Raw genomic sequence first — 70209 nt, forward strand, 5'->3', positions numbered from 1 at the left:
CCAGGGATGCCACTGAAGGCTCCTCATGGGCTCCTCAAGGTCTGCTGGGAGCCGTGATGTTCCCCTTTTGCCACGTTGAAGGCTCCCTCCTGGACACAGTGGATTCACCTGCTGCCTACAAGAGTGTGGGGGCCGCGCTGCAAAAGCGCATCTGCCAGCAGCCATGCCAGAGCCTCAGGTTTAATCCTCAAGGCCGAGCGCAAAACCTTCAGCCGGGAACGTTTCGCTTCCTTCCCACCTCTGCCCAAGGAGCAAGGGAGAAGCGGAGGAGACAGGCCGGCTAAAAGACGTCTCCCTCCCACTTCCCTGTACGCTGTGCAAAGCTCTTGGCCTGCCTCATGCCTCGTCAGGAAAGCACGGCCATGCGGCCCAAGCCTGAGTCACGTCCGCAGCCTGGCCCGCCCCACCCCGGCTGACGGCGCGCAGAGCCACGCGAGTCAATGGCAGGTCGAGTCCGGAGCCTCGGCTCTTTCCCCTGACAGCCACACACACAGCACTGCCTAGCGCCCCCAGAGCCTCCCTCGTGTTCTCCCGCAGCAGCCGCCTGCCAGGGTGGTGGGAAAAGGGGACCAGGAAGCACTGCAGCCTCATTCCGGGACAGGAGGCCCTCACCACGCCTAGGCCTGCCTCTTGCCTTCAGCCCAGGCAGCCAGAGGTGCCGGGGAGCTCCCTGGCAGGCCGCTTCGCCTCAGCCACCTCTTGCCTCATGGCCTAGGCTCTTGGTGCTCTGCTGGTCACCGGCTCGCTTGAAGGCCCAGAGGGAAAAGAAACAAGCGCACGCGTAGCAGAGAATGGTTTCGATCCATCCACCTCTGGGTTATGGGCCCAGCACGCTCCCGCTGCGCCACTCTGCTGTTTCTTCACGCCCTCCCCCTGCCACCTAGCCGCCACTATCCGGATTAGTGCCTTACGTGCTCTCGTGCTGGCAGGCAGATGCGCAGGCTGCTAGGCAGCTGCCCTGGTCACAGGATTTTACAGCTTCTACAGGGTAAAAGGGATCTATTTGGGGTTTGGACCCCATTGGGAGCTGGGTAGCTGAGTGCCGGAGATGGGAGCACTTCTTAAACAGTTTTCAGTTAAGCTTTCAAGCTTGTGGGGGACGAGGTTCAGCCTTGGATCCGTGTCTGCAGCAGGCAAGCGCGTCTGGCTCAATCGCCCCCCCCCCGCTGTATTAGTAGACTAAAACCCGGAGCAAACGCACACGCCTTGCAAAGGAACAGGAGCCGGGATCTCGAACAAAAGTCAACTTTTTATTAAGATGACGTTCAAAGAAAAAAAAAGTGTACAGTACATAGTTTCGGCATAGAAGTTTCTGGTGCTCAGGGAACAACGTACAGCTTACCCAAGGGATGCAAAATTCAGTTTAAGATCGGGTGGCATAAGGAATACATAATCTACAATAGCCCTGACTGGGGGTGTGACGTTATTGATATAAATGGGAACCATATAGAACATGGGTTGCAACCAAGGTCCTGTGGTGGCACCAAATCCTAAGTAAAGGGGGTCATATAAGGTGTCTAAGACCAGGTTCTGGGTTGCTGGTTATGATTATGCTGTCTGTATGTCTGTGTATCATTTTGTAGTTTAAGTATAAGTATTGGCTCTATACTGTCTGTAGTTTGTATTATGCTCTGCCTCTGGGAAGTGTCCCAGACAAAGCTGATATTAGCCCGGCATAGCTGGCTTGATGGCCCATTAAAGGGCCATCAGCTACACAATTGACCCATGGAGAGAAGGCAGACACGCCTTGTGACTCAGCAAAGTATGCAGGGACTGGCCCATGTGACTCCAGGCGCCATATTATTTTGCTGTAAGTTTCACCGTGAGGACAAAGGGATTCTTACACCTGGAAAAGTCTATATAAGGCTGATGCATCATCTCCATCTTGTCTTCAATCCTGCTTCTAACCTCTGGAAGGACTTTGCTACAAACTGAAGCTCTGCACGAAGGACTGTTGACCCATCCTAGCGGGGGATGTTCCAGAGACTTAAACTGAACCTGCAGTTTACTCCAGCACTGCTGCAAGCCTGAACTAAGAACTTTGCCATTACTGTATGTAATTGATTCCATTTAACCAATTCTACCTCTCATCTCCACCTTTTTCCCTTTGTAAATAAACCTTTAGATTTTAGATTCTAAAGGATTGGCAACAGCGTGATTTGTGGGTAAGATCTGATGTGTATATTGACCTGGGTCTGGGGCTTGGTCTTTTGGGATCGAGAGAACCTTTTTCTTTTATTGGGGTGTTGGTTTTCATAACCATTCATCCCCAGGACAGAGTGCACTGGTGGTGATGCTGGGAGACTGGAGTGTCTAAGGAGATTGCTTGTGTGACTTGTGGTTAGCCAGTGGGGTGAGACCAAAGTCCTTTTTGTCTGGCTGGTTTGGTTTGCCTTAGAGGTGGAAAAACCCCAGCCTAGGGCTATAACTGCCCTGTTTAAGCAATTGGTCCTGATTTGGCACTCTCAGTTGGGTCCCGCCAGAATCGCTCCGTCACAGTGGCGTAGTCGGCAGGATCCACAGAACCAGGTCAATTAAGCTTTGGGTCAGAACCCCACGCTATCCAAATTTTAACTTTGGGATTGAGAGTTTGGGTTGGTTAAAGATCAGTGACCATGAGACAGAAAGCATCAGGAAAAGCAAGGAAACTGCAAGCCTTGAGAGACAGCCTGCAGTTTGATTATGAGCAAGAACTGGCAGAAATTCGAATGGAGAAAGAGGCTGATGAGAGAAAGAAAGAAGTTGCTAAGAGAGAAGAAAAAGCTCGTAAGAGGTGTCTGGAGCTGCTGGCTGCTGAGGAGAAAACTCGACAGATGCAACAGGAGACAGCTAGACTCCAACTCCAAGTCAAAAAAGCAATGGAAGAACAGCAGAGACTGTATCCTCTTGAAAGTCCAGTTTGTAACAATGTTGGTATGTTGTATAACTCTGAGCAGTTGTCTGGGGGTAACCAAATGTACCCCAACAATGCCACCTTTTATGTCAATGCTGTTACTGTGTGTTCAGTAGGGGTGGCCCCATAAATTGTGCCAGTGCTATGGATGGGAATGGTAATGGAAAATTCATAGAGTGTGTAAAAGTTAATGGTAAAAGCTGTTTAGGGCAAATTATGGCTTCTAACATCACTCTTGTTAAAGCAGATCTGGTCAAAGAGGAAGATTATTTACCAAATCAGAGTGTGAATGTTGTGATCCTCTGTGAGTTTACTGTCTGTGTGCCTTTAGCCAGAATCCACCTTGAGTGGAATGGGGCTCAGCATGAAGTGATAGCTGGCGTCAGGAAGTTATTGCCTAGAGATCTTTTAATTGGGGAAAATGTTAAAGCTTTGTTCAATCCAGGTAGCCAGTCACAGGAGAGGAATAATCTTAAACCTGTGTCTAGTGTGAGCAATGATTTGCCTGAGGTGGGTTGCTCCAAAGGTTTGTCTGTGCAAAAAAGCAGCTTGTCTGGGAATGAAGTTTCTAAATGTCTGTCTAATGTCTCAGAAGTGAATCTGGAGTTAAATCAAGAGCAGAAAGATCTCATTGGGGAGGAAAATGTTTCTCAGGTTAAATCCTAACTAAGGAAGGAGAGGGTAAATTTGTAATGGGTAATGGATTGGTGGCTAGTGCAGCTTGTAAAAGTAAACCTGAAATGGGTAACTGTGATTTGCTAAAAGTAGCTCAGTGTAGTGAAAAGAGCAGCAGCTTATCTGTTGGGAGAGGCAATGTGCCTGGTAGGGAAAGTTTGGAGGAGCCTAGGCAGCCTTGTGAGCTGATGGCTTTGTCTAATCAACAGTTTGGGAAGGGAGGGATAGTGGAAGATGAGTGTCCATATCCCTTATCTGTTTCCTGTGTGGAGAAATGTGACAGTGAAGGGAATGTGCCTGTCTCTGTCAGGGGTATTGACTTGCCTATGAAGGAGCTACCTCAGTCTCCAAGCAGTTGTCTGTGAACAGCCCTGTGTGCTGGGACAAGGAAATGAGATCCCAAGCTGTGTGTCTGGTAAAGGAGAATGTGTCTCCGGCTCTTCTGTGTCTGTGGAGCAAACAGAAGGGCCTTTCAGCCTGTGATGGTTGAGGGTGATTCAGTTGTCTCAGGTTGGTTGTAAATACAGCTAAAGCCCAGGAAGGAATAGTCCTGAGTTTGTGTCTGCTGGGGAGAATGGCACTGTGACTAGGTTGCATCCAGTTAGTGTCATAGCAAGGTCCCAAAGACAAGACAGTTCTGGTGCTTGTAGTTTGCCAGTTGCTAATGTGTGGTTGGAAAAGGGTGCAGCAACTCTGTCTGATCAGGGTGATACCCTAGCCAGGGCACAAGGAGAGCGTGAAGGTAATTTAAGTGTGTTACCTACTGACAGTTTGACAACTGGTAGCAAGAAGGAAAAGATTCCTGAACTTGTTCATGGCCAAGGGAAGGAGACTGCTTCTGACCTGTTGTCTAGAAAGTCTGTAGGTGTGCCTAAAGGGATTGTGTAGAAATCCGCCTGTGGGGCCTGAAGTGAGTCTAAGTGTAAGTGAGACCCAGAAAGCGGCTGTGGTTGCTCAGGAAGTGTTCCTGTAGAGCAAGCCCTAGGTGGAGAGGGAAGGGCAGAATTTCTGTGAGGGTGAATTGCTGCTTAGAGAAGCTCCTAGGAAAGGAATCCTCATGGTAGCCTGTGCAAGCAGTTTACTGCAACTGAAGGGTGTAAAAGTGATTTAATCAAGAAAGTTTCAGTTCCTAACAGCCAGAAATTTTCTGTTGTGAATGGATCCACTGACTTTCCTTTTGAGAGATCCAGTGTGGGCAGCTTTGAAAAGGTCTCAGGTGGAGTAGAAGCTGTTAAGGAAGTTGAGCAGCCCTATAACCACCTGGCTGTGTGTGGCCAGCTTGTTGGGGAGACAATGCTGTTGGGACAGGAATGTCTCCATGCTGAATCTGTAAGTGAGCAGTCGGTGCTTCAGGATCTGAGGACAGATTCAGTTACTGGTGTTTCAGGGCAGAACAGTTGTATGGCTAAATGCTTGAGGAGGCAGGGGAGAGCAAGCCAGCTCTCACCCTCAGACTCTTTGGATTTGTGTGGTATCTCTGTAAGACAAAGTCCAGCCGTGGAATCCATAGCAGCTAAGAAGTTAAAAGCGAGTGTCTGTGTTGATGCGAATTACTTGGCTGGCAGGAGAAGAAAGACTTGCTAATAGCTGTTAGCACAGAGGGCCCACCCCATCAGCCGGTGATCTCTGTTAAGCAAGAGAAATCAGGGCTTAGTCCCGAAGAACAAGAAGGAAAGAGAAGACTGAATTTTGCAAAGGGAACCCCAGGTTAACCTAAAATGCCCAAATTCCAATGGTATTGAGCCAAGGGTGTGGCATGACAAACATGATTGTAAATGGACACTTGCAATGAATTTGTTGTTATTGCTAATGCTAATTTTTGTAACTAATGTGTTGCTATGGCCAAGAACTGTAACAATGTACAATGTGCCTAATCTTTTGGAAAATCCCTGGAACATGGTGAAAGGAATACATGAAAACACACTTTATGTTAAAGGGCCTTGCTATACTGATGTTTCACAGTTAATGCATGTAAACAGTGTTGGAACTTTTCACAGGGAAAATACATTCCAGACCTGATGTGCTGTATGAGAGGGGAAACTGAGGCACACTACCATATTGCTTTCATGGCTAAATGCCAAGATTCCTGTAATATGAACAACCTCTATATCTACATTGGTTTAATGTTATTTGGGTTCAAAATATTGGCCAGAACTGGTATGGATAAAGTAGCTATTTTCTTTAGCTCTTGGCAAGATCACATGAAACATACAGGAACCATGCTGCAAAAGCTAACCAAGTTATACCTTGAGTTTGTAAAGAGATCCATTCATGTTATTGAACATGACTTTGATAAACCATTTCGGTTATACCCTGGTGCGGCCTCTAGCCCAACACTAGCTGTAGTGAGACAGACCCACGGAAAGGGGCTCTTGGGATGCAGTCAGCGATGTTTTGTCATCCCTTCCTGCATCAATTTTGCGTTGGGGGTGTGACGTTATTGATATAAATGGGGACCATATAGAACATGGGTTGCAACCAAGGTCCTGTAGTGGCACCAAATCCTAAGTAAAGGGGGTCATATAAGGTGTCTAAGACCAGGTTATGGGTTGCTGGTTATAATTATGCTGTCTGTATGTCTGTATCATTGTTAGCTGAAGTTATGAATGTTGGCTCCATGCTGTCAGTATTTCAAGTTTGTGCTGTGCTTCTGGGAAGCCTCCCAGACAAGCTGGTGTTAGCTCTGCCTAGCCTATTTGATGGCCCATTAAGGACCATTAAGGACACAATGGACCCATGGAGAGAAGGCAGACACGCCTTGTGACTCAGCAAAGTATGCAGGGACTGGCCCATGTGACTCCAGACTCCATATTTTTGCTGTAAAATTCCACAGTGAAGACAAAGGGATTCTTACACCTGGAAAAGTCTATATAAGCCTAATGCCTCATCTCCATCTTGTCTTCAATCCTGCTTCTGACCTCTGGAGGGACTTTGCTACAAACTGAAGCTCTACACCAGGGACTGAAGGACCCATCCCAGTGGGGGATGCTCTCCAGAGACTTAATCTAAACCTGCAGTTTACTCCATCACTGCTGCAAGCCTGAACTAAGAACTTTGCCATTACTGTATGTAATTGATTGCATTTAACCAATTCTACCTCTCTTCTCTACCTTTTTCCCTTTGTAAATAAACCTTTAGATTTTAGATTCTAAAGGATTGGCAACAGCGTGATTTGTGGGTAAGATCTGATGTGTATATTGACCTGGGTCTGGGGCTTGGTCCTTTGGGATCGAGGGAACCTTTTTCTTTTATTGGGGTGTTGGTTTTCATAACCATTTATCCCCAGGACGAGTGCACTGGTGGTGATACTGGGAGACTGGAGTGTCTAAGGAAATTGCTTGTGTGACTTGTGGTTAGCCAGTGGGGTGAGACCAAAGTCCCTTTTGTCTGGCCGGTTTGGTTTGCCTTAGAGGTGGAAAAACCCCAGCCTAGGGCTGTAACTGCCCTGTTTAAGCAATTGGTCCTGATTTGGCACTCTCAGTTGGGTCCCGCCAGAATCGCTCCATCACAACAGGGCAGTTACAGCCCTAGGCTGGGGTTTTTCCACCTCTAAGGCAAACCAAACCAGCCAGACAAAAGGACTTTGGTCTCACCCCACTGGCTAACCACAAGTCACACAAGCAATTTCCTTAGACACTCCAGTCTCCCAGTATCACCACCAGTGCACTCGTCCTGGGGATAAATGGTTATGAAAACCAACACTCCAATAAAAGAAAAAGGTTCCCTCGATCCCAAAGGACCAAGCCCCAGACCCAGGCCAATATACACATCAGATCTTACCCACAAATTACGCTGTTGCCAATCCTTTAGAATCTAAAATCTAAAGGTTTATTTACAAAGGGAAAAAGGTAGAGAAGAGAGGTAGAATTGGTTAAATGGAATCAATTACATACAGTAATGGCAAAGTTCTTAGTTCAGGCTTGCAGCAGTGATGGAGTAAACTGCAGGTTCAATTTAAGTCTCTGGAATGCATCCCCCGCTGGGATGGGTCCTCAGTCCTTTGTGCAGAGCTTCAGTTTGTAGCAAAGTCCCTCCAGAGGTCAGAAGCAGGATTGAAGACCAGGTGGAGATGAGGCATTAGGCTTATATAGACTTTTCCAGGTGTAAGAATCCCTTTGTCTTCACTGTGGAATTTTACAGCAAAATGGAGCCTGGAGTCACATGAGCCAGCCCCTGCATACTTTGCTGAGTCACAAGGCGTGTCTGCCTTCTCTCCATGGGTCCATTGTGTAGCCGATGGCCTTTAATGGGCCATCAAACAGGCTAGGCAGAGCTAACACCAGCTTGTCTGGGAGGCTTCCCCCAGAAGCACAGCACCAACTTGAAATACTGACAGCATAGAGCCAACATTCATAACTTCAACTAAAAATGATACAGACATATAGACAGCATAATTATAATCAGCAACCCATAATCTGGTCTTAGACACCTTAGATGACCCCCTTTATCTAAGATTTGGTGCCACTGCAGGACCTTGGTTGCAACCCATGTTCTATATGGTCCCAATTTATATCAATAACGTCACACCCTCCCTGTCGGGGAACCGAACCCCGGTCTCCCGCGTGACAGGCGGGGATACTCACCACTATACTGACGAGGAAAGGGGCACAGTGAGTGGCCCCAGCTCCCACAGACCAGCTATGGTCAGCGTACACCTACACCGTCGCATGGGCCCCAGCAGGCAACAACACCCCTGGCCATCTTCTGCTTCCCAAAGGCTTTGGCCGCAGCAACAGCCCTGGCCCTCCTCACCTGCCCTTGCCCAGCAGGACGCCTTTTCGGGCCTACACAGCTCCTCACACAACACCCGCCTGGGACCTTGCCCTCCCCTACCAGCTCAGCAGCACCTTTTTTCCTCTCAAAACCTCCTCTTGCCATCCTCCCCCTTCCACACTTCACACTCACCTCATCACAAACTCACCCACGGCCCCTTTGGCTTCTCAAGCGCCTCTGGAGGGATGCAGCTTCCCTGGCACGCAGATCCTTCCCTTCAACGCGCACTGGATGGACATTCGAAACACAGCCCTTTCCAGGAGGGAATGCGCTGCTTTTGGACCCTGGCACCCAGCAAGAAGTCCTGGGACTCTTTTTCTGACCGATGGACCCCACTGACTTGCCTTTACCAAGCAGAAACTGAGGACCGGCTGATGGCTCTCTTTGCAAACGGACGCCATCAGACTGAGCCACGAGGCGTGCTGCAGGATAGCCCCTCCCCACCAAAAAGCAATGCCGTGACCCGGATTCGAACCGAGGTTGCTGCGGCCACGGTGCAGAGTACTAACCACTATACGATCACGGCCAGGTGCTGGGGGCGCAGGCAGCAGCCCAGCGGAAAATGCTCAGCTCTGCGCTCTCGGGGCGGCCACCTACCTCGCCGGCGGCCACAGGTCTTTCTCAAGTCTCCCCATTACAGTCACAGGTCAAATGCTGAGCAAAGGAAACAAGACAGGAAGCCAATCCCATGCCTGTCCCTTTTTCTGTCTTCCTCCACCCCTGGACCAAGTGCCTCCCTGTTTGTCTGGGCCATTGTCCTCATGGTCCTGGCCAGCCTATTTCCCTTTGCCGCTCTGAAACGTGCCCCCACGTGCAGGCCCCGGGGGAGGCTTTGGCTAGGGCGAGCGTGTCCTTGCGAGGTAACTGTCTCTCTGGAGGTGAAAGTCATCAGTGCGGGGTGCGAAGGGAAGTGGCCGTCGAAGAGAATGCAAGGCATGTGGCGGGCAGGCCAGGGATTTCTTTGTCCCCCCTTCAAAAGGGGTCACCCTCCCCGTCGGGGAATCGAACCCCGGTCTCCCACGTGACAGGCGGGGATACTCACCACTATACTAACGAAGAAAGGGGCATGATGAGTAGCCCCAGCTCCCACAGAAAAGCTATGGTCAGCGTACACCTACACCGTCGCATGGGCCCCAGCAGGCAACAACACCCCTGGCCCTCTTCTGCTTCCCAAAGGCTTTGGCCGCAGCAACAGCCCTGGCCCTCCTCACCTGCCCTTGCCCAGCAGGACGCCTTTTCGGGCCTACACAGCTCCTCACACAACACCCGCCTGGGACCTTGCCCTCCCCTACCAGCTCAGCAGCACCTTTTTTCCTCTCAAAACCTCCTCTTGCCACCCTCCCCCTTCCACACTTCACACTCACCTCATCACAAACTCACCCACGGCCCCTTTGGCTTCTCAAGCGCCTCTGAAGGGACGCAGCTTCCCAGGCACGCAGATCCTTCCCTTCAACGCGCACTGGACGGACATTCGAAACACAGCCCTTTCCAGGAGGGAATGCGCTGCTTTTGGACCCTGGCGCCCAGCAAGAAGTCCTGGTACTCTTTTTCTGACCGATGGACCCCACTGACTTGCCTTTACCAAGCAGAAACTGAGGACCGGCTGATGGCTCTCTTTGCAAACGGACGCCATCAGACTGAGCCACGAGGCGTGCTGCAGGATAGCCCCTCCCAACCAAAAAGCAATGCTGTGACCCGGATTTGAACCGAGGTTGCTGCGGCCATGGCGCAGAGTACTAACCACTATACGACCACGGCCAAGTGCTGGGGACACAGGCAGCAGCCCAGCGGAAAATGCTCAGCTCTGCGCTCTCGGGGCGGCCACCTACCTCGCCGGCGGCCACAGGTCTTTCTCAAGTCTCCCCATTACAGTCACAGGTCAAATGCTGAGCAAAGGAAACAAGACAGGAAGCCAATCCCATGCCTGTCCCTTTTTCTGTCTTCCTCCACCCCTGGACCAAGTGCCTCCCTGTTTGTCTGGGCCATTGTCCTCATGGCCCTGGCCAGCCTATTTCCCTTTGCCGCTCTGAAACGTGCCCCCACGTGCAGGCCCCGGGGGAGGCTTTGGCTAGGGCGAGCGTGTCCTTGCGAGGTAACTGTCTCTCTGGAGGTGAAAGTCATCAGTGCGGGGTGCGAAGGGAAGTGGCCGTCGAAAGAGAATGCAAGGCATGTGGCGGGCAGGCCAGGGATTTCTTTGTCCCCCTTCAAAAGGAGTCACCCTCCCCATCGGGAAATCGAACCCCGGTCTCCCGCGTGATAGGCGGGGATACTCACCACTATACTAACGAGGAAAGGGGCATGATGAGTGGCCCCAGCTCCCACAGACCAGCTATGGTCAGCGTACACCTACACCGTCGCATGGGCCCCAGCAGGCAACAACACCCCTGGCCCTCTTCTGCTTCCCAAAGGCTTTGGCCGCAGCAGCAGCCCTGGCCCTCCTCACCTGCCCTTGCCCAGCAGGACGCCTTTCCGGGCCTACACAGCTCCTCACACAACACCCGCCTGGGACCTTGCCCTCCCCTACCAGCTCAGCAGCACCTTTTTTCCTCTCAAAACCTCCTCTTGCCACCCTCCCCCTTCCACACTTCAGACTCACCTCATCACAAACTCACCCACGGCCCCTTTGGCTTCTCAAGCGCCTCTGTAGGGACGCAGCTTCCCTGGCATGCAGATCCTTCCCTTCAACGCGCACTGGACGGACATTCGAAACACAGCCCTTTCCAGGAGGGAATGCACTGCTTTTGGACCCTGGCACCCAGCAAGAAGTCCTGGTACTCTTTTTCTGACCGATGGACCCCACTGACTTGCCTTTACCAAGCAGAAACTGAGGACCGGCTGATGGCTCTCTTTGCAAACGGACGCCATCAGACTGAGCCACGAGGCGTGCTGCAGGATAGGCCCTCCCCACCAAAAAGCAACGCCGTGACCCAGATTCGAACCGAGGTTGCTGCGGCCGCAGCGCAGAGTACTAACCGCTATACGATCACGGCCAGGTGCTGGGGGCGCAGGCTAGGAGCCCAGCGGAAAATGCTCAGATCTGCACTCTCGGGGCGGCCACCTACCTCACCGGCGGCCACAGGTCTTTCTCAAGTCTCCCCATTACACACACAGGTCAAATGCTGAGCAAAGGAAACAAGACAGGAAGCCAATCCCATGCCTGTCCCTTTTTCTGTCTTCCTCCACCCCTGGACCAAGTCCCTCCCCGTTTGTCTGGGCCATTGTCCTCATGGCCCTGGCCAGCCTATTTCCCTTTGCCGCTCTGAAACGTGCCCCCACGTGCAGGCCCCGGGGGAGGCTTTGGCTAGGGCGAGCGTGTCCTTGCGAGGTAACTGTCTCTCTGGAGGTGAAAGTCATCAGTGCCGGGTGCGAAGGGAAGTGGCCGTCGAAGGAGAATGCAAGGCATGTGGCGGGCAGGCCAGGGATTTCTTTGTCCCCCCTTCAAAAGGGGTCACCCTCCCCGTCGGGGAATCAAACCCCGGTCTCCCGCGTGACAGGCGGGGATACTCACCACTATACTAACGAGGAAAGGGGCATGATGAGGGGCCCCAGCTCCACAGACCAGCTATTGTCAGCGTACACCTACACCGTCGCATGGGCCCCAGCAGGCAACAACACTCCTGGCCCTCTTCTGCTTCCCAAAGGCTTTGGCCGCAGCAACAGCCCTGGCCCTCCTCACCTGCCCTTGCCCAGCAGGACGCCTTTTCGGGCTTACACAGCTCCTCACACAACACCCGCCTGGGACCTTGCCCTCCCCTACCAGCTCAGCAGCACCTTTTTTCCTCTCAAAACCTCCTCTTGCCACACTCCCCCTTCCACACTTCACACTCACCTCATCACAAACTCACCCACGGCCCCTTTGGCTTCTCAAGCGCCTCTGAAGGGACGCAGCTTCCCAGGCACGCAGATCCTTCCCTTCAACGCACTGGACGGACATTCGAAAAACAGCCCTTTCCAGGAGGGAATGCGCTGCTTTTGGACCCTGGCACCCAGCAAGAAGTCCTGGTACTCTTTTTCTGACCGATGGACCCCACTGACTTGCCCTTACCAAGCAGAAACTGAGGACCGGCTGATGGCTCTCTTTGCAAACGGACGCCATCAGACTGAGCCACGAGGCGTGCTGCAGGATAGCCCCTCCCCACCAAAAAGCAATGCCGTGACCCGGATTTGAACCGAGGTTGCTGCGGCCACGGCGCAGAGTACTAATTACTATACGATCACGGCCAGGTGCTGGGGGCGCAGGCAGCAGCCCAGCGGAAAATGCTCAGCTCTGCGCTCTCGGGGCGGCCACCTACCTCGCCGGCGGCCACAGGTCTTTCTCAAGTCTCCCCATTACAGTCACAGGTCAAATGCTGAGCAAAGGAAAAAAGAGAGGAAGCCAATCCCATGCCTGTCCCTTTTTCTGTCTTCCTCCACCCCTGAACCAAGTGCCTCCCCGTTTGTCTGGGCCATTGTCCTCATGGCCCTGGCCAGCCTATTTCCCTTTGCCGCTCTGAAACGTGCCCCCACGTGCAGGCCCCGGGGGAGGCTTTGGCTAGGGCGAGCGTGTCCTTGCGAGGTAACTGTCTCTCTGGAGGTGAAAGTCATCAGTGCGGGGTGCGAAGGGAAGTGGCCGTCGAAAGAGAATGGAAGGCATGTGGCGGGCAGGCCAGGGATTTCTTTGTCCCCCCTTCAAAAGGGGTCACCCTCCCCGTCGGGGAATCGAACCCCGGTCTCCCACGTGACAGGCAAGGATACTCACCACTATACTAACGAGCATGATGAGCGGCCGCAGCTCCCACAGACCAGCTATTGTCAGCGTACACCTACACCGTCGCATGGGCCCCAGCAGGCAACAACACTCCTGGCCCTCTTCTGCATTCCAAAGTCTTTGGCCGCAGCAACAGCCCTGGCCCTCCTCACCTGCCCTTGCCCAGCAGGACGCCTTTTCGGGCCTACACAGCTCCTCACACAACACACGCCTGGGACCTTGCCCTCCCCTACCAGCTCAGCAGCACCTTTTTTCCTCTCAAAACCTCCTCTTGCCACCCTCAACTTTCCACACTTCACACTCACCTCATCACAAACTCACCCACGGCCCCTTTGGCTTCTCAAGCACCTCTGAAGGGACGCAGCTTCCCTGACACGCAGATCCTTCCCTTCAACGCGCACTGGACGGACATTCGAAACACAGCCCTTTCCAGGAGGAATGCGCTGCTTTTGGAACCTGGCGCCCAGCAAGAAGTCCTGGGACTCTTTTTCTGACCGATGGACCCCACTGACTTGCCCTTACCAAGCAGAAACTGAGGACCGGCTGATGGCTCTCTTTGCAAACGGACGCCATCAGACTGAGCCACGAGGCGTGCTGCAGGATAGCCCCTCCCCACCAAAAAGCAATGCCGTGACCCGGATTCGAACCGAGGTTGCTGCGGCCACGGCGCAGAGTACTAACCGCTATACGATCACGGCCAGGTGCTGGGCGCAGGCAGCAGCCCAGCGGAAAATGCTCAGCTCTGCGCTCTCGGGGCGGCCACCTACCTCGCTGGTGGCCACAGGTCTTTCTCAAGTCTCCCCATTACAGTCACAGGTCAAATGCTGAGCAAAGGAAAAAAGAGAGGAAGCCAATCCCATGCCTGTCCCTTTTTCTGTCTTCCTCCACCCCTGGACCAAGTGCCTCCCCGTTTGTCTGGGCCATTGTCCTCATGGCCCTGGCCAGCCTACTTCCCTTTGCCGCTCTGAAACGTGCCCCCACGTGCAGGCCCCGGGGGAGGCTTTGGCTAGGGCGAGCGTGTCCTTGCGAGGTAACTGTCTCTCTGGAGGTGAAAGTCATCAGTGCGGGGTGCGAAGGGAAGTGGCCGTCGAAAGAGAATGGAAGGCATGTGGCGGGCAGGCCAGGGATTTCTTTGTCCCCCCTTCAAAGGGTCACCCTCCCCGTCGAATCAGACCCGGTCTCCCGCGTGACAGGCAAGGATACTCACCACTATACTAACGAGCATGATGAGCGGCCGCAGCTCCCACAGACCAGCTATTGTCAGCGTACACCTACACCGTCGCATGGGCCCCAGCAGGCAACAACACTCCTGGCCCTCTTCTGCTTCCCAAAGGCTTTGGCCGCAGCAACAGCCCTGGCCCTCCTCACCTGCCCTTGCCCAGCAGGACGCCTTTTCGGGCCTACACAGCTCCTCACACAACACCCGCCTGGGACCTTGCCCTCCCCTACCAGCTCAGCAGCACCTTTTTTCCTCTCAAAACCTCCTCTTGCCACTCTCCCCATTCCACACTTCACACTCACCTCATCACAAACTCACCCACGGCCTTTGGCTTCTCAAGCGCCTCTGAAGGGGCAGCTTCCCTGGCACGCAGATCCTTCCCTTCAACGCGCACTGGACGGACATTCGAAACACAGCCCTTTCCAGGAGGGAATGCGCTGCTTTTGGACCCTGGCGCCCAGCAAGAAGTCCTGGGACTCTTTTTCTGACCGATGGACCCCACTGACTTGCCTTTACCAAGCAGAAAATGAGGACCGGCTGATGGCTCTCTTTGCAAACGGACGCCATCAGACTGAGCCACGAGGCGTGCTGCAGGATAGCCCTCCCCACCAAAAGCAACGCCGTGACCCGGATTCGAGCCAAGGTTGCTGCGACCACGGCGCACAGTACTAACCGCTATACGATCACGGCCAGGTGCTGGGGGCGCAGGCTAGGAGCCCAGCGGAAAATGCTCAGATCTGCACTCTCGGGGCGGCCACCTACCTCACCGGCGGCCACAGGTCTTTCTCAAGTCTCCCCATTACACACACAGGTCAAATGCTGAGCAAAGGAAACAAGACAGGAAGCCAATCCCATGCCTGTCCCTTTTTCTGTCTTCCTCCACCCCTGGACCAAGTCCCTCCCCGTTTGTCTGGGCCATTGTCCTCATGGCCCTGGCCAGCCTATTTCCCTTTGCCGCTCTGAAACGTGCCCCCACGTGCAGGCCCCGGGGGAGGCTTTGGCTAGGGGCAGCGTGTCCTTGCGAGGTAACTGTCTCTCTGGAGGTGAAAGTCATCAGTGCGGGTGCGAAGGGAAGTGGCCGTCGAAGGAGAATGCAAGGCATGTGGCGGGCAGGCCAGGGATTTCTTTGTCCCCCCTTCAAAAGGAGTCACCCTCCCCATCAGGGAATCGAACCCCGGTCTCCCGCGTGACAGGCAGGGATACTCACCACTATACTAACGAGGAAAGGGGCATGATGAGTGGTCCCAGCTCCCACAGACCAGCTATTGTCAGCGTACACCTACACCGTCGCATGGGCCCCAGCAGGCAACAACACTCCTGGCCCTCTTCTGCTTCCCAAAGGCTTTGGCCGCAGCAACAGCCCTGGCCCTCCTCACCTGCCCTTGCCCAGCAGGATGCCTTTTCGGGCTTACACAGCTCCTCACACAACACCCGCCTGGGACCTTGCCCTCCCCTACCAGCTCAGCAGCACCTTTTTTCCTCTCAAAAACTCCTCTTGCCACACTCCCCCTTCCACACTTCACACTCACCTCATCACAAACTCACCCACGGCCCCTTTGGCTTCTCAAGCGCCTCTGAAGGGACGCAGCTTCCCAGGCACGCAGATCCTTCCCTTCAACGCGCACTGGACGGACATTCGAAACACAGCCCTTTCCAGGAGGGAATGCGCTGCTTTTGGACCCTGGCGCCCAGCAAGAAGTCCTGGGACTCTTTTTCTGACCGATGGACCCCACTGACTTGCCTTTACCAAGCAGAAACTGAGGACCGGCTGATGGCTCTCTTTGCAAACGGACGCCATCAGACTGAGCCACGAGGCGTGCTGCAGGATAGCCCCTCCCCACCAAAAAGCAACGCCGTGACCCGGATTCGAATCGAGGTTGCTGCGGCCAAGGCGCAGAGTACTAACCACTATACGATCACGGCCAGGTGCTGGGGGCGCAGGCAGCAGCCCAGCAGAAAATGTTCAGCTCTGCGCTCTCGGGGCGTCCACCTACCTCGCCGGCGGCCACAGGTCTTTCTCAAGTCTCCCCATTACAGTCACAGGTCAAATGCTGAGCAAAGGAAACAAGACAGGAAGCCAATCCCATGCCTGTCCCTTTTTCTGTCTTCCTCCACCCCTGGACCAAGTCCCTCCCCGTTTGTCTGGGCCATTGTCCTCATGGCCCTGGCCAGCCTATTTCCCTTTGCCGCTCTGAAACGTGCCCCCACGTCCAGGCCCCGGGGGAGGCTTTGGCTAGGGCGAGCGTGTCCTTGCGAGGTAACTGTCTCTCTGGAGGTGAAAGTCATCAGTGCGGGGTGCGAAGGGAAGTGGCCGTCGAAGGAGAATGCAAGGCATGTGGCGGGCAGGCCAGGGATTTCTTTGTCCCCCCTTCAAAAGGGGTCACCCTCCCCGTCGGGGAATCAGACCCGGTCTCCCGCGTGACAGGCGGGGATACTCACCACTATACTAACGAGCATGATGAGCGGCCGCAGCTCCCACAGACCAGCTATTGTCAGCGTACACCTACACCGTCGCATGGGCCCCAGCAGGCAACAACACTCCTGGCCCTCTTCTGCATTCCAAAGTCTTTGGCCGCAGCAACAGCCCTGGCCCTCCTCACCTGCCCTTGCCCAGCAGGACGCCTTTTCGGGCCTACACAGCTCCTCACACAACACCCGCATGGGACCTTGCCCTCCCCTACCAGCTCAGCAGCACCTTTTTTCCTCTCAAAACCTCCTCTTGCCACACTCCCCCTTCCACACTTCACACTCACCTCATCACAAACTCACCCACGGCCCCTTTGGCTTCTCAAGCGCCTCTGAAGGGACGCAGCTTCCCTGACACGCAGATCCTTCCCTTCAACGCGCACTGGACGGACATTCGAAACACAGCCCTTTCCAGGAGGGAATGCGCTGCTTTTGGAACCTGGCGCCCAGCAAGAAGTCCTGGGACTCTTTTTCTGACCGATGGACCCCACTGACTTGCCCTTACCAAGCAGAAACTGAGGACCGGCTGATGGCTCTCTTTGCAAACGGACGCCATCAGACTGAGCCACGAGGCGTGCTGCAGGATAGCCCCTCCCCACCAAAAAGCAATGCCGTGACCCGGATTCGAACCGAGGTTGCTGCGGCCAAGGCGCAGACTACTAACCACTATACGATCACGGCCAGGTGCTGGGGGCGCAGGCAGCAGCCCAGCGGAAAATGCTCAGCTCTGCGCTCTCGGGGCGGCCACCTACCTCGCCGGCGGCACAGGTCTTTCTCAAGTCTCCCCATTACAGTCACAGGTCAAATGCTGAGCAAAGGAAAAAAGAGAGGAAGCCAATCCCATGCCTGTCCCTTTTACTGTCTTTCTCCACCCCTGGACCAAGTCCCTCCCCGTTTGTCTGGGCCATTGTCCTCATGGCCCTGGCCAGCCTATTTCCCTTTGCCGCTCTGAAACGTGCCCCCACGTGCAGGCCCCGGGTGAGGCTTTGGCTAGCGCGAGCGTGTCCTTGCGAGGTAACTGTCTCTCTGGAGGTGAAAGTCATCAGTGCGGGGTGCGAAGGGAAGTGGCCGTCGAAGGAGAATGCAAGGCATGTGGCGGGCAGGCCAGGGATTTCTTTGTCCCCCCTTCAAAAGGAGTCACCCTCCCCATCGGGAAATCGAACCCCGGTCTCCCACGTGACAGGCAAGGATACTCACCACTATACTAACGAGCATGATGAGCGGCCGCAGCTGCCACAGACCAGCTATTGTCAGCGTACACCTACACCGTCGCATGGGCCCCAGCAGGCAACAACACTCCTGGCCCTCTTCTGCATTCCAAAGTCTTTGGCCGCAGCAACAGCCCTGGCCCTCCTCACCTGCCCTTGCCCAGCAGGACGCCTTTTCGGGCCTACACAGCTCCTCACACAACACCCGCCTGGGACCTTGCCCTCCCCTACCAGCTCAGCAGCACCTTTTTTCCTCTCAAAACCTCCTCTTGCCACACTCCCCCTTCCACACTTCACACTCACCTCATCACAAACTCACCCACGGCCCCTTTGGCTTCTCAAGCGCCTCTGAAGGGACGCAGCTTCCCTGACACGCAGATCCTTCCCTTCAACGCGCACTGGACGGACATTCGAAACACAGCCCTTTCCAGGAGGGAATGCGCTGCTTTTGGAACCTGGCGCCCAGCAAGAAGTCCTGGGACTCTTTTTCTGACCGATGGACCCCACTGACTTGCCCTTACCAAGCAGAAACTGAGGACCGGCTGATGGCTCTCTTTGCAAACGGACGCCATCAGACTGAGCCACGAGGCGTGCTGCAGGATAGCCCCTCCCCACCAAAAAGCAATGCCGTGACCCGGATTCGAACCGAGGTTGCTGCGGCCACGGCGCAGAGTACTAACCACTATACGATCACGGCCAGGTGCTGGGGGCGCAGGCAGCAGCCCAGCGGAAAATGCTCAGCTCTGCGCTCTCGGGGCGGCCACCTACCTCGCTGGCGGCCACAGGTCTTTCTCAAGTCTCCCCATTACAGTCACAGGTCAAATGCTGAGCAAAGGAAAAAAGAGAGGAAGCCAATCCCATGCCTGTCCCTTTTTCTGTCTTCCTCCACCCCTGGACCAAGTGCCTCCCCGTTTGTCTGGGCCATTGTCCTCATGGCCCTGGCCAGCCTACTTCCCTTTGCCGCTCTGAAACGTGCCCCCACGTGCAGGCCCCGGGGGAGGCTTTGGCTAGGGCGAGCGTGTCCTTGCGAGGTAACTGTCTCTCTGGAGGTGAAAGTCATCAGTGCGGGGTGCGAAGGGAAGTGGCCGTCGAAAGAGAATGGAAGGCATGTGGCGGGCAGGCCAGGGATTTCTTTGTCCCCCCTTCAAAAGGGGTCACCCTCCCCGTCGGGGAATCGAACCCCGGTCTCCCGCGTGACAGGCAAGGATACTCACCACTATACTAACGAGCATGATGAGCGGCTGCAGCTCCCACAGACCAGCTATTGTCAGCGTACACCTACACCGTCGCATGGGCCCCAGCAGGCAACAACACCCCTGGCCATCTTCTGCTTCCCAAAGGCTTTGGCCGCAGCAACAGCCCTGGCCCTCCTCACCTGCCCTTGCCCAGCAGGACGCCTTTTCGGGCCTACACAGCTCCTCACACAACACCCGCCTGGGACCTTGCCCTCCCCTACCAGCTCAGCAGCACCTTTTTTCCTCTCAAAACCTCCTCTTGCCACTCTCCCCATTCCACACTTCACACTCACCTCATCACAAACTCACCCACGGCCCCTTTGGCTTCTCAAGCGCCTCTGAAGGGACGCAGCTTCCCAGGCACGCAGATCCTTCCCTTCAACGCGCACTGGACGGACATTCGAAAAACAGCCCTTTCCAGGAGGGAATGCGCTGCTTTTGGACCCTGGCACCCAGCAAGAAGTCCTGGTACTCTTTTTCTGACCGATGGACCCCACTGACTTGCCCTTACCAAGCAGAAACTGAGGACCGGCTGATGGCTCTCTTTGCAAACGGACGCCATCAGACTGAGCCACGAGGCGTGCTGCAGGATAGCCCCTCCCCACCAAAAAGCAATGCCGTGACCCGGATTTGAACCGAGGTTGCTGCGGCCACGGCGCAGAGTACTAATTACTATACGATCACGGCCAGGTGCTGGGGGCGCAGGCAGCAGCCCAGCGGAAAATGCTCAGCTCTGCGCTCTCGGGGCGGCCACCTACCTCGCCGGCGGCCACAGGTCTTTCTCAAGTCTCCCCATTACAGTCACAGGTCAAATGCTGAGCAAAGGAAAAAAGAGAGGAAGCCAATCCCATGCCTGTCCCTTTTTCTGTCTTCCTCCACCCCTGAACCAAGTGCCTCCCCGTTTGTCTGGGCCATTGTCCTCATGGCCCTGGCCAGCCTATTTCCCTTTGCCGCTCTGAAACGTGCCCCCACGTGCAGGCCCCGGGGGAGGCTTTGGCTAGGGCGAGCGTGTCCTTGCGAGGTAACTGTCTCTCTGGAGGTGAAAGTCATCAGTGCGGGGTGCGAAGGGACGTGGCCGTCGAAGAGAATGGAAGGCATGTGGCGGGCAGGCCAGGGATTTCTTTGTCCCCCCTTCAAAAGGGGTCACCCTCCCCGTCGGGGAATCGAACCCCGGTCTCCCACGTGACAGGCAAGGATACTCACCACTATACTAACGAGCATGATGAGCGGCCGCAGCTCCCACAGACCAGCTATTGTCAGCGTACACCTACACCGTCGCATGGGCCCCAGCAGGCAACAACACTCCTGGCCCTCTTCTGCATTCCAAAGTCTTTGGCCGCAGCAACAGCCCTGGCCCTCCTCACCTGCCCTTGCCCAGCAGGACGCCTTTTCGGGCCTACACAGCTCCTCACACAACACACGCCTGGGACCTTGCCCTCCCCTACCAGCTCAGCAGCACCTTTTTTCCTCTCAAAACCTCCTCTTGCCACCCTCAACTTTCCACACTTCACACTCACCTCATCACAAACTCACCCACGGCCCCTTTGGCTTCTCAAGCACCTCTGAAGGGACGCAGCTTCCCTGACACGCAGATCCTTCCCTTCAACGCGCACTGGACGGACATTCGAAACACAGCCCTTTCCAGGAGGGAATGCGCTGCTTTTGGAACCTGGCGCCCAGCAAGAAGTCCTGGGACTCTTTTTCTGACCGATGGACCCCACTGACTTGCCCTTACCAAGCAGAAACTGAGGACCGGCTGATGGCTCTCTTTGCAAACGGACGCCATCAGACTGAGCCACGAGGCGTGCTGCAGGATAGCCCCTCCCCACCAAAAAGCAATGCCGTGACCCGGATTCGAACCGAGGTTGCTGCGGCCACGGCGCAGAGTACTAACCGCTATACGATCACGGCCAGGTGCTGGGGGCGCAGGCAGCAGCCCAGCGGAAAATGCTCAGCTCTGCGCTCTCGGGGCGGCCACCTACCTCGCTGGTGGCCACAGGTCTTTCTCAAGTCTCCCCATTACAGTCACAGGTCAAATGCTGAGCAAAGGAAAAAAGAGAGGAAGCCAATCCCATGCCTGTCCCTTTTTCTGTCTTCCTCCACCCCTGGACCAAGTGCCTCCCCGTTTGTCTGGGCCATTGTCCTCATGGCCCTGGCCAGCCTACTTCCCTTTGCCGCTCTGAAACGTGCCCCCACGTGCAGGCCCCGGGGGAGGCTTTGGCTAGGGCGAGCGTGTCCTTGCGAGGTAACTGTCTCTCTGGAGGTGAAAGTCATCAGTGCGGGGTGCGAAGGGAAGTGGCCGTCGAAAGAGAATGGAAGGCATGTGGCGGGCAGGCCAGGGATTTCTTTGTCCCCCCTTCAAAAGGGGTCACCCTCCCCGTCGGGGAATCGAACCCCGGTCTCCCGCGTGACAGGCAAGGATACTCACCACTATACTAACGAGCATGATGAGCGGCCGCAGCTCCCACAGACCAGCTATTGTCAGCGTACACCTACACCGTCGCATGGGCCCCAGCAGGCAACAACACTCCTGGCCCTCTTCTGCTTCCCAAAGGCTTTGGCCGCAGCAACAGCCCTGGCCCTCCTCACCTGCCCTTGCCCAGCAGGACGCCTTTTCGGGCCTACACAGCTCCTCACACAACACCCGCCTGGGACCTTGCCCTCCCCTACCAGCTCAGCAGCACCTTTTTTCCTCTCAAAACCTCCTCTTGCCACTCTCCCCATTCCACACTTCACACTCACCTCATCACAAACTCACCCACGGCCCCTTTGGCTTCTCAAGCGCCTCTGAAGGGACGCAGCTTCCCAGGCACGCAGATCCTTCCCTTCAACGCGCACTGGACGGACATTCGAAACACAGCCCTTTCCAGGAGGGAATGCGCTGCTTTTGGACCCTGGCGCCCAGCAAGAAGTCCTGGGACTCTTTTTCTGACCGATGGACCCCACTGACTTGCCTTTACCAAGCAGAAAATGAGGACCGGCTGATGGCTCTCTTTGCAAACGGACGCCATCAGACTGAGCCACGAGGCGTGCTGCAGGATAGCCCCTCCCCACCAAAAAGCAACGCCGTGACCCGGATTCGAGCCAAGGTTGCTGCGACCACGGCGCACAGTACTAACCGCTATACGATCACGGCCAGGTGCTGGGGGCGCAGGCTAGGAGCCCAGCGGAAAATGCTCAGATCTGCACTCTCGGGGCGGCCACCTACCTCACCGGCGGCCACAGGTCTTTCTCAAGTCTCCCCATTACACACACAGGTCAAATGCTGAGCAAAGGAAACAAGACAGGAAGCCAATCCCATGCCTGTCCCTTTTTCTGTCTTCCTCCACCCCTGGACCAAGTCCCTCCCCGTTTGTCTGGGCCATTGTCCTCATGGCCCTGGCCAGCCTATTTCCCTTTGCCGCTCTGAAACGTGCCCCCACGTGCAGGCCCCGGGGGAGGCTTTGGCTAGGGCGAGCGTGTCCTTGCGAGGTAACTGTCTCTCTGGAGGTGAAAGTCATCAGTGCGGGGTGCGAAGGGAAGTGGCCGTCGAAGGAGAATGCAAGGCATGTGGCGGGCAGGCCAGGGATTTCTTTGTCCCCCCTTCAAAAGGAGTCACCCTCCCCATCAGGGAATCGAACCCCGGTCTCCCGCGTGACAGGCAGGGATACTCACCACTATACTAACGAGGAAAGGGGCATGATGAGTGGTCCCAGCTCCCACAGACCAGCTATTGTCAGCGTACACCTACACCGTCGCATGGGCCCCAGCAGGCAACAACACTCCTGGCCCTCTTCTGCTTCCCAAAGGCTTTGGCCGCAGCAACAGCCCTGGCCCTCCTCACCTGCCCTTGCCCAGCAGGATGCCTTTTCGGGCTTACACAGCTCCTCACACAACACCCGCCTGGGACCTTGCCCTCCCCTACCAGCTCAGCAGCACCTTTTTTCCTCTCAAAAACTCCTCTTGCCACACTCCCCCTTCCACACTTCACACTCACCTCATCACAAACTCACCCACGGCCCCTTTGGCTTCTCAAGCGCCTCTGAAGGGACGCAGCTTCCCAGGCACGCAGATCCTTCCCTTCAACGCGCACTGGACGGACATTCGAAACACAGCCCTTTCCAGGAGGGAATGCGCTGCTTTTGGACCCTGGCGCCCAGCAAGAAGTCCTGGGACTCTTTTTCTGACCGATGGACCCCACTGACTTGCCTTTACCAAGCAGAAACTGAGGACCGGCTGATGGCTCTCTTTGCAAACGGACGCCATCAGACTGAGCCACGAGGCGTGCTGCAGGATAGCCCCTCCCCACCAAAAGCAACGCCGTGACCCGGATTCCAATCGAGGTTGCTGCGGCCAATGCGCAGAGTACTAACCACTATACGATCACGGCCAGGTGCTGGGGGCGCAGGCAGCAGCCCAGCAGAAAATGTTCAGCTCTGCGCTCTCGGGGCGTCCACCTACCTCGCCGGCGGCCACAGGTCTTTCTCAAGTCTCCCCATTACAGTCACAGGTCAAATGCTGAGCAAAGGAAACAAGACAGGAAGCCAATCCCATGCCTGTCCCTTTTTCTGTCTTCCTCCACCCCTGGACCAAGTCCCTCCCCGTTTGTCTGGGCCATTGTCCTCATGGCCCTGGCCAGCCTATTTCCCTTTGCCGCTCTGAAACGTGCCCCCACGTCCAGGCCCCGGGGGAGGCTTTGGCTAGGGCGAGCGTGTCCTTGCGAGGTAACTGTCTCTCTGGAGGTGAAAGTCATCAGTGCGGGGTGCGAAGGGAAGTGGCCGTCGAAGGAGAATGCAAGGCATGTGGCGGGCAGGCCAGGGATTTCTTTGTCCCCCCTTCAAAAGGGGTCACCCTCCCCGTCGGGGAATCGAACCCCGGTCTCCCGCGTGACAGGCGGGGATACTCACCACTATACTAACGAGCATGATGAGCGGCCGCAGCTCCCACAGACCAGCTATTGTCAGCGTACACCTACACCGTCGCATGGGCCCCAGCAGGCAACAACACTCCTGGCCCTCTTCTGCATTCCAAAGTCTTTGGCCGCAGCAACAGCCCTGGCCCTCCTCACCTGCCCTTGCCCAGCAGGACGCCTTTTCGGGCCTACACAGCTCCTCACACAACACCCGCATGGGACCTTGCCCTCCCCTACCAGCTCAGCAGCACCTTTTTTCCTCTCAAAACCTCCTCTTGCCACACTCCCCCTTCCACACTTCACACTCACCTCATCACAAACTCACCCACGGCCCCTTTGGCTTCTCAAGCGCCTCTGAAGGACGCAGCTTCCTGACACGCAGATCCTTCCCTTCAACGCACTGGACGGACATTCGAAACACAGCCCTTTCCAGGAGGGAATGCGCTGCTTTTGGAACCTGGCGCCCAGCAAGAAGTCCTGGGACTCTTTTTCTGACCGATGGACCCCACTGACTTGCCCTTACCAAGCAGAAACTGAGGACCGGCTGATGGCTCTCTTTGCAAACGGACGCCATCAGACTGAGCCACGAGGCGTGCTGCAGGATAGCCCCTCCCCACCAAAAAGCAATGCCGTGACCCGGATTCGAACCGAGGTTGCTGCGGCCAAGGCGCAGACTACTAACCACTATACGATCACGGCCAGGTGCTGGGGGCGCAGGCAGCAGCCCAGCGGAAAATGCTCAGCTCTGCGCTCTCGGGGCGGCCACCTACCTCGCCGGCGGCCACAGGTCTTTCTCAAGTCTCCCCATTACAGTCACAGGTCAAATGCTGAGCAAAGGAAAAAAGAGAGGAAGCCAATCCCATGCCTGTCCCTTTTACTGTCTTTCTCCACCCCTGGACCAAGTCCCTCCCCGTTTGTCTGGGCCATTGTCCTCATGGCCCTGGCCAGCCTATTTCCCTTTGCCGCTCTGAAACGTGCCCCCACGTGCAGGCCCCGGGTGAGGCTTTGGCTAGCGCGAGCGTGTCCTTGCGAGGTAACTGTCTCTCTGGAGGTGAAAGTCATCAGTGCGGGGTGCGAAGGGAAGTGGCCGTCGAAGGAGAATGCAAGGCATGTGGCGGGCAGGCCAGGGATTTCTTTGTCCCCCCTTCAAAAGGAGTCACCCTCCCCATCGGGAAATCGAACCCCGGTCTCCCACGTGACAGGCAAGGATACTCACCACTATACTAACGAGCATGATGAGCGGCCGCAGCTGCCACAGACCAGCTATTGTCAGCGTACACCTACACCGTCGCATGGGCCCCAGCAGGCAACAACACTCCTGGCCCTCTTCTGCATTCCAAAGTCTTTGGCCGCAGCAACAGCCCTGGCCCTCCTCACCTGCCCTTGCCCAGCAGGACGCCTTTTCGGGCCTACACAGCTCCTCACACAACACCCGCCTGGGACCTTGCCCTCCCCTACCAGCTCAGCAGCACCTTTTTTCCTCTCAAAACCTCCTCTTGCCACACTCCCCCTTCCACACTTCACACTCACCTCATCACAAACTCACCCACGGCCCCTTTGGCTTCTCAGCGCCTCTGAAGGGCGCAGCTTCCTGACACGCAGATCCTTCCCTTCAACGCGCACTGGACGGACATTCGAAACACAGCCCTTTCCAGGAGGAATGCGCTGCTTTTGGAACCTGGCGCCCAGCAAGAAGTCCTGGGACTCTTTTTCTGACCGATGGACCCCACTGACTTGCCCTTACCAAGCAGAAACTGAGGACCGGCTGATGGCTCTCTTTGCAAACGGACGCCATCAGACTGAGCCACGAGGCGTGCTGCAGGATAGCCCCTCCCACCAAAAGCAATGCCGTGACCGGATTCGAACCGAGGTTGCTGCGGCCACGGCGCAGAGTACTAACCACTATACGATCACGGCCAGGTGCTGGGGCGCAGCAGCCCAGCGGAAAATGCTCAGCTCTGCGCTCTCGGGCGGCCACCTACCTCGCTGGCGGCCACAGGTCTTTCTCAAGTCTCCCCATTACAGTCACAGGTCAAATGCTGAGCAAAGGAAAAAAGAGGAAGCCAATCCCATGCCTGTCCCTTTTTCTGTCTTCCTCCACCCCTGGACCAAGTGCCTCCCCGTTTGTCTGGGCCATTGTCCTCATGGCCCTGGCCAGCCTACTTCCCTTTGCCGCTCTGAAACGTGCCCCCACGTGCAGGCCCCGGGGGAGGCTTTGGCTAGGGCGAGCGTGTCCTTGCGAGGTAACTGTCTCTCTGGAGGTGAAAGTCATCAGTGCGGGGTGCGAAGGGAAGTGGCCGTCGAAAGAGAATGGAAGGCATGTGGCGGGCAGGCCAGGGATTTCTTTGTCCCCCCTTCAAAAGGGGTCACCCTCCCCGTCGGGGAATCGAACCCCGGTCTCCCGCGTGACAGGCAAGGATACTTACCACTATACTAACGAGCATGATGAGCGGCTGCAGCTCCCACAGACCAGCTATTGTCAGCGTACACCTACACCGTCGCATGGGCCCCAGCAGGCAACAACACCCCTGGCCATCTTCTGCTTCCCAAAGGCTTTGGCCGCAGCAACAGCCCTGGCCCTCCTCACCTGCCCTTGCCCAGCAGGACGCCTTTTCGGGCCTACACAGCTCCTCACACAACACCCGCCTGGGACCTTGCCCTCCCCTACCAGCTCAGCAGCACCTTTTTTCCTCTCAAAACCTCCTCTTGCCACTCTCCCCATTCCACACTTCACACTCACCTCATCACAAACTCACCCACGGCCCCTTTGGCTTCTCAAGCGCCTCTGAAGGGACGCAGCTTCCCAGGCACGCAGATCCTTCCCTTCAACGCGCACTGGACGGACATTCGAAACACAGCCCTTTCCAGGAGGGAATGCGCTGCTTTTGGACCCTGGCGCCCAGCAAGAAGTCCTGGGACTCTTTTTCTGACCGATGGACCCCACTGACTTGCCTTTACCAAGCAGAAAATGAGGACCGGCTGATGGCTCTCTTTGCAAACGGACGCCATCAGACTGAGCCACGAGGCGTGCTGCAGGATAGCCCCTCCCCACCAAAAGCAACGCCGTGACCCGGATTCGAGCCAAGGTTGCTGCGACCACGGCGCACAGTACTAACCGCTATACGATCACGGCCAGGTGCTGGGGGCGCAGGCTAGGAGCCCAGCGGAAAATGCTCAGATCTGCACTCTCGGGGCGGCCACCTACCTCACCGGCGGCCACAGGTCTTTCTCAAGTCTCCCCATTACACACACAGGTCAAATGCTGAGCAAAGGAAACAAGACAGGAAGCCAATCCCATGCCTGTCCCTTTTTCTGTCTTCCTCCACCCCTGGACCAAGTCCCTCCCCGTTTGTCTGGGCCATTGTCCTCATGGCCCTGGCCAGCCTATTTCCCTTTGCCGCTCTGAAACGTGCCCCACGTGCAGGCCCCGGGTGAGGCTTTGGCTAGGGCGAGCGTGTCCTTGCGAGGTAACTGTCTCTCTGGAGGTGAAAGTCATCAGTGCGGGGTGCGAAGGGAAGTGGCCATCGAAAGAGAATGCAAGGCATGTGGCGGGCAGGCCAGGGATTTCTTTGTCCCCCTTCAAAGGGTCACCCTCCCCGTCGGGAATCGAACCCGGTCTCCGCGTGACAGGCGGGGATACTCACCACTATACTAACGAGGAAAGGGGCACGGTGAGTGGCCCCAGCTCCCCAGACCAGCTATGGTCAGCGTACACCTACACCGTCGCATGGGCCCCAGCAGGCAACAACACTCCTGGCCCTCTTCTGCTTCCCAAAGGCTTTGGCCGCAGCAACAGCCCTGGCCCTCCTCACCTGCCCTTGCCCAGCAGGACGCCTTTTCGGGCCTACACAGCTCCTCACACAACACCCGCCTGGGACCTTGCCCTCCCCTACCAGCTCAGCAGCACCTTTTTTCCTATCAAAACCTCCTCTTGCCACCCTCCCCCTTCCACACTTCACACTCACCTCATCACAAACTCACCCACGGCCCCTTTGGCTTCTCAAGCGCCTCTGGAGGGATGCAGCTTCCCTGGCACGCAGATCCTTCCCTTCAACGCGCACTGGACGGACATTCGAAACACAGCCCTTTCCAGGAGGGAATGCGCTGCTTTTGGACCCTGGCGCCCAGCAAGAAGTCCTGGGACTCTTTTTCTGACCGATGGACCCCACTGACTTGCCTTTACCAAGCAGAAACTGAGGACCGGCTGATGGCTCTCTTTGCAAACGGACGCCATCAGACTGAGCCACGAGGCGTGCTGCAGGATAGCCCCTCCCCACCAAAAAGCAACGCCGTGACCCGGATTCGAATCGAGGTTGCTGCGGCCAAGGCGCAGAGTACTAACCACTATACGATCACGGCCAGGTGCTGGGGGGGCAGGCAGCAGCCCAGCGGAAAATGCTCAGCTCTGCGCTCTCGGGGCGGCCACCTACCTCGCCGGCGGCCACAGGTCTTTCTCAAGTCTCCCCATTACAGTCACAGGTCAAATGCTGAGCAAAGGAAAAAAGAGAGGAAGCCAATCCCATGCCTGTCCCTTTTACTGTCTTTCTCCACCCCTGGACCAAGTCCCTCCCCGTTTGTCTGGGCCATTGTCCTCATGGCCCTGGCCAGCCTATTTCCCTTTGCCGCTCTGAAACGTGCCCCCACGTGCAGGCCCCGGGTGAGGCTTTGGCTAGGCGGCGTGTCCTTGCGAGGTAACTGTCTCTCTGGAGGTGAAAGTCATCAGTGCGGGGTGCGAAGGGAAGTGGCCATCGAAAGAGAATGCAAGGCATGTGGCGGGCAGGCCAGGGATTTCTTTGTCCCCCCTTCAAAAGGGGTCACCCTCCCCGTCGGGGAATCGAACCCCGGTCTCCCGCGTGACAGGCGGGGATACTCACCACTATACTAACGAGGAAAGGGGCACGGTGAGTGGCCCCAGCTCCCACAGACCAGCTATGGTCAGCGTACACCTACACCGTCGCATGGGCCCCAGCAGGCAACAACACCCCTGGCCCTCTTCTGCTTCCCAAAGGCTTTGGCCGCAGCAACAGCCCTGGCCCTCCTCACCTGCCCTTGCCCAGCAGGACGCCTTTTCGGGCCTACACAGCTCCTCACACAACACCCGCCTGGGACCTTGCCCTCCCCTACCAGCTCAGCAGCACCTTTTTTCCTATCAAAACCTCCTCTTGCCACCCTCCCCCTTCCACACTTCACACTCACCTCATCACAAACTCACCCACGGCCCCTTTGGCTTCTCAAGCGCCTCTGGAGGGATGCAGCTTCCCTGGCACGCAGATCCTTCCCTTCAACGCGCACTGGACGGACATTCGAAACACAGCCCTTTCCAGGAGGGAATGCGCTGCTTTTGGACCCTGGCGCCCAGCAAGAAGTCCTGGGACTCTTTTTCTGACCGATGGACCCCACTGACTTGCCTTTACCAAGCAGAAACTGAGGACCGGCTGATGGCTCTCTTTGCAAACGGACGCCATCAGACTGAGCCACGAGGCGTGCTGCAGGATAGCCCCTCCCCACCAAAAGCAACGCCGTGACCCGGATTCGAATCGAGGTTGCTGCGGCCAAGGCGCAGAGTACTAACCACTATACGATCACGGCCAGGTGCTGGGGGCGCAGGCAGCAGCCCAGCAGAAAATGTTCAGCTCTGCGCTCTCGGGGCGTCCACCTACCTCGCCGGCGGCCACAGGTCTTTCTCAAGTCTCCCCATTACAGTCACAGGTCAAATGCTGAGCAAAGGAAACAAGACAGGAAGCCAATCCCATGCCTGTCCCTTTTTCTGTCTTCCTCCACCCCTGGACCAAGTCCCTCCCCGTTTGTCTGGGCCATTGTCCTCATGGCCCTGGCCAGCCTATTTCCCTTTGCCGCTCTGAAACGTGCCCCCACGTCCAGGCCCCGGGGGAGGCTTTGGCTAGGGCGAGCGTGTCCTTGCGAGGTAACTGTCTCTCTGGAGGTGAAAGTCATCAGTGCGGGGTGCGAAGGGAAGTGGCCGTCGAAGGAGAATGCAAGGCATGTGGCGGGCAGGCCAGGGATTTCTTTGTCCCCCTTCAAAGGGGTCACCCTCCCCGTCGGGGAATCAGACCCGGTCTCCCGCGTGACAGGCGGGGACACTCACCACTATACTAACAAGGAAAGGGGCATGATGAGGGGCCCCAGCTCCACAGACCAGCTATTGTCAGCGTACACCTACACCGTCGCATGGGCCCCAGCAGGCAACAACACTCCTGGCCCTCTTCTGCTTCCCAAAGGCTTTGGCCGCAGCAACAGCCCTGGCCCTCCTCACCTGCCCTTGCCCAGCAGGACGCCTTTTCGGGCTTACACAGCTCCTCACACAACACCCGCCTGGGACCTTGCCCTCCCCTACCAGCTCAGCAGCACCTTTTTCCTCTCAAAACCTCCTCTTGCCACTCCCCTTCCACACTTCACACTCACCTCATCACAAACTCAACCACGGCCCCTTTGGCTTCTCAAGCGCCTCTGAAGGGGCGCAGCTTCCCAGGCACGCAGATCCTTCCCTTCAACGCGCACTGGACGGACATTCGAAAAACAGCCCTTTCCAGGAGGAATGCGCTGCTTTTGGACCCTGGCACCCAGCAAGAAGTCCTGGTACTCTTTTTCTGACCGATGGACCCCACTGACTTCCTTACCAAGCAGAAACTGAGGACCGGCTGATGGCTCTCTTTGCAAACGGACGCCATCAGACTGAGCCACGAGGCGTGCTGCAGGATAGCCCTCCCCACCAAAAAGCAATGCCGTGACCGGATTCGAAGCGAGGTTGCTGCGGCCACGGCGCAGAGTACTAACCGCTATCGATCACGGCCAGGTGCTGGGGCGCAGGCAGCAGCCCAGCGGAAAATGCTCAGCTCTGCGCTCTCGGGCGGCCACCTACCTCGCCGGCGGCCACAGGTCTTTCTCAAGTCTCCCCATTACAGTCACAGGTCAAATGCTGAGCAAAGGAAAAAAGAGAGGAAGCCAATCCCATGCCTGTCCCTTTTACTGTCTTTCTCCACCCCTGGACCAAGTCCCTCCCCGTTTGTCTGGGCCATTGTCCTCATGGCCCTGGCCAGCCTATTTCCCTTTGCCGCTCTGAAACGTGCCCCCACGTGCAGGCCCCGGGTGAGGCTTTGGCTAGGGCGAGCGTGTCCTTGCGAGGTAACTGTCTCCCTGGAGGTGAAAGTCATCAGTGCGGGGTGCGAAGGGAAGTGGCCGTCGAAGGAGAATGCAAGGCATGTGGCGGGCAGGCCAGGGATTTCTTTGTCCCCCCTTCAAAAGGAGTCACCCTCCCCATCGGGAAATCGAACCCCGGTCTCCCGCGTGATAGGAAGGGATACTCACCACTATACTAACGAGGAAAGGGGCATGATGAGCGGCCCCAGCTCCCACAGACCAGCTATTGTCAGCGTACACCTACACCGTCGCATGGGCCCCAGCAGGCAACAACACTCCTGGCCCTCTTCTGCTTCCCAAAGGCTTTGGCCGCAGCAACAGCCCTGGCCCTCCTCACCTGCCCTTGCCCAGCAGGACGCCTTTTCGGGCCTACACAGCTCCTCACACAACACCCGCCTGGAACCTTGCCCTCCCCTACCAGCTCAGCAGCACCTTTTTTCCTCTCAAAACCTCCTCTTGCCACTCTCCCCATTCCACACTTCACACTCACCTCATCACAAACTCACCCACGGCCCCTTTGGCTTCTCAAGCGCCTCTGAAGGGACGCAGCTTCCCAGGCACGCAGATCCTTCCCTTCAACGCGCACTGGACGGACATTCGAAACACAGCCCTTTCCAGGAGGGAATGCGCTGCTTTTGGACCCTGGCGCCCAGCAAGAAGTCCTGGGACTCTTTTTCTGACTGATGGACCCCACTGACTTGCCTTTACCAAGCAGAAAATGAGGACCGGCTGATGGCTCTCTTTGCAAACGGACGCCATCAGACTGAGCCACGAGGCGTGCTGCAGGATAGCCCCTCCCCACCAAAAAGCAACGCCGTGACCCGGATTCGAGCCAAGGTTGCTGCGACCACGGCGCAGAGTACTAACCACTATACGATCACGGCCAGGCGCTGGGGGCGCAGGCTAGGAGCCCAGCGGAAAATGCTCAGATCTGCACTCTCGGGGCGGCCACCTACCTCACCGGCGGCCACAGGTCTTTCTCAAGTCTCCCCATTACACACACAGGTCAAATGCTGAGCAAAGGAAACAAGACAGGAAGCCAATCCCATGCCTGTCCCTTTTTCTGTCTTCCTCCACCCCTGGACCAAGTCCCTCCCCGTTTGTCTGGGCCATTGTCCTCATGGCCCTGGCCAGCCTATTTCCCTTTGCCGCTCTGAAACGTGCCCCCACGTGCAGGCCCCGGGGGAGGCTTTGGCTAGGGCGAGCGTGTCCTTGCGAGGTAACTGTCTCTCTGGAGGTGAAAGTCATCAGTGCGGGGTGCGAAGGGAAGTGGCCGTCGAAGGAGAATGCAAGGCATGTGGCGGGCAGGCCAGGGATTTCTTTGTCCCCCCTTCAAAAGGAGTCACCCTCCCCATCAGGGAATCGAACCCCGGTCTCCCGCGTGACAGGCGGGGATACTCACCACTATACTAACGAGGAAAGGGGCATGATAAGCGGTCCCAGCTCCCACAGACCAGCTATTGCCAGCGTACACCTACACCGTCGCATGGGCCCCAGCAGGCAACAACACTCCTGGCCCTCTTCTGCTTCCCAAAGGCTTTGGCCGCAGCAACAGCCCTGGCCCTCCTCACCTGCCCTTGCCCAGCAGGATGCCTTTTCGGGCTTAAACAGCTCCTCACACAACACCCGCCTGGGACCTTGCCCTCCCCTACCAGCTCAGCAGCACCTTTTTTCCTCTCAAAAACTCCTCTTGCCACACTCCCCCTTCCACACTTCACACTCACCTCATCACAAACTCACCCACGGCCCCTTTGGCTTCTCAAGCGCCTCTGAAGGGACGCAGCTTCCCAGGCACGCAGATCCTTCCCTTCAACGCGCACTGGACGGACATTCGAAACACAGCCCTTTCCAGGAGGGAATGCGCTGCTTTTGGACCCTGGCGCCCAGCAAGAAGTCCTGGGACTCTTTTTCTGACCGATGGACCCCACTGACTTGCCCTTACCAAGCAGAAACTGAGGACCGGCTGATGGCTCTCTTTGCAAACGGACGCCATCAGACTGAGCCACGAGGCGTGCTGCAGGATAGCCCCTCCCCACCAAAAAGCAATGCCGTGACCCGGATTCGAACCGAGGTTGCTGCGGCCACGGCGCAGAGTACTAACCACTATACGATCACGGCCAGGTGCTGGGGGCGCAGGCAGCAGCCCAGCGGAAAATGCTCAGCTCTGCGCTCTCGGGGCGGCCACCTACCTCGCCGGCGGCCACAGGTCTTTCTCAAGTCTCCCCATTACAGTCACAGGTCAAATGCTGAGCAAAGGAAAAAAGAGAGGAAGCCAATCCCATGCCTGTCCCTTTTTCTGTCTTCCTACACCCCTGAACCAAGTGCCTCCCCGTTTGTCTGGGCCATTGTCCTCATGGCCCTGGCCAGCCTATTTCCCTTTGCCGCTCTGAAACGTGCCCCCACGTGCAGGACCCGGGGGAGGCTTTGGCTAGGGCGAGCGTGTCCTTGCGAGGTAACTGTCTCTCTGGAGGTGAAAGTCATCAGTGCGGGGTGCGAAGGGAAGTGGCCGTCGAAAGAGAATGGAAGGCATGTGGCGGGCAGGCCAGGGATTTCTTTGTCCCCCCTTCAAAAGGGGTCACCCTCCCCGTCGGGGAATCGAACCCCGGTCTCCCGCGTGACAGGCAAGGATACTCACCACTACACTAACGAGCATGATGAGCGGCCGCAGCTCCTACAGACCAGCTATTGTCAGCGTACACCTACACCGTCGCATGGGCCCCAGCAGGCAACAACACTCCTGGCCCTCTTCTGCATTCCAAAGTCTTTGGCCGCAGCAACAGCCCTGGCCCTCCTCACCTGCCCTTGCCCAGCAGGACGCCTTTTCGGGCCTACACAGCTCCTCACACAACACCCGCCTGGGACCTTGCCCTCCCCTACCAGCTCAGCAGCACCTTTTTTCCTCTCAAAACCTCCTCTTGCCACACTCCCCCTTCCACACTTCACACTCACCTCATCACAAACTCACCCACGGCCCCTTTGGCTTCTCAAGCGCCTCTGAAGGGACGCAGCTTCCCTGACACGCAGATCCTTCCCTTCAACGCGCACTGGACGGACATTCGAAACACAGCCCTTTCCAGGAGGGAATGCGCTGCTTTTGGAACCTGGCGCCCAGCAAGAAGTCCTGGGACTCTTTTTCTGACCGATGGACCCCACTGACTTGCCTTTACCAAGCAGAAACTGAGGACCGGCTGATGGCTCTCTTTGCAAACGGACGCCATCAGACTGAGCCACGAGGCGTGCTGCAGGACAGCCCCTCCCCACCAAAAAAGCAACGCCGTGACCCGGATTTGAACCAAGATTGCTGCGGCCACGGCGCAGAGTACTAACCACTATACGATCACGGCCAGGCGTTGGGGATGCAGGCTAGCACCCTAGTGGAAAATGCTCAGCTCTGCGCTGTCGGGGCGGCCACCTACCTCGCCGGCGGCCACAGGTCTTTCTCAAGTCTCCCCATTACAGTCACAGGTCAAATGCTGAGCAAAGGAAAAAAGAGAGGAAGCCAATCCCATGCCTGTCCCTTTTTCTGTCTTCCTCCACCCCTGGACCAAGTCCCTCCCCGTTTGTCTGGGCCATTGTCCTCATGGCCCTGGCCAGCCTATTTCCCTTTGCCGCTCTGAAACGTGCCCCCACGTGCAGGCCCCGGGGGAGGCTTTGGCTAGGGCGAGCGTGTCCTTGCGAGGTAACTGTCTCTCTGGAGGTGAAAGTCATCAGTGCGGGGTGCGAAGGGAAGTGGCCGTCGAAGGAGAATGCAAGGCATGTGGCGGGCAGGCCAGGGATTTCTTTGTCCCCCTTCAAAGGGGTCACCCTCCCCGTCGGAATCAGACGGTCTCCCGCGTGACAGGGGGGGATACTCACCACTATACTAACGAGGAAAGGGGCACGGTGAGTGGCCCCAGCTCCCACAGACCAGCTATGGTCAGCGTACACCTACACCGTCACATGGTCCCCAGCAGGCAACAACACCCCTGGCCCTCTTCTGCTTCCCAAAGGCTTTGGCCGCAGCAACAGCCATGGGACAAGCCCTGGCCCTCCTCACCTGCCCTTGCCCAGCAGGGCCTTTTCGGGCCTACACAGCTCCTCACACAACACCCGCCTGGGACCTTGCCTGCTTAGATAAAGATTGTAACTCTATGAAGTTAAGTTTTAGTCACTAGAAAGCTTGTTTTGTTTGTTTTACTTGTAATGATATCTGTGCCTTCTGTTCTTACTGATTATCATGTAATCCTGCCTGCTCGGCCCCGTGTCCAGCCGCGGGGGGGGCGCGGCTCCTGCCTGCCCAGCCCCGGGTCCAGCCGGGGGGTGGGTGCGGCTCCTGCCTGTCCGGCCCCCGGGTCCGGGTCCAGTGGGGGGGGGGCGGCTTCTGCCTGCCAGGGGCCGGGTCCATTGGGGGTGGGCGGCTTCTGCCTGCCCGGGGCTGGGTCCAGCTGGGGGGGGGCGGCTCCTGCCTGCCCGGCCCCCCGGGTCCGGATCCAGCCGGGCGGCGCGGCTCCTGCCTGCCCGGCCCCCGGGGCTGGCCCCGGGTCCAGGTAGGACGGTAAGGGAACAGGGAGGGTGTGTTGGATCGAGGGCAGGGAGTTGGGGGAATGGATTAGTGTCGGAGCGGTTAGCGGGCAGGAACAGGGGATTGAACGGGCAATGGTCGGGGAGGCAGTCAGAAAGGAGCAGGGGTTGGATGGGGCAGTGGGGGCAGTTAGGGGTAGGGATTCCAGGGACAGTCAGGGGACAGAGAGAAGGGGTGTTTGGATGGGGTAGGGGTCCCAGGGTGCCATCAGGAATCAGAGAAGGAGTTGGATGGGGTGGCAAGGGGCAGTCGGGACAGGGAAGGGGGTGGATGGGGCATGGGTCCTGGGGTGGGGGCTGTCAAGGAACATGGCGGGGGTTGGATGGGGCAGGAGTCCCGGTGGGGGGCATGACCCCTCATGGGGTGAGGAGGAGGAGGAGGGAACCGGTTGTTAGCATTTTGGCAGCTCATCACTGGTGAAAACTATCAAGAAATGCAAATCCTCGAAGGAGCCTGTGCCAGAAACCGGGTGGTGCAGAAACCACAGCCCCATCCCCACCTCTGATCCACCCTTGGCTGGCACTGGATCATGCCCCCTGTGCCCCCAATCGGCCCCGTGAGCCCTGGGGGGCAGGGAATAGCCATGGTGCTGGGCCCCCCATCCAATTGAAGTATTCAGTGTTGCAGTGACCCAAGGTGTGTGCACAGAATGGGGATGGGGTGTGTGGGTGTCAAGAGTGGGGCTGGGGGGAGCGAGGATCAACACTTTGTCATGGGCAGATCATGTTGGTCCCAGGGTAATTTTGGGGGGGGGGGGGCTATGATTCCCCACTCAGCCGGGGGGCGCCCCGCTGGGGTGCGGAGCCCTGGGGGGGGGCGGGTGCCGGGGTGTGTGGGTGGGGGTGTCCGGCGGGGGGTGCTGCCTGGGCAGTGGGGCTGGACCTGGGGGCGGCTCCAGGCACCAGCACACCCAGCGCGTGGGTGGGGGCAAGCGGCAGGGGGCTCTGCTGGTCGCTGCGAGGGCAGCAGGCACCCCAGCCCCTCCCCCACTCCACCCCCCTCCCAGTGCTGGGGGAGAACCCAGGAGTCCTGGCTCCCAGCCCTGCCCCTCCCCCGTATTTCCATATGGCTCCATCCAACAGCCCCCCCGGAGTGGGGAGAGACGCGGCCAAGGGACACCCGAGTTCTCGTCAAGAACAGGAGAGGCAGGGCCGGGGCTCTCTGGGGGCAGGGCGGGGATGAGGAGTTGCGTTGGGGAGGTGTCAGGTTGACCCAGGGACCCGCCCTCACCTGGGCTGGAGAGGACGGAGGCGCCCCGGGGCAGGCTGGGAGTTGTAGTTCCTGGCTCGTCTCAGAGCGGAAGTGACGCGGCGGTTGCTCAGGCAACGTGCCCCCTCCCGGTGCACTCTGGGAAGCGTAGTTCTCTCTCTCTCTCTCTCACACGCGGCCTCTATTGGAGGAGGGGCCGTAACTCGTCACTTCGCCGCGCCCCTCCCTGATTGGCGGAGAGAGCGCGGGACAGAGACTCCGCGCGTGGGGGGAGGCCCCGGTTCCCTCGCCCTGAGGCTTCACTGCCCCCGCACCTCCGCCCCGGGCGCGCGCTGCGGCCGTTGGGATTCGAATCCCGCGTAGGATCCGGGCGGGGGGGGGCGGGCAGAGGCAGCGCGGAGTGAAAGGGCTTCACCCCCCCCAGCTGGGCCTGGGGGGCAGCGGGGGGGGGCTGAGCTGCCGGGGAGCAGCCCCACAAGTGGCAGCCTGGGGCCACGGGGCCCCTCAGCCCCCCCCCACCGGCCCCGGCAGTGTCCCCCCCCACCTGTGACCCACCAGCTCCGCCCCTGGCGTCCCCTCCCCCACCCTGTCCGCTCTGCCCGGCCTTTCCCTTCACCCCCCACTCCCCACTTCCCTGGGGGGAGGGAGAGCTCAGTGGTTTGAGCATTGTCCTGCTAAACCCCAGGTTCTGAGTTCAATCCTTGAGAAGGCTCCTTAGGGATCGGGGGCAAAAACTGGTCCTGCTAGTGAAGGCAGGGGGCTGGACTCAATGACCTTTCAAGGTCCCTTCCAGCTCTAGGAGATTGGTATATCTCCAATTATTACCTTTATTGCCCCAACCTCCTCCTCCCCCTCAGCGTCCCACCCCTAATTGCCTCCAGCCCATTTCCCCACTTTCCCATCCCCCCACCGTCCGAGTCCATCCCCAGGGTGTGAGGTTCCTCAGCTCCAATCTCTGCTGCCCCCCAACCTGCCAGGTTCCCCTTTTCAGCCACTGTAGGGTCCTCCAACCCACCCCCACCCATCCACTCTGGGCTCTCTAAATCCCACCTTCCCACAATGCACCTTGGTAACCCCACCCTCCTCTATCCCTAATCCCCCTAGTCCGCAGTCAAGAACCGGGGCTGGGAGTGGGGCCGTTGCTTGCTGGGGAAAGGGGGTCGAGGCCGAGCTGGGAGCCAGGGGCCCAGGCTGAGGGTGGGGTTGGGGAAGAACTGGGGCAGAGTGGGGCTGAGTGGTGCTCCCTCCATAGGGGCTGGCTCAGGCCCTGAGGTGCCCCCATGCATGTTCCTCTGTGTCCCCCTAGGAGTCATGCCCCACATTTTGGGAACTACTGAACCCTACTCGCTAAGCAGGGGCTAGTGATGCCAAAGCCCAGGGAAAGGGAGAACAAGCGCGGGGCCCCTAGCACTGGAGCCATGTGAGGGGCTGCAGGAGCAGGGCAATGGCTGGTGGCCCAGGGAGTTAAGGGCAAAGGGGGCACAGGAGGGGCAGGAGTTAGGGGTGAAGGAGGTGCAAGGGCTGGGAGTGCAGGAGCTAGCGGTAAAGGGGGAGTGGGGATCGTCCAGGGGCAATGGGGAAGTGCCAAAGTACAAGCTTTGCCCAGGGCACCATTTTCCCTAATCCTGGACTGAGCAAACAATTGGAAATGACCCTTCAGTGAGACCAGAACCATAGTGTAGAAAAGCCCCTTTGTTAAGTGGTGGTGGCTGAGGGCTTAGGGAGATGGGTTAAACAATAACAGGCATTTTTCTGTGGAGGTTTGATTCTTGCCTGTTAGGCAAGGCTGGTGTGTGGTGTCTCCATGGCTGTACTTTCAGTGTCTGATCTGCCACAGGGAGCCAAGTCTAGACATATTCAGAGGTTCTATGCCAGGGTTTCTCAAACTTCCTTTCACTGCAACCCCCTTCTGCCAAAAACAACCTCACTACAGGGCCCTGGAACGAGGGATCAAGCACCAAGCCCCTCCCACTGAGCAGAGGCAGGAGACAAAGCCTGAGCTCTGCCCCAGTTAGGGGAGGGCAAATCCAGAGCTTGAGGGATTCAGCCCTGGGTGGTGGGGCTCAGACTTTTGGCTTCAGCCTCAGGCACCAACAAGTCTAATGCCAGCCCTGGCAATCCCATTAAAACAGGGTCACATCTCACTTTGGGGTCCTGACACACAGCTTGAGAACCACTGCTCTATGTTGATGGGAGAGAGTTTTCTGTGGGTGCAGTTAATCCACTTCCCAAGAGGTGGCAGCTATGTCAGTGGGAGAAGCTATATCGGTGGGTGTGCAAGCTGTGGTGTTTACCACATTTAAGAAGTTTAATCAAACCCCATTTTGAAAACCACCTGTGGTCTGGGAATGGCAAAGGACCTTGATGAAGCAGGGTTTGTCCTTCAAAGTCCTGAAAATCACAATTCTCTATTCAGCTCATTGTGCTGGTATAGCTCAGTGGTAGAGTGGTTGATTGCAGCTCCAGTGATCTTCAGTTTAAACCCCAGTGTTCTCTTATAACCTTCTTTCCTTTTTTTAAAAAAAAGGAAAACATTTTCATTCCATTCTCCATTCTGTTCAGGGCTCCTCTATACGGGAGTGCTTGATATGAATGTAAACACTCAAGATTTCGCTGTCCAAATGCATAAAAACCTAGCGAAGCTGTCCATCAGCTGAAATCAGTTCCAATCCTCTAAGTGTCTAGTTTATTTTTTCATCAATTAAACAAAGGTATCATATGAATGCACATTTGCAGATCCCTCTTCTCCAGGAGCTATGTTGTGCAGAAGAACAAGAACCACATACAGCTGTAGTTCAGGAGTCTGATGACAAATGTTCTGAGGGCTGGAAAAAATGCCTTCTAGTGAGCTATTGAACAAGCTCAACCTGTTTAGCTTATCAAAAGAAGATTGAAAGGTGACTTCATTGAAGTGTTGAAGGGCCTTAATGGAGAAAAGGTTGTGTATTAAAGGGCTCTTGAATCTAGCAGAGAAAGGAATAACAAGACCCAGTGGCTGGAAGGTGAAAAGAGACAAATTCATATTACAAATAAGACACAAATATTCAACAGCGAGGATGATTCACCACAGGAACAAGCTACCAAGGAAAGTGGTGGATTCACCATCTCCTGATGTCACTTAATGAAGACTAGATGCCTTTCTGGAATGTGTTTGCTCCAAAGGTAGCTATTGTGTCATACAGGAGGCCTGTGATATGCAGGGGGTCAGATTAGATGCTCTAATGGTCTTTTCTGGCCATAAAGTTGACTAATTTCTGAAAAGCTGAATGTAGCATTGGGAGCAGCGTCTGATGTTTTCCTGTCTAGCCGGCTTGCTTCCTAGAACGAACGCTCCTTGACTGGGGTGATCCACAGGGAGTAGCTCAATCCTCCAAAGTGCCTGGGCAGGGGCAGGACATTAGCACAGCAAGGGAGGGGTGTGGCAGTGATATCACAAAGGCCTTTTGCAGGACCTCAGACTATTGGTGAAAGGTGGTGGGGAGGAGGTGACCTCACAGAGAGATGCTGACATCAGCCAGGCAGGACAGGGGTGAGGAGCCAGGGAAACCTCAGAGACCCCTGTGGCTTTGCTTCAGCAAGTCTCTTTCTCCAGGTCTCTCTTGGAGGACTGAGAGAGTATTCGGGTTCACGTACGTGAGCTCCAGGAGGAACCTCTTTCGAGTTTTCTCCTTCCCTTTTAGTGATTTTACTAGAAAACAGCCGTCCCTGTTTAGAAGGTAAGAGCCTCCTCGAGGTTTGAAACCTGTTCGGTCTGATTCTTCAGTTGACAGTTGAATTCTAGGCATGGAAAACACGAGCTTAAGGAGGCAGAATTTTATTTCACACTTGGGATTATGTCCCATAGAATCACTGGGGACATTAGGGTTTGTCCTTTTTGTTTCACCTTTTCCTCCCTCCCTCTCTCCCTCCTTTCTCTTCATCTCTTGCTTCTTTTGTCCTTTCACCTGTTCCCCTCCCAACAGCAGGAACGGTGTGTGTGTGTGTGTGTGTGTGTGTGTGTGTTTTGCTGGGGAGTGCTCTGCAGCTCCCACTGTGGGAGGTCCACCCAAAAATGTGGGGCTGAAATAGTGCTCGGGCAGTGATCCCCACCGGTGACCTGGGCCATCCTTTGGGCTCTCTGGTGAGAACCCTCAGCCTCCCGTCCTCAGTCTCTACCCTGATTGGCTGAGCAGGGGGTTATTGACAGGGAGGAGATTCCGGTCCTTGTTGTTCTCTTTGAAGACCAAGGAAATAAGTCAGAACCAGTTCTATGTTTGATGAATTTTGCTGCTTCTCTGCATTAATGGTCTCTGAGCAGTTCATGATTCTCTCTAACCTTGAAGTTCTCCTCAAATACTTGCTGAATAATTACTGTGCACTGTTGTTGGTCTGGAGCTCATATGAGAGCACTTTATTCAGGTCATTCAATGTGTGAAATTCAAGATCTGATGGTTAGTTTGAAAATCAGGGCTCTTGGGTCCTGTTCCCAACTCTGCCACTGGCTGGGTGTGTGACCTGAGACTAGTCAATTCTCCTGTCTCAGCCTGAGCTTCTCCCTCTTTCAAGTAGGGATAATAATGATCCGCTCCTACCTACCTCACAGTGGGTGGAGGACGGGGATCCATTGGAGCGTGTCACTAGGAGTAGTGCATAATATGAGGTGTCCTTTCATGGTTACTCCGATCACATTATGACATAATAGAATACCTGAAATAGTCTATTTGATTTGTATTTTTTTATTTTGCAATTGTTAAGAGAAGCAACTACTTAGCTCAGACTGAAGCATCTTATCTAATGTTTGTGATCTAAGTGTCTCCCCTCTGTGTGTGATGAGACAATTTAACACACTCTGACAAACAGGAGATGCTTTTGTTTGGCAACAAAATATTTTTGCAAAGAACTTTCATCCCACTTGTTTTGATTTCGAGAAACAAACTGGTTTAGTCTGAAGGGGATTTTCTGACATTGAGCAGGCGCAGTGTGTCCCATGACACCCGCCCGCTATACAGCCCCTGCTGAGGGCGCCCTGGCTGCAGCTGCAGCTGGTTCTGCTGGCGCCCTGTGGTTGCCCTCGTTCGGCCAGGAACAAGCCTCAGGTGAGCTGAAAAGAATCCTGTCCAACCGAGTCTGGCAGCCGCCATCATGTAGCCAGAAGTCCCCACACCTGCTGGGGAAACAAACCAGCCACCAGAAAGTGGTCCATTGTCTCACGCGGTGCCAGAGCCTGACACAGCGCCCGTGGGCAACCTTTGCTCTGCACATGCCGGCCGTGCACACGCTGGCGGTTCCCATGAAAGATGTCACTGCACATCTCGGTACTTAAAGGTACCTGTGCCACTGGCAGTGAGTTCTGGGGACAGTTGCTCACTTTCAGTGAATGTAACTGTATGTGCAGCTCTGTGCAGTCACATTTGATAGAACTTTGGTAATTATATTATACAAGAGGGTCAGGTAAAGTGGCTACTACCACCACTGTGTTTTGTCCCCAGAAGCCTTTACAGACATTCTGGGGGGAAATGGGCCCTTTGCCCACAGAAATGGTCTATAGGGGACGGCTGCAGGCAGCAGGCGGAGAGATAATCTCATCAAAATGATTTGACTCCTGGGTAATGTAAGCAAAATCACTAAAGGAATGTCCGGGGTTTCTATTGGCACTTAACTTGCCTGCCCCTGGCTGGCTCTGGTTGTACAAGATGGACCTGCAGTAGGGGTTAAGTTGTGTCAAAAAGAGTAATCGCAGTGCAAGGGATGTTAGGCAAAAGAGAACTTTGTGTGTGATGATGAAAGGTTTTAAGGACCTAAACTGACACTCATGGTCAGGGGCGGCTCTAGGAATCCGGCCGCCCCAAGCATGCTGGCATGCCGCAGGGGGCGCGCTGCCGGTCGCTGGTCCTGCAGCTCCGGGGGACCTCTTGCAGACGTGCCTGCGGAGGGTGCGCTGGTCCTGCGGCTCGGGTGGACCATCCGCAGTCATGCCTGTGGGAGGTCCGCCGGAGCCGCCTGCGGCAAAATGCTGCCCCACCGCGCGCTTGGCGTGCTGGGGTCTGGAGCCGCCCCTGCTCATGGTTTGTAAAACTCTTGTTTTGTAGGTTTAAGATGAATTGGTTTGGTTCTGCTTTGTTGGGTTTTTAATGATGCCACTGAACATCCATTTGAATCATTCAAAGTGGCAAAACTGCCGGACACCTTTTGCCAGACACAGGTAACTAGTGTTGTTTGGGTTTGGGATTTAGCATTTAACCCTTAAGGTAACTCACTACTCTATAAAGTTCAAGACCAAAGTTATGGCTGTAGTAAGGGGCAGCCAGAACCAGAAGGATGGAGAAAGAAACATTGGTTGGACAGACTGACGGATGGACAAACCGAATAATTACGCCTCTGTTTTAAAAAAAAGGCTTAAAAACATTAAAAGGAAAAAAAGGGCAAAATGTTTCCCTGTTTGCAAAATACCCCAGCCTAGCTCTGCCCGTGGGGTTTGGGGCTGGGGGGTGACAATTGTGGGGTTTGCCTAGGGCGTCAGGTGCTGCAGCTAGTCTAGGCCATAGCGGCCAGCTGGACCAAAGACCCATCTCCAATGGGCACCAGTGACCCAGGAGGAGGAGAAAAAAAGAGATCACTCTAGTTCAGCCAGGGAGAGGGTAGCCAAGCACATTGAGCTCCAGGGCTTTGCAGCAAAATCACATATCACCAGGAGGTCCCACTGAGATTTGAACTCAGATTCCAGGATTCAAAGGCCTGAGTGCTGCCCATTACACCATGGGACCTGCTGCTGTTTTGTTTTCTAGATCCCTGTGACTCTCAGCTGGCTGGTTTGCACTCTGCACTTATTGCTTCCCACCAGCGGCTTCCTCTCGCAGGACTCTCTCTCCTCCTCCAGCGACTGTGGGCCTGCACGGCTGGATCCGCGGGTCCTGCCCTGAGTCCCTGCATCCCCCTGCTTTGTCTCCGTTCCTTGCAGGCTGCAAAATTGTCAGGGGAGGCCGCCCCTCCCTTCACTCGGTGCTCCCGCTCATATCAGCCAGCTGCAGCCTCATCTCCTGGAACTCGGGCAGCTGTCGCTTGATCCAGTCGTACAGTCACAGGCTGACTGGCTCCCCTGCCTGGATGCTCTTGTGGAAATCCCACAAGGTGACGCTGCAGGACTTTGCACTGTTGGTTTCTTTAATGTTGTGGTGTTACCCCGGCCACCAAAACAAAGTCACCAACTCCTCCCTCACCGACTCCCACCAATCCCCCTGGTTACCACAGAACCCTCTGATGCTTTCCCGTTCTGCCAACACCGCCAGGCTTCACCCCGCTGCTCCTTTATCTTGCAAGCTCTGGCTGTTCAGCTTCCAATATCCTCTGCCCTGGGTCAGGGACAGGGGCAGCTCCAGGCACCAGTGCAGCAAGCTGCAGGGGGTGGCCCGCTGGTCACTGTGAGGGTGGCAGTCAGGCTGCCTTCAGCAGCCTGTCTGCAGGAGGTACCCTGGTAATGCGGATTAGGCAGCATGCCTGCGGGAGCTCCGCCAGTCCTGCGGCTTCAGCAGAAATTCGGTGGTGGTTACGCCGAAGGCACGGGACCGGCAGACCTCCCGCAGGCCTGCTGCCGAATCCGCGTTACCAGAGGACCTCCGGCAGGTGTTGGGATAGATCTGTATTACATTATACACTAATGTTAGATGTGTAGAAAGTGTGACTAGAAAGGAGCAGTGTGACGGTGCTGCCTGTGGGAGCCAGCTGAGGTCACTCAATCAGGGTGAACTGCAAACAAAATGGGGCAGACAAACCCCAAACGCTGGTGGTTATTCTAATACTTAGATTTACCAACCAGCACAAAACAGCTTCTGTAGCACCTCAATGGTTTCTCAGAAGTCCAAACAACGCAGTTCCCTTAAAGTGCCCAGCCTCAGGCCTCCGTCCAGACACACGTCAGATATGATGATGATTCCTGAAAATCTGATCTCATCATATAAAAGAAAAGGTTCTTCCAATCCCAAAGGATCAGCCACATACCCAGGTCCAATTATAACTTAGCTCTTACCCAAAATACACGCTATAGCCAATTCTTATTAACTAAGCTAAAATTTATTAAAAAAGAAAAGAGAGCGAGAGAGTTGGTTAAAAGATCAATATACAGAGAGACTTGAATTCAATTCTTGAGGTTCAGATACACAGCAGAAATGAGCTTGTAGTTGCCAAAAGTCCTTTTAGAAATGGGTTACAGTCCAATGTCCATATTCAGGGTGACTCCAGTCAGTGACTGGGGATCTCAATCCTTATGGCTTAAGGTTTCCCCCTCTTAAATCCCAAGCAGATCTGAGATGAAGCAGGATCATGTCCCAGGGTTCTTATATATTTCCAGCAGCCTTTCAGCCTGAGAAAACAACAGGCTTAACTCTTTCTCCCAAACATCCTGGCAATTAGCAGAGGGTAATTTACCCATTAAACAGTTCAGATCCAGGTTAGCACGACCTTCAAAGAGACACAGAGACAATAATACTATTTCACTCAAGTATCATCATAAATATTAATATTCCTTTTTTGATCTTTGAATTAAAACTACAGCAATAGACAAGACTTGTTTGCTGACATCACAAGCCCTGAGCAAACATCTCCCCTTCTACCTCTAACAATGCAGACTTGCATTTCAAAGCTCTGTTCATTTATAGATCTTCCTAACCAGTCCTTAAGGTTCACCCATGGGTCAGGTCAGTCCGTGATGTGAGTTAATTAACTCTTTCTGGCCCTTTCACCTTTCAATGAAATATTATATTATACTCATAACGTCACAGGAGGTCAGGAATGGGATGGCAGGGGCTGCGGGTCAGGAGTGAGGGGCACTGGTAGAACGTGAGTCTGGAAGTCAGGACTGGGATGGCAGGGGCTGCGGGTCGGGAGTGAGGCGCACCATCAGAGCTGGAGGGAGCGCAGGGGGCTGCAGGTCAGGAGTGAGGAGCACCAGCAGAGCTGTGAGTCTGGAGGTCAGGGCTGGGATAGCAGGGGCTGCGGGTCGGGAGTGAGGAACACCAACAGAGCTGGAGGGAGCCCAGAGGGCTGCGGGTCAGGAGTGAGGGGCACCAGCAGTGCAGTGACTGGGGAGCTCAGCGGGGAGGCCAGGGGGCTGCAGGTCGGTAGTGAGGGGCACCAGCAGAGCTGTGAGTCTGGAGGTCAGGACTGGGATAGCAGGGGCTGCGGGTCGGGAGTGAGGGGCACCGTCAGAGCTGCAGGGAGCACAGGGGGCTGCGGGTCGGGAGTGGGGGGTGTCACAGAGTCCCCGGGCGATGCTCTGGAACTGCTCCCCACAAAGTCAGGCAGGACTCTGGGGAGTCTCCTCTCCCTTGGAGCAGACTGTCTGCAGGGCAAGAAGCTCACACGGCTTCACCTCCTGGGTCTCTCCTTGGAGCATTCAGTATCCTCTGCCCCTCTGTGCGCTTCCCACAGCGAGTCCGCCCAGGCGGGGTCCTGGGGAAGCCAGAGGGTCCTGCCCCACTGCGCAGTCAGACGTGACTCTCAGCCAGCCAGTAACACAGAGGTTTATTTAGAGGACAGGCACACAGTCCAAAACAGGTCTTGCCGGTACAGACAACAGGACCCCCTTTAGTTCGGTCCATCTGGGGCCCCAGGGAGGTCACAGCCCCATTGGGAGGCCCAGGCCCCATGGGGGCTCCCCTCCATTTCCCAGCCAGCTTCCAAAACTGCCAACCCCCCCACCCCTTCCTCTCTGGGCTTTGTCTACTTCCCAGGCAGGAGGTCACCTGATCTCTTTGTTCTCCCCCACCTTTAGCATCCCCCTGCAGGGGGGGAGGGCCTGGCCATTAGTTGCCATGGAGACTTCATCACATGACCCACTCTAGATGAAGTGAGGCAGAGTTTGGAACAGCCCGGCTGAGCCCGGCAGTTTTCTCAAAGTATCTGCTGTTGTAAACCGCATGTTGTGCGGACGTGTGAACCCTAAAAGTATCAAACATGAAAGAAACATAAGGCCAGTTACGGGAGGTTTCCATGGCCAGACCTGAGGTTAAGCAGCTGGGCTCTAACAGCTGCCTCCTCAAAAGGAAAAGGGACCTCAGCACCCATAAAAATAACTGGTTGCAAAAATCAATCATCCTGCATCCATCACCACTTTAAATTCTGACCTCTCCTGCCCGATGTGTCTTTGTTTAGCAACCAAGCAGATTGGGGAACTCTGTGGCTGTTACCCTCTAACTCTGTAGAAGGCTACACATTTTGACTCAAGCAATATTCCTCTTGAAAAAATTTATTTTAAAGTTTATCAAAATAAATTCCATTTGAAATAGAAATAATTACAGTCTACACTGGGGCTCTATTTTCATACATGCTATTTCTCTCCCATGTTCCCCCACTCTAATTCCTTTGGAGTGAAGTTTTACTTTTCAAGATTAGCCTCCATTTCCGATATAGTAGGAGGGGCAGGGAGAGAACTAGAAGAAAACCTGAATTATATTGTAACACTGAAAGTTATCACATAATCAGCCTCTTACTTTACACTAATTAACTTCATGTTTAATTTCATTGTCACTGGTAACAATTAATTCAAAGATTATAAAATATAAACCTATAGGGCAGTTTTCTCTTAATTCCCATTTCCACCCAGTGAGCTTTGTGTGAAATCACATTCTGCAATAATCTAGGATCCTTCCATTTCTGTGAGTTCATTTCACCCTGGGTCTTCTCCCAAAAGTGTGGGTGGAAGGGCTCTCATACTAGTGGGTAGGTTGCATCATGAGAAAACCACCTGTGCTCTATTTCCACACTTTCTAATCTTTCAAAGTAGCAGGAAGTAGAGAAGTGATACAAATGCTTAAGACTTAGGCCTGGTCTACACTAGGAGGTTATGTCAAATTTAGCAGCGTTAAATCGAATTAACCCTGCACCCGTCCACACAACAAAGCTATTTAGTTCGACATACAGGTCTCTTTAGTTCGATTTCTGTTCTCCTCCCCGACGAGGGGAGTAGCGCTAAATTCGACATGGCCATGTCGAATTAGGGTAGGTGTGGATGGAATTCGACGCTAACAGCTCCGGGAGCTATCCCACAGTGCACCACTCTGTTGACGCTCTGGACAGCAGTCCGAGCTCGGATGCTCTGACCAGCCACACAGGAAAATCCCCGGGAAAATTTGAATTCCTTTTCTTGTCTGGCCAGTTTGAATCTCATTTCCTGTTTGGACATCGTGGCGAGCTCAGCAGCACTTTGCACGATGCAGAGCTCTCCAGCAGAGGTGTCCATGCAATCTCAGAATAGAAAGAGGGCCCCAGCATGGACTGATCGGGAAGTCTTGGATCTGATCGCTGTGTGGGGCGATGAGTCTGTGTTTCGGAGCTGCGCTCCAAAAAATGGAATGCGAAGATCTATGAGAAGATCTCCAAAGCCATGACAGAGAGAGGATACAGCTGGGATGCAACGCAGTGCCACGTGAAAATCAAGGAGCCAAGACAAGGCTACCAGAAGACCAAAGCGGCAAACGGACGCTCTGGATCCCAGCCCCAGACATGCCACTTCTACGAGGCACTGTATGCCATTCTCAGTGCGGCCGCCACCACTACCCCACCACTGACCGTGGACTCTGAGGATGGGATAGTGTCGACGGCCGGTTCCTCGGAGATGTTCACGGACGAGGAAGATGAGGAAGGAGATGGGGAGGACGAGGCAGTCGACAGCGCTTATAACGCTGATTTCCCCGACAGCCAGGATCTCTTCATCACCCTCACGGAGATCCCCTACCAACCCTCCCCAGCCGTTAACCTGGACCCTGAATCAGGGGAAGGATCACTCGGTAAGTGCTTTAAACATGAAAACATTTATTTCTAACAGAACAGGAATATTAACTATGCGAAAAGAAGGTCAATATGAACGTGGATAGAACAGAAATCCACTTCGGAGATCTCCACCAAGCTCTCCTGGAGGTAATCGAAAATCCTCCGCATGAGGTTCCTGGGGAGAGCGGCCTTATTGGGTCCTCCGTGGTAGCACACTCTTCTGCGCCAGGCTATCCTCAGGTACTGTGGGATCATTGCCTCGCTGAGCATGGCGGCATAGGGCCCTGGTTTTTGCTGGCTTTCACGCAGCATGCGGGCTTTATCAGTGGCAGTGATCCTCAGCAGGGTGATGTTGCCCATGGTGACCTGCTTTCAATTAGGGGAATGTTAGTATTGGGACTGCTTGCCTGTTCCTTTACATAACTGTAACCGGCGGTTTACAGCCACGCGGTGGAGGCAGGACAGGGGCAGCATACAGGGATCTTTCCCGGGGACAGTCGCGAGGGGCAGAGTGCATACTTTCCGGATTGCCGGCAGCAGGAACTAGCCAACGCTAGGAGCATTGCTTTGACCGTGAAAGGAGGGCACTGCTATAAATTAAGTTTTAAGCAGCCAAAAGTCTACGGCTTACCATGTCTGCCTGCTACACAAATTCTGCTGTCCTGCCCCGCTTGTCTGATCTCCACTGAAAGGCCCCAGGCACTGAATGCGACGGCCGAAAAGTCGTCCTTGTCCTGAGTGCGCATGAGATAGGTGCTGTGCATGGTCTTGTTCACAGAGACAGACTAGATTATGTTCATTGTTTGCAAAAATGTATCTTTGTAAGGAATTCACTCCCTTTTTCCCATCACACAGCTGCGGCTGTCTCCCGACCTACCCCGACATCCCCCTCCCAGAGGCTGGCGCAGATTAGGGGGTGAAAGAAAAGGACACGGGACAAGATGTTCAAAGAACTTATGGGATGCTCCCGAGCCGAGGCAGCCCAGCAGACCCAGTGGAGGGAGAACATTTGTCAGTACCAGCGCTCACAGAGCGAACGGGAGGACAGATGGCGTCTGGAGGACAAGCAGGCGACTCAAACACTGCTTGAACTAATGAGGGAGCAAATGGACATGCTCCGGCACCTTGTGGATGTTCTGCAGGACCGGAGGCAGGAGGACAGAGCCCCACTGCAGTCTATCTCTAACCGCCCTCCCCTGCCACAAAGTCCCATACCCCCCTCACCCAAAGTACCAAGAAGGAGGGGCGGCAGGGGCCGTGAAAATTGTCATTCCACCCCTGCACAGTGCTCAATTACAGGAAGGCTCTTATTCCCTAAATTTTGATAAGTCCTTTCCTTCCCGCCTCACCCAAGCCCCCATCCCAGTTTCATCCCCTAAGTGTGTAGTTGATAATAAAAAATACTTTTCTGTTAATTACTGTTTCTGTCATGTTCTGTTAGAGGAGACTGTGTTTGAAGGGGGGGAAGGGGGTTGGTAATTGGACAGGACAGTCACCTTTACCAGGGTACAGACACGGGGGCAGGTTCAGCAGCAGGTCACACACACAGTGCAGTCACTAGGCACCCTGGTCAGTCTGGGAGGTGGTTTTCAGGTTCTGTGTGTGTGGGGGGCTATGTGACTTTGTGGTGGGGGAGGGCGGTTAGAGATCTTATGCAGCGGTCCTTATCCTGGATCACAGAGCCACGCAGCCGGGGATCTGTAACCGTCCTCCCCAGCCACAAAGTCACATAACCCCCACACACACAGAGTCCCGAAAAGGAGGGGTGGCAGGCTCCATTGAAACAACCAGTCCGGCACTGCAGACCACTCTAGGAGCAGGAGCCTGTCATTCCTCGAGTTTAGAAGCGGTCTTTACATCACTGCACACCCTACCCACCACAGTCTGCATCCCAGTTTCAACCCTTTACCGCAAAATCAGTAATAAAGAAAACAGTGCTAATTAACAAAGTTCCATGTATTTTATTTTTAAATGTGTATTGTAAGGAGGGGGGGGAATGGGGGGAACGGGGAATGTAATTAAAGAGGATAGTCAACATTAACTGGGAAAAGAAACAGGGGCAGGTTCAGCTTCTCTGTAAACAAACTTAATAATCACAGGTTACCCTGCTCCCTGAGGAACCTTGCTTTCAAAGCCTCCCGTATGCACAGCGCTTCCCGCTGGGCTCTTCTAATTGCACAGCTGGCTGGGTGTAATCAGCAGCCAGGCAATTTGCATCAACCTCCCATAAAGGTCTCCCCCTTGCTCTCACAGAGATTATGGAGCACACAGCAAGCTGCAATAACAATGGGAATATTGGTTTCGCTGAGATCTGAGCGAGTCAGTAAGCTTCTCCATCTCCCTTTGAGACGTCCGAAAGCACACTCCACCACCATTCTGCACTTGCTCAGCCGGTAGTTGAAGAGTTCCTTCTCACTGTCCAAGGCGCCTGTATAGGGCTTCATGAGCCAGGGCATTAGCGGGTAGGCTGGGTCCCCGAGGATCACTATAGGCATCTCCACATCCCCAACAGTTATTTTGTGGTCCGGGAAGAAAATACCTTTCTGCAGGCGTCTAAACAGACCAGAGTTCCTGAAAACACGCGCGTCATGAACCTTGCCCGGCCATCCGACGTTGGTAAAACGTCCCCTATGGTCCACCAGTGCTTGCAGCACCATTGAAAAGTAGTCCTTTCGGTTAATATACTGGCTGGCCTAGTGGTCCGGTCCCAGGATAGGGATGTGAGTGCCATCTATAGCCCCACCGCAGTTTGGGAATCCCATCGCGGCAAAGCCATCTATGATGACCTGAACGTTTCCCAGTGTCACTACCTTTGAGAGCAGTAGCTCAACGATTGCGTTGGCTACTTGCATCACAGCAACCCCCACAGTAGATTTGCCCACGCCAAAGTGGTTCGCTACTGACCGGTAGCTGTCTGGCGTTACAAGTTTCCAGAGGGCTATGGCCACTCGCTTCTGCACAGTCAGGGCTTCTCGCATCCGGGTGTCCTTGTGCTTCAGGGCAGGGGACAGCAACTCACACAGTTCAAGGAAAGTTCCCTTATGCATCCTAAAGTTTCGCAGCCACTGTGATTCATCGCAGACCTGCAGCACTATGCGGTCCCACCAGTCCATGCTTGTTTCCTGGGCCCAGAATCGCCGTTCCACACCATGAACATGACCCATTGCCACCATGATCTCCACGGCGCGGGATACCATGCTGTGTGAGAGGTCTGTGCCACTCTCTGACTTCATGTCCTCACCGCGCTGCCGTAGCCTCCTCGCCCGATTTCTCAGCATCTGACTGTGAAAAAGGTGGACGATAAAGTGCGAGGAGTTGACAACGGCCATAACTGCAGCGATGATCGCAGCGGGCTCCATGCTCGCAGTGCTGTGGCGTCCGCACTGTCACTCACCAGAAAAGTGCGCGAACTGTTTGCCCGCCCGGCGGATTGACAGTTGAATGACGACAGTTACCCAAAACCACCCTCGACACATTTTTTTCCCCCAGGAGGCATTGGGGGCTCTACCCAGAATTCCAATGGGCAGCGGGGACTGTGGGAACTGTGGGATAGCTTCCCACAGTGCACCACTTGCAATGTCAACACTTTCCCCGTTAGTGTGGACTCACAAAGTCAAATTAGTGTCCTTAGTGTGGATACACAAATTCGACTTTGTAATATCGGTTCCACAAATTCAATTTAAGTAGAATCAAACTACTCTGGTAGTGTAGACATACCCTTAGTCTATAAGGTGCCACAGGACTCTGTCTCTTTTTATAGATCCAGACTAACACAGCTACCCCTGTGATACTCAAAAAGACAGTGTCCCTGGTGGGTGTAAATCACTGACCTCTCTCCTCTCTGAGCACTGACTGCCCCTCTGTTTCCTTGCCTCTCAGTCTGAGCAGATGGGACCTTTCCCTCCAGTGCTGGAGGATTCGCCCTTCTCATCTACCCTTGTCCCAAGCAGCACAGCAGGTGGGAATCTTAAATGTACCAAGGTGACTTAGGAGCAGAAACCCCCTGTCAAAGTTAGACTCAGGACTCACAGTTTGTCAGACCACTCTGTTTTATTAGCACAGCGCTCTGCTAATAACACACAGATAATGTGAGCACCATGCAAGACACAAACTATCTTATTTATACAGATAAAAGGGCAAGCACTTAACAAGATAACAAAGGAAGCAGAATCTGATAAGTTTACCTGGGCTAAGCATGCATATCTTATTTCCTTACTAAGTATTACCGATCTTCTGCTAATGTTTCGCCATTAGCACCATTGTTTATGCCTAATGTTTCTTTTCCTGGCACCTGTATTTCAACATTTCTTATTTCTGCTTAAAGGTACATACAACATTTCTTTAATCCATTCTTATTTTTACAATATAATTCATTCTACTTTCACACACCCCTGACCTTCCATGCAATTGGCACTTGCCCCTCACTGAGCAGGACTGAAACTCCTGCAGGGAGACTGCTGGGCCACATCCCCTCTGGGCATGAGCAAAGCATGAAAAAAAGAACCTGGAGATGCTGGGGATTGAACCCAGGCCCTCACACATGCAAAGCATGTGCTCTACCACTGAACTACATCCCCAGATGGGCTGCAGGTTGCACTCAGAGCTGTCCTATTCCCAGAGCATCCAGTGGCCTAACAGCAGCATGGGGGACACATTCCCTGCTCTGAGGGCCAAATCTGCGGTCCTGGAGGCTGCTGGTTCTTAGGGTCACTTTGCAGCAGGGCCAGATTCGATGTGTGGGGCAGAGAGAGTGGGTGCCCTGGGCTCAGGGTGCAGAGATACACTCAGCCCTCTCCCCTGCATTGGGTGGGGGGTGCTGCCACCTCCTGCTGGAAGGTAATGGGAGGGGAGCGGCTGCTGGTGGCAGCAGTGCTGTGGGGAGCTCCAGGTGTTTCTAGGATCTGCTATTGCCACCTGCCTGTGAAGTCCAGCTTTCCCCAGCACATTCACTGCGGTGCAATTGGGTCACTGTTTCCATGGCTGAGCAGCAAAGAATCGCTCCCAGTTTCCCTTCTATCAGCAGCAGGATTAGCCTGTGTTGGTGGTTAATGAGGTGGATCTAGTTGTAGATTGTTATTCAGTCCCCACCTTGACAATTCACACAGTCCCTTTCCTACTCAAATCCCCAGCACCTCGGTGATCCTGGTAGCAGGGGTTGCATCCTGAGATTTTCAGGGTCCTTTTTACCCTCCACCTGGAGTGAACTCAGCTTTTCCCCCATCCCAGACAATCCATGAAATAACAACAGGGGCATAAAGAAAGAGGGGAGGGAACATCTCACAGCCAGGGCTGGATGTGCCCAGGGTCCCCTGCTTGTCCATTGTTTCCATGGCATTTGGCCCCCTGCTTTGCACAAGGGACAGAGAAAGATCTTGCTGTTCCTGTGTCTGTGCAAGGAAAATTGTGCTTCTGTATGAAAGAGAGGCAGGAAATGGCCCCATGATGGGACAATAGCCTCAGGATTGAGACCTAAGGACTCAGGCTGAGAACTGATTTAACTCCACTCATCTGGGATTTAACAAATTGTCTTCCCTGGAGCAGGGCCAGTTCCAGTGTTTTTGCCACCCCAAGCGGAAAAATAAATAAATAAAATGCTGCAATCAATGGCAGCTCTACCTCTGCTGCTTTTGGTGGCAAGTTCCTTCCCTCTGAGAGGGCCAAATTGCCCCTGAAGCCTCCTCTTTCCATTGGCCACCCCAGGCACCTGCTTGCTGTGCTGGTGCCTGGAGCCAGCCCTGCCATGGAGACACTGGGAAGATGGGGAAACAGGAAAATACAATGGATTTCTTTATATTACAAGTGAAGAATAACTGAAGGTTTTTTTGGCTTAAAGTTACTTTTCCCTAACTGAGAATTGAACCCAGGTCTTCGCAGTGAAAATACCAAATCCTAACCACTAGACCACCAGAGAGGTGATGATGGTGCTATTCTTCTCACTTATACTACACTTTCTTCGGCTACTTTCTATCCACTTTCTGAAACTGCTCCACTGTCCACTCCCTGAGGGGCTAAGAGCAGAGAACCCCTGTGCTCAGGCTCACAACCTCAGCCCAACCCAAGTCACTGAAACAAACTCAAATCATGCTTCCTCCTGCAGGATCACAGAGACACACAAAAAAAACCCCCATGAGGAACAATCCTCCTCTGCCTTCATTTACCCCATTGCAACCCTCTCAGCAGCCCACTCTTGCGGGAAGGACTGAGCTGATAGGAGCTCTGGCACAGAGACCAAGGGCGGGGTGTTGCTCCCCCTGGGCGTGAGCTGATCACATTCTGACTCCATGTAATGGGGCTCTGAGCTTTGCCATCTTGTGAGTTCTGAGTGCTGAGCCCCCCGGACCCTTCTGCTGGGAGCATGGGGATTGCACAACAGCTGCAAGCCCTTTTCCCGTCTCCTTGTCCGCCTCGGCTTCCCCAGACCTTCCCCACAAATGGTTCTATCAGGCGCTGGAGGGATCTAAGGACCTGCAGGTTTCCCTCACCCACCTCTTAAGGCAAACAGTGATTCCTTTCTCTGACACTCCTGGGCCTGGGCTTCCTTTGAGTTTTTCCCCAGGGGACCTGATTCCCTGTGAAAATGTGTGTGTGGCATGTGGGGAACTCAGACTCAGACTCTCCCCCACTAGATGAGTCCAACAGCACCTCCCCTTGGTGGGAGAATCCTAAATTCCACCCTCCCACCCTGGTTACTCTGACCAGCTGATGGCAGCAGCATGTTAAATCAACCCCAGCTCTCTGGGCTAGAAAGCAGCATCTAACCAGCCTTGTGACAGGTCCGGTTTGCTCGCTGGAGACATAACAAACCAGGAAAGAAGGCAAATGTCAGACAGGGAACCTCAGCTCAAAAATAAACACCCTCAGGGCTCCTTCTACATGGAGACTGGGCAGTTGACTGACTTTAAATCTAGCTAGCTCAGTTGGTGGAGCATGATGGTCTTTCAGGGTGTGAAAAACCCCAAAACCAGTATAATTAAGCTGACCTAAGCCATGGTTAGATAGTGCTAAATGAAAAGAAAGATTGTTCTGTCAATGTAGCTATTACAGGGATGTAAAACCCCTCCAGTTACTGTAGCAGCTGTCTACTCCACAGTGCTAGAGCAGTGTCACAGCAGCATTTTAAGTGTAGCCAGCCTCACAGTGAGACCAGATCTAGCTCTGTGGACACTCAGGCACTAGCAACATACTAATGCCTCCATAGTTGGCAGGATTCAAACCTGCGTGGGGAGACCCCAACAGATTTCTAGTCTATCATCTTAACCACTCAGCCACAAGTACTTAATATACAGTTACTTCACTACACCATGATTCTGTTCTCACAGAATTGTCACTTCAAATGGCTCAGACCAGCTCCCCCAGCACACTCCTGGCTGTGCATTAGTGTACGTGTGTCCATGGCTGAACAGCAAGAGTTCCTGCCCATTTCCTTTCCGGCTGGAGCATGATGAGAGTGTGTTTGTGGTTAATGACATTGCTATAGGTTGTTGTTCATTCCCCACACTGACAATTCAGACAGTCCCTTTCCTATTCGAATCTCCACCATATCATTCCAACAGCCGGGGTCAGGATTTCTCTGGGGCACTGAAATGTTTCAGGGGGCTGGTGCGTGAGCTCAGCCTTGCATTCCATCCCTGATGTTTCATGGACTAACAACAGCAGCATAAAGAAAGAGCTGAGCCAATATCTCACTGTCAGAGGTGAAGGTGGCAACGTCCCCTCTGTCTGACCATCACCATTGCAGGAGAGAAGGTTTCAATGGAATCGAATGCCCTGGCTCAGACAAGAGACACAGGGAGGTTTTGCTGTTCATGGATCTGTGCAAAGGAAATTGTGTCTCTGTGTGAAACTGAGGAGGGAAATGAAACGTCCACATGGTGGCCCAATGCCCTAAGGAATGTGCGTGATGGACTCTGGCTGAGAAATTATTTAACAGGAATTTGTATCAATTTATTGCCCTGATTAAAATCTATGGCTAAAAGGCAGCCACTGTTGTTGGTACTTGTACCTGTGTAGGGACACCCCAGTGGGTGTCAAGTCCATTGCCTTAACCAGGGGCAGTCGATTATTTTATCAAGATCTAAATTTCTTGGTCAAGATATAGTCAATGTCTAGACTCCAGAGAAAATAATACACTGATGATAATAAGAAGAATTTAGAAATAATTTGCAGTCACTATGGGCATAACTATGATGATTGTCTCGTGTTTCACTCTTTATATCTGGCACCACCACTGCTTTTCCCTTTAGTCTTGTAGTTTACCAAGGGTAAAACTAAACATCTCTTCAGATACAAGGGAGTGTTTGTGTTCATTCCTGTTAGCTACACAGGGGTTTCATGTAGCTGCTTTCAATCCTCTGGCTCTGCCCTGATAAGTAACATTTCAGGGTGTCACTGAACTGAAGGAGGGAGATCATTTTTTGACAGATTACGCCGCCTCTTAAAGGTGTTTGTCTGGCTGGCAGCCCTGGTTCCCAGGACTCTCCTGAGGGAAGAAAGTTTCTGTGCAAAATACTAAAACTTTTAACAGAGAGGAGGGAAAGGCGATAGCCACATGATGGGGCCAGTATGTACCACAACATGGTTCTTTTATATGGGATGACTCTGAACACTGACTGATCTCCACTCCCTTGTGTTTGAAGAGATGTTGAGTTGTACACTTAGGAACCTATAAGGCTGAAGCAATGTTATGGGTGGTGACACTACGATTGAAGGGTTATTTAATGTTGTAGAAATTGTTAAAAACACTGAGCTTAAACTGGAACTGCCTGTTATTAAAGGCTGGTTTCCCCATGTCAGTTCCACAAGCTCTGCTAGAAACACCCTGGATTCTCTCCTGCCTCGGTGGGAACTGCAGGGAATCGTCCCCTGCTGCCATTGGCTCCAGGCTGGTTTTTCTGGGGAGGGGACGTGGAATTGATTTGTTTGCTGTTGAGAAGGGAGCCGGGCCAATTCTCAGGGAACGAGAACTCCCAGCATCTTCCCAGCCCAGCCCAGGCTGCGGCCCTGTCCCAGCCTCTGTTCCCCTGGGGCCCCTGCGTGTTTGACTCTAGAGCAGGCCGGGAGCAGCAGCTGCGGCAGAGGACAGCCTGGGCCGGGCAGATAAGAAGGAGTTTAGCAAGCAAAAAAGGTAAAATGGCAGGGGAGTGTTACCTTGGACTCGACGGCATTTCTCCATTGGTCTGTCTGCTTTGGGGCAGGGACAATAACACGTCCTGCTGCATTTGTTATTTCAAAGGGCAGTTTAGGATTTTCATTCTCACACACGGTGCACAAAGCAGGACTCAACCTTTGCAGTAAACTAAACGAGCTGCCCACAGATTCTGGCAGCCACAATGAGCATTTGGGTGAGAGCTCAGACCTGCCTCTGTCCCAGAGGAGACAGGGGTCATCTGTGTGGGGACTGGACCACTGACCTACCTGCTCCTAACTCCCAAACGTTCAGTAACTCTATTATCAGTGCCTGTGAGTGTTACTTAAACCATAAGAAAAACCACACTGGGCTAGACCAAAGGCCCATCTAGCTCTGAATCTTGTCTTCTGACAGTAGCCAATAGCAGGTGTCCCAACAACCAGTCAACAAGGCTCCACTGGGAGTTGAACCCAGGATCTCCTGTTTACAGAAACAGATGCTTTAGCCAGCTAAGCCATGGTGCCTGTGGGTGACTAAAACACAGTGTCTGCCCACACCTGACTCCCTGCCATCGCCACCAGGGCCTGACAAGCTTTGCTTGTCTTTGGATTCTCCAAAGCAGAGGAGCAGGTGACATTTTCCTTGCAAGCTGTGTGTGAGTAAATCTTTGGCCACGTCTGCACTACAAAGTTGTTTCAGCAGAATTATATTGCTCAGGTGTGTGAAAAACACACAACTCTCTCTCAGTCAGTAGCTTGTGGCTGGTGCACACACTGCAATGCCACGTCTGGCGACAAAACTGCCCTGTTTTGCTGACAAAATAAAACGACTTCGATGAGAGGTCTAGAGCTTTTTGCAGCAAATGTAAAGTAACAGAGTAAATGCTGCTGTTCATTATACCACCATAACTGGCCTTCCCCAGTATCCCACAATGCCCACCGTGAACTCACCTGCCCTGCACTCCTGCTACAGAGCCATGGGCCCCTCCCCTTTCATCGCTCTGAGAAGTTCTGACAGCTGAGTTTGCTGCTCTGCTGCAGCAGCCAGGAGCAAATCACTGCCGTGGATGCCTCTCTCTCCCGCCCTGCGAACACAGAGCAGGGTGGTGGGAACTTCCTTACATGGGGGGGGCACTGGCATCTGAATGTGACACCCCCATGATACCCCTTCCCTCGAGGAGGCTCTTACCTTCTAAACAGGGACGGCTGTTTTCTAGTAAAATCAGGCAAAGGGAAGGAGAAAACTCGAAAGAGGTTCCTCCTGGCGCTCACGTACATGAACCCGAATACTCTCTCAGTCCTCAAAGAGAGACCTGGAGAAGGAGACTTGCTGAAGCAAAGCCACTGGAGTCTCTGAGGTTTCCCTGGCCCCTCGCCCCTGTCCTGCCTGGCTGATGTCAGCATCTCTCTGTGAGGTCACCACCTCCCCACCACCTTTGACCAATAGTCTGAGGTCCTGCAAAAGGCCTTTGTGATGTCACTGCCACACCCCTCCCTTGCTGTGCTAATGTCCTGCCCCTGGCCAGGCACTTTGGAGGTTTGAGCTACTCCCTGTGGATCACCCCACTCAAGGAGCGTTCCTTCTAGGAAGCAAGCCGGCTAGACAGGAAAACATCAGACGCTGCTCCCAATGCTACACTCAGTTTTTCAGAAATTAGTCAACTTTATGGCCAGAAGAGACCATTAGAGCAGCTAATCTGACCCCCTGCATATCACAGGCCTCCTGTATGACACAACAGCTACTTTTGGGGCCAACACATTCCAGAAAGGCATCTAGTCTTCATTAAATGACATCAGGAGATGGCCAATCTACCACTTTCCTTGTAGCTTGTTCCTGTGGTGAATCATCCTCGCTGTTCAATTTTTGTGCCTTAGTTGTAATATGAATTTGTCTCTTTTCACCTTCCAGCCATTGGGTCTTTCTCTGTCTCTTTTCACCTTTCCAGCCATTATGCCTTTCTCTGCTGGATTAAAGAGCCCTTTAATAGCCAATCTTTTCTCTCCATTAAGGCCCTTCAACACTTCAATGAAGTCACCTTTCAATCTTCTTTTGATAAGCTAAACAGGTTGAGCTCGTTCAATAGCTCACTAGAAGGCATTTTCTCCAGCCCTCAGAACATTTGCCCCCACCTCCTTGGTGGCCCTGCCACTAGGCGCGGGGCTTTCTTAGGTGCGAGGCCCGGTTCGAGGTGGTGGAATTGGCCTAAAGCTGGCCCTGTTCGGGGCTGGGGTGGGGTGTAAGGCTTTCCCAGGTGTCCTGCTAAGGCGACTCACTACAGGAAGCTCCTGGCATGGAACAGGGGGGCTGAAAGGTCCAAGGTCAGTCCCTGGAAGTGCTGCAGGGAAGGAGGTTTCCCCGTGACAGCGTCCTTGGCGGTGTCACACTGATGAGAGCTCTGCCTGGGTTTGGTTCAGAGCTGTTCCAGAGCACGGAGCCTGTGTCAGCCCCAGCATGTGACCTGCAGGCTCCACTCTGGCAAAGCTCCCTGTCCCTGGGCTTTGGCATCACTAGCCCTGCTTAGTGACTAGGGGTCAGTTTAGGGAGTGATTCCCAAAATGTGGGACATGCCTCCTAGTGGGGCTCAGAGGAATGTTCATGGGGGCACCTCAGGGTTGAGCCAGCCCCCATGGAGGGCACGGAGGGAGCCCCACTCTGTCCCAGCTCTTCACCCACCCCACCCTCAGCCTGAGCCTGAGCCCCGGCCCAGCTGCAACCCCCTTACCTGTGTCTGCACCCAGGGTGAGCTGCAGATGGTTATAGCAGTTCGCGTGAACCGTTTGCTAAAATTAGACACAGGACAGCGAACCGGTTGCTAAAGTTCTCTGTCCGGCGTCTAATTTTAGCAAAGCGTTCTTGAACCAGCAGCTCTGCCTCCACCTCCTGCCATGAAGCTCCTCCTTGCTTCTCCTCCCCACGGCTTCCCGCCAAATCAGCTGTTTGCGCGGGAAGCCTGGGAGGGCTGAAGCAGGCAGGCTTCCCGGCCCAGGAAGGCGACCTAAGGTAGGAAACTAGGGGCGTGTGCCCGGGCGGTCCTGGCGTGGCCCGTCCCGCCTCCCGGCGCGACCCTGCCCGGCCACCCCGTCCCGGGTCCCCGCCCGACCCTCCTGGCGCGTCCCCGCCCCGCGTTCCCAGCCCTGCGTTCCCGGCGCGACCCTGCCCGGCCCGCGTCCCGACTCCCCCGAACCCCTCCCGGCCGCCCGGCTCGGCCGCACCCACCCGGCCCTGCCGTGACCCCACCTACCGTCCCGGGTCCCGCCCGACCCTCCCTGGCGCGTCCCCCGCGTTCCCGGCCACGACCCTGCCCGGCCCCGGCCCGGGTCCCGCCCGACCCTCAGCAGCCTCCTGGCTGCGTCCCCCAGCGTTCCCAGCCGCGACCCTCCCGACCACCCGCCCCGGGTCCCGCCCGACCCTCCTGGCCGCTTCCTCCCCCGCATTCCGGCCCGCGTTCGCGCCTGCCGGCCCCCGGCCCGGGTCCCGCCCGACCCTCACTGGCCTCCTGGCGCGTCCCCCGCATTCCCGGCGCGACCCTGCCCGGCCACCCGCCCCAGGTCCCGCCCGACCCTCCTGGCGCATCCCCCGCGGCCCTGCCCGTCCCCGTCCCGGGTCCCCACCCGACCCTCCTGGCCGCGTCCCCGCGTTCCCGGCCCGCGTTCGCGGTCCTGCCCGGCCCCGTCCCGGGTCCCGCCCGACCCTCACCGGCTGCGGCACGGCGCGTCCCAGACCCCCGAACCCCTCCCGGCCGCCCGGCTCCGGCCGCACCCCCGGCCCTGCCATGCCCCACCTACCGAGATGCCCGGCTCTGGACACGGCCCCCACCTCCAGCCCGGCCTGGCCCGTGGCTCCAGCCGCCCCTGCTGTTTGCCAGGGGCTGGGCTCGGCAGCGGGTCTGGGCGTGGCGGCGGCCCAGCTGCCCGGCTCCAGCTCTGGCCGCAGCCCTCCTGGCTCCACCCAGCCAGCCACCTGGCTCCGGCCACTGGGCTCCCGCCGCATCCTCCGGCTCCAGCCGTGCGACTCCTGTCCTGGCCCAGCCACGTCCAGGCAGCGCGGTAAGGGGGCAGGGAGGGGGTGTTGGAGAGAGGGTAGGGGAGTGTGGGGGTGGGGGTCAGAGAGGGCAGGAACAGAGGATTGAATAGGGCAAGGGTCCCGGGAGCAGTCAGGAAAGAGCTGGGTTGGTTGAGGTGGTGGGGGCACTCAGGGACAGAGAGAAGGGGTAGTTGTATGGGGTAGGGGTTCTGGGGGGCCATTGAGAATGAGAGGAGGGGTTGGGTGGGGCGGCAAGGGGTTAGTCAGGGGACAGGGAAGGGGGGGATGGGTCAGGGTCTCAGGTGTGTGTGTCAAGGAACATGAGGGGTTGGATGGGGCACGACCCTCCCCCCCCCGGAGGGGGGGGAAGGAGGGAACCCATTGTTAAAATTTTGGAGGGAGGAGGGAACCCGTTGTTAAAAATTTGGCAGCTCATCACTGTCTGCACCCCTCTCCCCAGCAAGCCACAGCCCCTCTCCCAGCCCTGGTTCTCGACCGCAGCTTCCGGGGGGCCTCCGCCATGGCTAAGAGGGCACAGTGTGAAAAGTTTGGGGACCCCTGGTTTAGGGTGACGTCCTCAATTGCTTCTATGCAGTCCAATAAAAGCTATTCCTCACCCACCTACCCCTCCATCAGGACCGACTAGGTATGTTCTGCTGCCCTTCACTCACGCAGGAAGGATAATAACATTTCATTCCACTCAATCCTAAAGTGATTTGTAACCCGCCACCAGCCAAAACTGGTCATTTTGGGGAAGTGGCCCCATCATGCTGCATAGCTAGGCAGAGTAGGTGTGTCTGTGCAAACACGGTCTGTTCCTGAAGTCTTTCTCCAGCTCCTCACTAGATGTGAGGGGGGAGCTCATTCAGACCCTGCTTCCGCTTAGTATGTAAAAACTCCATGTTGTCCCTATCTCTGCTGGCCTTAGATTTCTCCTCCTGTCCCTTTTTTAGCAGTTCAGATGAGGTGGCCGAGTGGTTAAGAAGATGGGCTACTAATCCATTGTGCTCTGCACGCATGGGTTAAAATCGCATTCTCATCAGCTGCATTTAGTTTTCACCTCTCCTTTATAGACAACCATGTCCCCCTTTGGTACAATGACAGATCAAACAATGTTGCTTCTTGCAAACAAAAACCTTCTCAGAAACTCAGACCCCCCCTTGCTTTAAATTAAATGTCTAAATCTCAGATTTCTAAAAAAAAATTTCTCTAGTGCTGTATTTCTTAATTTTTATCTCAAAAGGTAACATCCTCATCATCTCCCCCAAATACCCTGGAACCTGCCCAAATTATTAAAATATCCTGAACCCAAGCAAGGCCAGAGCAGTGAACCAGAGCTAGTGTCTAGGCCAAGCTGTTCTGAAGGAGGCAACTCAAACATTTTCTCCCTACTTCCCTTGGCAAAATACGACTGAGAAAACAAAATTCCCCAAACTGAAAACTTTCTGCTGAAACACCCATACTAGTCTGGTTGGGGATTTTGATTTGAATGTATTATTATTATTATTCTCTTCTGATTTATCTCAGTTCAGTGTTTGTCCTCCAGATGTGTTTGCAGCTGCTGAGTTGTGGGGGAGAGAGGCCAAGTCATGATGTCTCTTCCGCTCTTTCATAGTTTCTTCCAACTTGCTAGGAAGCTCCTTTGCTACCATGTGAGTCAAGCAGTGTCCATTGTCGCTGTGCTATCTCGGAGAAGCCTGCATTATACACGGTTCCTGGGCTAGTCCTTGGGAGTGTGGATCCCTTCAATGGGCCAGCAGCGAGTCCGGCTCCTCCCTTGTCACACCTGAAAGGCTGGTGGGGGGCATTTCCCAACCTCATAACATATTTCAGTAACGCACACAGAGCAAAACTTCATAACTTCCCAACCAATGGTAGCACACACAATCCAACCCGATATTAATGTTCAACAGATCAAGACTTTTGAAATGACACCTCACCAGGCAGACTTTATACAAACCATGTCATCATTATATGAGAGTGGTGAATATGGGGCTTCCAGGTGCTGCTTTGAGCACAGCGTGCCACACCTGGGCTTACATTGCAATGGAGACGTAATTGAGTCCATCTCTCCTGGGATAAAGATGGCAGCTGGGCTGGCCTGGGTCATCTGACTTGGGCTCCTGGACGTAAAGCTGAGGGGCTAAAAACTGTGGTGCAGATATTTGTGTTCACACTGAAGCCTGGGTCCAGAAACCCTCACCCCTCGTGGGGCCTCAGAGGTTGGGCTCAAGCCCATTTGTCTACACTGTAATTTTATCGTCTTGCAGCCCAAGCCCCATAACCCTGAGTCAGCTGACCTGGGCTTTGGGACAGGTGCCCTGGGTGTGTTAATCACAGTGTAAACATAATGTTAGGATACATCCACAATGGAATGAAACACCCACGGCTGGCCCATGTCATATTAACCAAGGTCATGCAGCTTGGGCTGTAAAGTTGCAGTGTCCGTGTCTGGGCTCAGGCTCAGTCCCCTGCTCTAGGAGCCCAGAAGGGTGGGAGGGAGTTTAGCGAGTGGAAATGGTAAAACCGCATTGAGGGGACTGGACCACTGACCTGTTGCCAGCACAGAGGCCCCGAGGCAGCAAACAGTGATTCGTTGCCCGGTGTGCCTATACTCTGTTCCTGCCCCATACCTATGGGAAGACACTGGGCGTCCCCAGATCGTAACAGGCAAACAAAAGGTTAACAGCACTGGACTGTTCCTACCTTATCCATGGAACCGGTTCCTCACCGTCGCCCACAACAGCTTCTCCACTACTCGAGCACGTTGCACCGTTGTGTCTTCCAAGGTCGGCCTGACGCGTCTCTGCTGAGGCCCCCGGTAAAGGCACCGGTGCGCGCCGGGCGTCGGCTGTGACCATCGTCCGCCGCCATTGGAGGAGTCCGGGCAAGGCACAATTTTGCCTCGAGCCCACCCAGGGACACCAAAACTGTTGCCAGCACAGAGGCCCCGAGGCAGCAAACAGTGATTCGTTGCCCAGTGTGCTTCGCTCCAATAAACACACCAAGGTGGAGAAGCAAACCAGGTTTATTTGAGCCCAAATAAGGTGCAAGGGAGACATAGCAATCTCAAATCCTGCACACCCCTACAAGCAGTTTTCCCCTCTTTATACATGATTTCAGCTAAGCCTTCCCATCACCCCCCACACTACTCATTCCCCTTTACCCCCCCCTTCTTGCCCCTCCCGTCTATTCCCATGTAGCAAATACACTTTGCAAAGGCAATTGCATTAAGCAGTTAAGTCATACTTGGCAAAAACCACTTTAGCTCGTTAGTAACTCTTCTGTGAAGAGTTATCTTGTTTTACTCCCTCTTTGCTGGTGCAGGTGTTGTAACTGATAACCATTCTTTGTTGACGGCCTGTTAGGTCAATTAAAGTTCAAACATAAACATGGAAGCACTTTGGTCAGACATGGAGTGACTTTAGTTCATTCAGGCCTACTACAAAAAGCCTTCATTGACACTGTGGTTTTCCACCCTCCTGAGTTAAATAGAGTCATGCCTAATGACAGCAACAGACCTACCAGCTCTTAACACCCAAACGTGTCCATGGGCGGGGTTATGCAGATGAGCAGTGTCTGGTGGCAGGACGAAGAGCAGCGAGAGGAACCGAAGGAGCCCGGCAGAGAGAATTCTCTGCGTGTGGACAGAATCCGGTGTGGGGAGTTCGTGCTGTGGGTGCCTGCACCGGAGTCACTTCAGGGCAGTGATTGCCACTGAGCTACGTATTGACCAAAGGTGTGTGAATGGGGTGTGGTGCCTGGTGGGGAGCAGATCCTGGTGATAAGAAAAGGGGTGGGAGGAAGAGGTCCTGTCCTAGCAGGGGTTGTATCCCCTGGGAGGGTGTTTTGTAGTTGCAGGTAGGTTTGGGGGTTTCTTGCCATGACAAGGGGTGTCTGATGGGTGCAGCTAGAACTCTCCTAACCCCACTAGTTTTCTCTGTGTAGGGGGGGCAGATTCTGTGATGTCACAGCCCCTGGGGGAGAGGTTTGAATCATAACTCCAAAGTGAGAGAAGAACTTCCTCCACTTCTGCTCAGTCTCCACTAGGGGGCTGGGCTGGGATCTCTAGGGAGGGAAGCACAGGAAAAAACAGTCTCCCCTATGGAACCCAGGGGTCCTGGCTCCCAGTCCCCCTGCTCTAGACCCCCTAAACTCCACTGCCCTCCCAGGGTGGTGCAGGGGTCACTGAGTCTGTGTCCCAGCTCTGATAAGGGCCTTGACTGATTTTCCCAAAGTGCTTCCTTCTGAATCCATCTGACGAAGTGGGGATTCACCCACGAAAGCTCATGCTCCAATACGTCTGTTAGTCTATAAGGAGCCACAGGACTCTTTGCTGCTTTTACAGATCCAGCACATTTGCCCCCCCCCACCCGCCTGGTCACTGCCCACCCCTGTGTGGGGGCACCAGCACTGTGCTGGGTCATGTTGGGAAATTGTCCAAGCTGGCCCAGGGGAGACGTGTGTGTCCCTGCTGCCCCCTGCTGGTGGGGCTGAGCCCTGCTCTGTGTGTGTGCGCGTCTGTGACAGTGTTTGTATCAGTGTGTTGCTGGGCTAACCAGTAGGAAATGGCTTTGCAGGATTTTGTATCCTGCAGCAAGTGACACACACACACACACACACACTGATGCACAAAGGGACTCACACAATCCCAAGAACACTCACACAACACACCCAGAGGGACATGCTAGCCCAACCCCAAAGAGAGAAACAATCACACCCCAGCCGCACTCACAATCACCCCCCCCACACCATAATATTCACAATCGTGCTCAGAGACACAACTGCACACAGTTCACTCCCACTGCTCCAAATCAAGGACTTCCTGCCCCACACAGCATGTGCCAAGGCCTGTGGCACTCACTGCCACTGGACAGCTACCGATGAGAATGATCTCCTCATGCTGGATCATCTGCTTGGCCCCCTGCCCCCTCTCGGGGTGCGCTGTGCGGCGTGGCTGGGGATTGTGCAGTGGCCCAGCACCAGGCAACGCAGAACGGACATCACACGCCCTGCCCCACCTCATCTGAGCTGCTCTCCAGGTGCATTGGAGCCCAGTGCCCCACACCTTGGCACTCCTGCCCCACAGGGGGTGAGCTGCAGCCCCTGCCACACTCTGCAGAGAGGAGAAGGGTCAGGCCAGCCAGCCATTGTAAGATGGGGAAATCACCATCGGGGTCGACGGTATGGGGGCTGTGACATACAGAGAAACGGTTGTCGCGCCGGCAGAAGGCAGCAGAGCATGCACACACACACACACACACACACACACAATTGCAAACATACACAAACATATGCATGAATGCTAATATACACAAACATCCGCACAAATCCAGCCAACACCAACACAAGCCTGGGAGCCAGGGGAGAAGAGCAGGCTGGCTGGGGCCGGGTAACTCCACTTCCTGCAGGAAGTAGCCAGCCCCCCAGCCCCCATGGAGGTCTGGGACCAGCCCCCCTCTGCTTCTCCCCACAGAGGCCTGGGGCCCCAGCCTGCTCTGCTCCCCTGGTTCCCAAGCTTGGGGGGAGGGGGGAACCACCCCACAGCACTCGCCAGTGGCATGGCTGGGAGCCAGGGGAGTGGACCAGGCTGGGACTGGGTCACTCCACTTACCATGCAGTGAGTGCAGGGGCGGGGGGTGGGGCATGGGTAAGAGCCGGGCAGCCCCCCCTGCAGCAGCTCCCCACCCCAGCTCACCTCCACTCCGCCTTCTCCCCTGAGCTCGCCGGCGCCGCTCCACTTCTCCCGCCTCCCAGGCTTGCGGTGCCAATCAGCTGTTTAGTGCCGCAAGCCTGGGAGGGGAGGAGAATTAGAGTGGGGGCGGCGTGCTCAGGGGAGAAGACGGCGCAGAGGTGAGCTGGGACAGGGAGTGGTTCCCCTGCACGCACCCCCCCATTGCTTGCTGCACACCCTCCCCATTGCTTGCTGCACGCCCTCCCCGCACCTCCCAGCCCCCTGCCCCAGCTCATCTCCACTCCACTGCCTCCCCTGAGTGCGATTTTTGGTGCCCCCAACCACTTGGCACCCTGGGCGGCCGACTAGTTCGCCTAGTGGTTGCACCGGCCCTGGCCACTGCCTGTCAGCAGGATTCCCCCTCCTCCTCCTCAGTGAGACTAAATCTCTGCACCTAGACAGCCGGTCCGTCTGCTGCACCCCAATCCCCCATGCCTGAGCCTCCCTGCCAAAGCCCTGCACCTGGCTCCAGAGGATTAAGTCTCACGTCTCACTGGGAACTCGACTTCTTGTGCCCAGAGAGTCTCGGCCCCCCTCAGTAGCTGATCTGAGAAACACAGTGTCTGCTAAAGCAGCAAAGAGTCGTGTGGCACCTTATAGACTAACAGACGTATTGGAGCATGAGCTTTCGTGGGTGAATCCCCACTGCGTCGGATGCGTCAGTGTCGGCCTTTTCCAAAGAAGTGCCTGGAGGGCCTTTTTCTGTGTGACCACGTGGCCTAACGGATAAGGCGTCTGACTTCGGATCAGGAGATTGAGGGGTCGAGTCCCTTCGTGGTTGTGCTGGTGCAGTTCCAGTCTTGCCTTTGCCCTTCCTGACTTGCCAAAGAAAATGGGCGGCTGCCCGGGCTAGTGTGTGGAGCAGTTTCCCTCTTCCAAGTGTGCGCCTGTCCCTGTGCTGGAGGGTACTTGCTACATAGCACCTTGGGAGCCTGGGTGTTTCTCTGCTTCTCGCCAGCTGGGGAAAAGCCTCTTGGGGTAAAATCTCCTGCCCCACTGCCAAAGTGAGCACCTGGAGTGGGAACGGTCAGAGGCCCCACCAGGGGGGCTGGCTCTGCTTTCCTACCGTCTTCTGGTGTTGGCCACAGAGCATCAGCAGCTGCCCCACATGCTGGTCTGCGGGTGGCCTTCAGTGGGTGTTTGGCATGGCAGGGAAGAGGCCGGCTGGGTGTTTTTGTGCCTGCCTGAAGGCCACACATAGGCATGGTCCTGCCCTCCTCTGGCCCTGACCTCGGTTGGTCTGTGGCTTTTAAGCCTTCCCTTGGAGCTGTCAGCACCAGCCGCCTCTGCTCCAGGTGCCCAGAGGAGGAGAGGTGCTGGGCTCCAGCCTGGGAAGCCTGGCCCTGGCCCTGCTTCCTTTAAATGCCATGTGGGCAAGAGGAAGAGCTGCAGCGACAAGGACCAAAGTTGAGGACATCAGGTGAAGCAGCAAGAAACAACCATCAGGTCAACCCGCAGGAATCTCTAGCCAGACGGTTAAGTTCTAGGACCCCAACCTATGGCGGCCCAGATGGACCAGAGACCCATTGCCAATGGGCACCAGTGACCCAGGAGGAGGAGGAAAAAATCACCCTAATTCAGCCAGAGAGAGGGTAACCCAGCATGTTGAGCGCCAAAGCTTTGCAGCAAATCAACATATCTCCAGGAGGTCCCACTGAGATTTGAACTCAGATTCCAGGTCCTGAGTGCTGCCCATTACACCATGGGACCTGCGGCTGTTTTGTTTTCTAGACCCCTGTGACTCTCAGCTGGCTGGTTTGCACTCTGCACTTATTGCTTCTCACCAGCGGCTTCCTCTCGCAGGACTCTCTCTCCTACTCCAGTGACTGTGGTCCTGCACTACCAGATCCATGGGTCCTGCCCTGAGTCCCCACATCCCCCTGCTTTGTCTCCATTCCCTGCAGGCTGCAAAAATGTCAGGGGAGTCTGCCCCTCCCTTCACTCGGTGCTCCCGCTCATATCGGCCAGCTGCAGCCTCATCTCCTGGAACTCGGGCAGCTGTCGCTTGATCCAGTCGTACAGTCACAGGCTGACTGGCTCCCCTGCCTGGATGCTCTTGTGGAAATCCCACAGGTGACGCTGCAGGACTTGGCACTGTTGGGTTCTTTAATGTTGTGTTGTTTGCCCGACTGCTGGAACAAAGCCGCCAACTCCTCCCTCACCGACTCCCACCAATCCCCCTGGTTGCCATAGAACCCTCTGATGCTTTCCCGTTCTGCCAACACCGCCAGGCCTCGCCCCCCTGCTCCTTTATCTTGCAAGCTCTGGATGTTCAGCTTCACTATCCTCTGCCCTGGGTCAGGGACAGGGGCGGCTCCAGGCACCAGCGCAGCAAGCTGCGGAGGGCAGCCTGCCGATCGCTGTGAGGGTGGCAGTCAGGCTGCCTGCAGGAGGTCCCCTGGTAATGTGGATTAGGCGATGCCTGCGGGAGCTCTGCCAGTCCCGCGGCTTCAGCGGCAATTCGGTGGTGGTTACGCCGAAGGCGCGGGACCGGCAGACCTCCCGCAGGCATGCTACCGAATCCACCTTACCAGAGGACCTCCGGCAGGTG

At 55.2% G+C, this 70209-nt stretch overlaps 9 non-coding genes across 9 annotated transcripts; all 9 read right to left on the reverse strand.

The window, feature by feature from the left end:
* Positions 1 to 9328: 9328 nt before the first annotated feature.
* On the reverse strand, positions 9329 to 9400 carry TRNAD-GUC. Its single transcript has one exon. It is a non-coding gene; the product is annotated as a tRNA-Asp (tRNA).
* Positions 9401 to 10560: 1160 nt separating this feature from the next.
* Positions 10561 to 10632, reverse strand: TRNAD-AUC. Its single transcript has one exon. It is a non-coding gene; the product is annotated as a tRNA-Asp (tRNA).
* Positions 10633 to 11794: 1162 nt separating this feature from the next.
* TRNAD-GUC lies at positions 11795 to 11866 on the reverse strand. The gene has a single exon. It is a non-coding gene; the product is annotated as a tRNA-Asp (tRNA).
* Positions 11867 to 15459: 3593 nt separating this feature from the next.
* TRNAD-GUC lies at positions 15460 to 15531 on the reverse strand. Its single transcript has one exon. It is a non-coding gene; the product is annotated as a tRNA-Asp (tRNA).
* A 7284-nt stretch (positions 15532 to 22815) lies between these two features.
* On the reverse strand, positions 22816 to 22887 carry TRNAD-GUC. The gene has a single exon. It is a non-coding gene; the product is annotated as a tRNA-Asp (tRNA).
* A 1160-nt stretch (positions 22888 to 24047) lies between these two features.
* Positions 24048 to 24119, reverse strand: TRNAD-GUC. Its single transcript has one exon. It is a non-coding gene; the product is annotated as a tRNA-Asp (tRNA).
* Positions 24120 to 28926: 4807 nt separating this feature from the next.
* TRNAD-GUC lies at positions 28927 to 28998 on the reverse strand. The gene has a single exon. It is a non-coding gene; the product is annotated as a tRNA-Asp (tRNA).
* Positions 28999 to 32609: 3611 nt separating this feature from the next.
* Positions 32610 to 32681, reverse strand: TRNAD-GUC. The gene has a single exon. It is a non-coding gene; the product is annotated as a tRNA-Asp (tRNA).
* A 20598-nt stretch (positions 32682 to 53279) lies between these two features.
* TRNAA-UGC lies at positions 53280 to 53351 on the reverse strand. The gene has a single exon. It is a non-coding gene; the product is annotated as a tRNA-Ala (tRNA).
* Between the last annotated feature and the right edge of the window lie 16858 nt (positions 53352 to 70209).

The sequence above is a fragment of the Mauremys reevesii genome, linkage group 12 (assembly GCF_016161935.1).
Source record: "Mauremys reevesii isolate NIE-2019 linkage group 12, ASM1616193v1, whole genome shotgun sequence".
Classification (NCBI taxonomy): Eukaryota; Metazoa; Chordata; order Testudines; family Geoemydidae; genus Mauremys; species Mauremys reevesii.